General features: G+C 42.2%; 1 protein-coding gene across 1 annotated transcript; it reads left to right on the top strand.

The window, feature by feature from the left end:
• The first annotated feature begins 16,383 nt into the window (after positions 1-16,383).
• Positions 16,384-68,437, top strand: Tapt1 (transmembrane anterior posterior transformation 1). The gene is made up of 14 exons (XM_028865848.2): positions 16,384-16,598; positions 24,767-24,897; positions 38,133-38,251; positions 47,370-47,532; positions 48,268-48,403; positions 49,500-49,597; positions 49,767-49,836; positions 54,060-54,140; positions 56,728-56,837; positions 58,309-58,368; positions 58,713-58,781; positions 60,670-60,746; positions 64,608-64,768; positions 66,356-68,437. Exons 1-14 carry the CDS (start codon positions 16,409-16,411, stop codon positions 66,583-66,585), a joined length of 1,695 nt encoding a protein of 564 aa, XP_028721681.1. The 5' UTR covers positions 16,384-16,408; the 3' UTR covers positions 66,586-68,437.
• The last annotated feature ends 3,652 nt before the right edge of the window (positions 68,438-72,089 follow it).

Genomic DNA, 72,089 nt, shown 5'->3' with positions numbered 1-72,089 from the left:
AAACACGTTAGTTTAAGTGATAAGAGCTAGTTGGAAACAAGAAGACCAAGGTTACATACTTAATAATAAGTCTCTATGTCATTATTTGGGGGCTGGCAGTCCAAAGAGAATCCAATAAGGTCCAACCATAGACCTGCCTCCTTTTGCCTATCAAGTGTGCCACCACCACCTGTCTATCAGACCTCTTTCTTATATATCTCATGACTTCTTGCCCAGAGGTGGCACTGCCCTTAATGGGATAGGCCCTCCCACATCAAATATTAATCAAGAAAATACCCCATAAATGTGCCTACAGGCCAATTCGATGGAAGCATTTCCCCAATAGGGGTTCCTCCTCTTCCCAGATCACCCTAGCTTGTGTCAAGTTGACACTGGCCAGTCAGTACACAATGAGAAAAGGCGAAAAGAGATATTACAGGCAGGGATCCCAGAGGCCCAGAGCTGCATGTGCACATGTTAGACATGTGAACACCAAGAAAGCATAGATTGCCTGCAGGGAGAAGAGGCTAGGAAATATCCAAGGCCAACTCCAGAAGGTGCAGAGGATCATGGGAATTGTTCCAGCAGGAAGTGCTTCGTTAACATATACTACAAAGACTAAATCTTCCGTGTAAGAAACAAAGCAGGGAAAGAAGAAGGCAGAAAGACCAGTTAGGAGGCTTTTTTAATGGTGCCTGCAGCTAGCTTACTGTGCCCACCATGCACACTGGATGCTGTTCCAATCTCTTTACACACTCTATTTCACTTAATCCTCACTGTGACAGTTAAAAGCTCTTGTGCACCTGAGCTGACAGGAGAAAACCAAAGCACAGGAAACCTCAATTTGGGGAGGCCAAGCGGATGAGTACCGAGCAATGGATTAAAACTAGGCATCTGGCTCCTCAGTCTACAGATTTTTCTATTCTCTTTTTCCGGAACCAGTCAAAGATATGTTGTGGGGCACAACAGAACAGTAGTAACTGCTATGCTGAAAGAGAATGAAACTAACTGCACTTTTAAGGTGCTTTTAGTTAAGGCAAGAGATAAGATAACAGGTTAGTTTCCAAGGACCAGGGAAGGAAATTAGAACCCATAACAGAGAGAGCAGTAGCATCACATCCTTTGATACTTTTTTTTTTTTTTTTTTTTTTTTGGTTTTTTGAGACAGGGTTTCTCTGTGTAGCTTTGTGCCTTTTCTGGATCTCGCTCTGTAGACCAGGCTGGCCTCGAACTCACAGAGGTCTGCTTGGCTCTACCTCCCGAGTGCTGGGATTAAAGGCGTGCACCACCACCACCCGGCCTCCTTTGATACTTTCTAACTGTGTAGAGTGAGAGACATCCTTATGTAGTTTCTAGAAATGCTTTCCTGGACTGCCAGCCTTGCCCTCCTTCCTCTCCATAACGAGCAGCCCTTTGCTGGATCATTGCTCGAAAGAAAGCGTTTGGTACAGATCTTCACACAGTAGTGCCACTGAGTTCTTTCGTACTGTGTGGCTCTCATATGAAACAAGAGGCTTTACGCTGTGCTGAAGGAATTAGTGAAAATTAAAAGAATACGATGGAGGCGGCCAAAGAGACACTCGGCACTTCACAACACTTGCTCTTGTAGGGGACTAGAATTTGGTTCCTAGAATCCATGTCAGACAGCCCAGAACTACCTGTAACTCTAGCTCCAGGGGGATCACACACACACACACACACACACACACACACACACACACACACACACACACACACAAAGGAATTTAAGAGCACGATGTAAAGAGGTTTCATGGAACCCATAAAGATCCTGCTTGCCTAATTAAGCAAGGTAGTCCCCCACCTCCCCAGACAAATCTCCACAGAGGAAGAGGTCAGCAGATCAGGCTGGTCTTCCACGGACTCAATAGCTGTGGGCTGGATTAGAGCAGTTCTCTAAGTCTTCCCACAGAGCACAAAGGCCATAGGGAACAGAGAACCCTGAGAACAGCCACTGGCTCCCCCACAGCATCCAGGTCTTCTTTCAGAAGTCCTGTCCAAAGGATTTATCCCTACCCCGATCCCGCCTTCACTCCTGGTTGTTCCTATTTAAACACAGGCATAATTTTAAAATGCTCAAGAGTTTGAGCAAACAATAGTTCACAGATTCGGAAGTACAAAACCAGAAGAGGCTTGGGGCTCCAACGGAGAAGCCCAGGGGACATGCTTCTACAGAGTGAGCATGGAATTAAATAACAACTCTGGTTGGTCGTGGTCCCACAGCTGTCTTACTTTGTCCATCCCAATATAGAGTCCTGGGATTGCTAAGTCTATGTCAGACGCTACTTCAGACTGGTTGAGCATAAGTCTGGTTTTTGTCTACCATGAGCATTTACAAATCATAAGCCCAAGCTATGTTTTGATCATGTTTTCAGTCTTAGCAAGCTTATTTTTAAGGTAGAACTGGCTTTGTTAGCTAGGGAAATTTTCAGGTCTGTTAGCTAGGGAAATTTCAGGTCTGGTCTCCATTTCAATTTGCTTAAGCAAGAGAGCTGAAAGCTGTGGGGATTTTTTGTTTTTTGTTGTTGCTGGGTTTTTTGTTGTTGTTATTTTGTTTTTGCATTGATAAGTGCCAACACTAGAAGCCAGAAACAGTGGTAAGTCGGGACTGAGGTTACCTCAGAGCCAGCAAAAAAAAAGAGGCTTGAGAACTTGTCAGTGAAGATTGCAGATGGTGACAGGTCAGTCCACATAAAAAAAAAAAAAAAAAAAAAAAAAAAAAAAAAAAAAAAAAAACCTCATGCCAGGAACTCAGGTTGGCAGAAGTCAAGTCAGCATGCAAGACTCAAGATCAGCCAACAGAGGCGTCCTGCCCTTTGTCCTGAAGGCAAAATGACAAGAACAAACACAGTGTCCGAACAGGATGGAAGGGGGAATGCTAGCTGAAAACACAAAGGGACTCAAAGAGAATGCCCTTCCTTCAGTGTCCTGGAGATCCGGCAGCCCATCTACATAAGCAGACAAGTTTCCTTTAAGCTACATAGAGTCCTGGAACCTGTCCAGCCTCAGGGACAAAGTTAACCTTTGAGGTTGTGTAATCTGGCAGGGGAGAGGCTGGGTAAGAAGAGTGCATTTCATGTTTGATAGGACTCCTCTGTTTGTCAGTAGATTCCATGAGGGAGGGAGAAAAAAAACAGAGGGGGGAGTGAAGGGAGGCCAAGGGAGCAAAGGCACAGGAAGAAGTGGGGAGGACAAGGATGAGGAAAGAGTTTACCAGCATCGATTAACCTAAACTAATTGGTTCTTTGCCAATCTTTTCATGCAGCACAGCAAAACGAACTGAGTTATCTGTTAGCCATGAAGCTCTCTGAGGGCTAGGTTTGTGTTTCTTCATGGTGTGAGCTCCCTGGCTCACCAAAGTGCCTGGTATTAGGAAATGCCCAATAATCAGTGAAGATATGGGTGAATGAGTCTTGCTTGATGAACACAAATGATGTATATGTTGACCACTGTCCAGTTTGTGTGAGGCAGCATACATTTTGCTGTAATTTGCACAGACATGAAAAAAAAAAAAGAAGAAGGATGGTGGCAAGGTCATAGCAGAGGACTTGGTTTTGTTCTATCCAACCAGTGTGTGATGGGTCTCCACACAAGTGGTAATTATGCACTCGGCCCATAGCTAGACAGCATGCACAGAAAATCCTATCTGGTGTGAAGGCATTATGGGACAGCAATAGTTCTGAAGGGCCATAATAGGCAGTGTGAGAGGTGACAGGACTGTGGGTTAGGACTAGATTCCTTTCAGTGGGATGGATGTGTGTTAAATACATGCATATACTGTGTGCCCATACTTCAATGTGGATGCTGAGGATCTGAACTCTCATGCTTGTATAATAAGCACTTTATGGACTGAGCCAACTCTCCAGCCCACTGAATATTTTAAGTGTTAAGCAACTAGGATTTGGCTAATAATTGGTCCATAGAAAGAATCAGAGGCTCAAGGGGAAATCAGCGTAGAAGTATAATTAGATGAGCCCGGTGGATGATGTTGGGCACAGGCTGCTGAAGGGTCCCCAGACATGGAGATGCAGGCAGGTAGACAAATATAAGTTCCACCCTATGGAAGAGACTAGGTTCTTACTATGTTCATCAGGAAATCCAACTCTCATCCTCTTCCTTCCAGCCATTTAAGACCTCACTATGCTCAAGTCTCCTCCATATCAAAGGGAAACAAATAGACCAGTCAAGAAATAAGCACACTTCCCTCTTTGCAGGCAACTGTTACCAGTTGAATTATCTCCACTTTGATCCCCACCCCCAACTTGTGTACATGCTGCAGATATATCTTTTTCCACTCGTGAGATAGCTTTCAGCGAGGAAAGGGGCATTCCCGCTGTTGTTGCTAAGTCTGAACAGCACACTTCTGTATGTATCCTCTTCCCAGCAGCCAACCTCAGTGACCACTTCCTCTTTCTTGATTAGACTCCTCCCTCTCGTGAGTTTCTCTGTAGCCTTTCCTTTCTGTTATATTCCCTCTCTACCTATTTCATACTACAATAGTATTGACCCTACTGGGTTTGGAGGGTGATCTTTTCTGGGGCTGTGTTCCCCTTTCTGAGATGTAATTCAGTCTCTTGAGTTTCAGACATAAATGAAAATGACACAGGGCCCAGATCTACTTCACAGATCTTTTATCAAGTCTCCAGTCTTGTGTCATACACCTGTTTCCTGGACATCTCCTCTGGGCCATCCCAGAGTGCATCTACCATACTGATGCTCATAGGGGAAGTTTTGATCTGAGGGACTAACATGAAACCGAAATTAAAACTAGGCATCTGGCTCCTCAGTCTCAGTTCCAGGGTATTGTCTATCATGGCAGAGAAGTCATGGTATCAGGAGCGTGAGGCAGCTTTTCACATTGCAGAAAGCAGTGATTGCTCATGCTCAGCTTGCTTTCCTATTTTGATTCATCCCAGGACTTCAATCTAGGGAATGCTGGTGCCTATGTTTGGGGAGAAAGGGGGGAGTGTCTTCCCACCTCCATTAACACAATGCATTGATTTCCTTATAGGCATGCCAGGAGCTTTTTCTCCTAGGTCATTCCAGACCCTTCCAAGCTGACAGTCAGTATTAACCATCACAGCTGGGAAGACTTACTTTCAACTGAATCACAACACGGTGGAAAGCAGCATATGGTGAGAAAGTATGTTCATGCATGTTCACATGCTCATGAAAAGGAGACAGAGAGGAAAGGAAGGTGGAATGTCCACAACAGGGCCCACTCCTGTGGTAAATGCATGAACCCAGACATGAGAGCACAGCCCCCAAATCCTAATCACTACATAAAGGCCCAGCTCTAAGGCTTACTATGGCAATTAAATTCCAGCATGACTTCTTGGAAGGGGCATTTAAGACATAGCAACCAACTGTAGCTTATAAAATATCCATCTGGTATTTACTATGTCACAGAGTAGGCCATCAGCCCAAGTCAAAATCCTATAATCTTCCTTAAAGTTTCCCCTTTCCTTACCTCCTCTCTGTGACCCTCCCCCCCATACACGCTTTTCTGGCTCCTTAAGTTTCTCAGTGGGTTGTGTCTTCCCCATTCCCACTGATGCCTGTGCTCCTTTCACTCTGGTCTAACTGCAGCCTCTTAACTGGTCATACTGGTTCACTGAACTCTTCCAAAGTACCCCACACCTTGCCAAGGAAAGAGATCTTTCTAAAACACAAATAGGATCCTGTGCCCTTCACAGGTTCTGGCTTACCGGCCTCTCCTGATCTTTACAGCTCCAACCGAGTCACACCATCACAGAGACATTGAAGCTCTCCCTGTGTTTCGAATTTGCACTGCTCTGACTGATGTAGTCTGAGAACTTCGCTCTCTATTCCACTTTCTGATGCCCTCGCTCCAATGCCTAGAACCCTTGTTCTCACAAATCCTGCTCATTCATCAATAATTACTTTTGCAGTTGTCTATTTTCTTGTCTGTCTCTCCTCATAAAGTCTTTAGGACAAGGTCATGGCCTATTCACCTCCATGTTCTTCTTACCAAGTGTAGTAAATAATACTTATAATTACCAATGAGTAATAGGGCTCTCTATACATGTTGAGTTGATGGATGGTAGTTATTTAATCTTGACCACAACCCTGCATAACAGGTATTATTATCCTCATTTAAGGAAGCTCAAAGAAGTTAATTGGTTCCAGTCCCCAGGGCAGGTAAGAAGAACTATTCATCCTCTATGGGTGCACTTATGATGTGTGTGTGTGTGTGTGTGTGTGTGTGTGTGTTTTCTTTCTATTCCATCGTTTTGCACCTTTCAGCTGAATTCCACTAAAAAAGCAAAACCAAAAATAGATATGGGGACAGGGATCCTACAAAGGTGGCATTGAGAACTTCATTGGCTATTTTTCTCACCACCGTGGCAAAACATCAGACTGAAGAACTTTATTGGCAGGGTTCACTTTGGTTCTCAGTTTGAGGGTAGTGACAGCCCGGTGCCAGGAGTTTGAGGCAAATTGCATCAGCAGTCCAGAAGCAGAGAGCACTGAATGCTAGTGTTCAGCCAGTGTTCTCCTTTTCATTCATTCTAGGACCCCAGACCATGGAAGAACACTGTCCACATACAGAATGGGTCTTCCACATTAATTAACCCAATCCAGAAACCACCTCGAAGACATGCTCAACGATTTTTCTCCTAGGTGAGTCTAGGTCCTGTCAAGTTGACAATATTAGCTACCAGAAAGGTCAACAGAAGAGGAAGCATTGTTTATTTATTTATTTAGTTTTTTTTTTTTTTTCAAGACAAGGCTTCTCTGTTTAGTTTTGATGCCTGTCCTGGATCTCGCTCTGTAGACCTGGCTCTGCCTCCCAGGTGCTGGGATTAAAGGTGTGCACCACCACTGCCCAGCTGAGGAAGCACTTTTAACAAAATGCTATGCAGTACAGTCTGAAGTTGTAGAAGGATGAAAAGTAGTTATAAACAGAAGAGATGGCCAGAGAGGAAATTGTGGTGAAAGATGGCTATGAGGTGCTTAAAGATTTAGGAAGAACGAGAAGTGCAAAGTTGGAGGACAATCCTGGGGAGATGAAGAAAATACATAGTTTCCTTATACATCAGCCACTTTATCAAAACAAGTAAGAAATTAATATTCTCAGTGTAGCATAGATGACAACACTTTGTATGCCAATATTTTGACATCTGAAAACATTGAGATGATTAATGTTCAAGAGTATAGATGCCAGCCAGGGTGAATTCTCAGAAGCTTGTGCATTACACAGACAGTGTCTCTTTTGGATGCTGCCAGAGTCCGCAAGCAGGCCATTATGAACGTATTTCTTCATGTCTTGTGCCTCATCAACGCATTCTACTGTGTTCCAAGTGCTAATTAAAATTGCACGCCAATTGCCAAAGTAAAAGCAAAAGCACTTACATTATAACAAGTGTCTAAATTAAATGGATCAAATAGAGAGTCTCATTCCAAGCTGACATATACTCCTCACCCCACCCCATAACTGTCTGGGGAGAGGGCTGACACTGAGAAGAAAATCAGATAGTGGACTTCCCCTCTTGGAATTTAGACTTATTCAAGATCTTCTAGTATTTCAAAATTTACAAAAAGTGGCTTCCTAAGCCATCATCCCGTTCTACCTTTTCAATGATTCAAATGGTTTGATGTAGAACTCTGAAGGAAAGGTGCTGTTGTGCATGTGATAATCACATTGCCTGTTAGGAAAATGTATCTGAATCCCTCAAAAAATTCCCTCCTTAATTAGCGATTATCTTACAGCCATACAAAGACAATCTTTAAAATGTTTATCCCACAAATGTTTTTCATGAAGAAAAAAGCCAGACGCTGGTAAATTTTCCTAACTAGATATTGGACTTGATATTGAGAATAAGACTTAGGACACCACTAATAAGTAGCTTGTGCTTAATAAACACAGGCTAATACTCAGTTTGTCCCACCCAACTGTTGTGGACAAATCCCAGTAAGAGTTCCAAAATATCCTGTGAATATTCTTCAGCTTGTGAAAGTGAGGGCAGTGTTGGCAGCCTTTTAAAATCTCCCAATTCCTCGTCCTGTTTGCAGGCCATTCTTGCCCATCTGGACACTGAAACTTTGTCTTCAAGTTCAACTCCATGACTGTTGTGTCTTCCTATCTCACTCTGCACATTTGTCTACCTCTTCTGTAGGTCCTTTGGATGCCTTCCTTGGCCCTGTTTTCTGCTTGGCAAACTCATCTTTGCAAAGCCAGTCAATGGCCATTTCCTTTAAGTCATTCTGGCTCCCCTCAAAGTACAATTAGTCAGTCTCTCCTTTGCACTGCCATGATACCTCACCTACTGCTCATCCCCCTACTCGGTGTGTGTGTGTGTGTGTGTGTGTGTGTGTGTGTGTGTGTGTGTGTATGTGTATGATAAGTAAATTCTACATCTATTTCTAGTATTTACTTAAGGGTGGAACGTGCCTCTCATTTATCTAGTCAGGCTAGGGCTTTGTACAATACCTACCACATTAAAAAAAAAAAAATCAACAGTGTTCGCTGGAAAAGAGCACTACAGTCTCTACCTACAGTTGACTGAAGGTAGGCCGTTCAAGATAAACATTACAGCTGTGAATGGTCCAATACAAGCAAAACTAATATTAAAAGTGACAGCCTAAAATAATGCAAGTAGCTGCAATCACATAGTTTCAGATAGAAGGAAACTTCTTAAGAATCTAGTTTGTCCTTTGCTACCTGAATTAGGAAAATAAGGCCAACAAGCACATGGCATGTCTCATGACTAAAAGTAGCCAGCCTCCTACCCAGGTCTCCCAGGCCCAAGTTAGAAGTTTCCTCTGCCATATTCCATCAACTTTCTGGAGAACATTTCTTGTCACTACTGAAAATCCCAGCCTATGTTCTAGTCTCAAACAACTATTTTACTCACTTTGACACAGGGAAAAAAAAAAAAAAGAACAGGGTTTGTTTTGAGAAACCATCTGTTAGCTAAAAAAACGCATGCTTGCATGGGTGAGTCCACCTGTGTTTACTCAAATCCCTGAAAGACTAACGGATGCTGCCCCAGTAAAACACGTGTAGTTAGCAACTTTTAAAGCAAAATACTCCTAATACCAGGGAGAGTATTTATTTGCAAGGGAGAAACCAGTTATACAACCTACAAGATGCCACGGTTAATCATTCCAAGGGGCTCTTTCCATGAGGCATGATTAAATGTTAGAAACAAATGCAGATTGAAGGAAAACATCAAGTTCCATTCAGTTCCAAAGCCAATGGAATCAATTTATTTTAGTGCCTTTAACTCTGCATGAGACTGACTTTTATGGCAACAGTAAGATAAACTAGATGCAATGTTTCTATCAAGCTTATAAAAGTAAAAATGAAATTTCATAAAACAGAATTGTTCTGAAAGGGAGTGTCTAGCCAGCTGTCAGATCATAAACACCAACACCATAATGAACATCAAAATTAAATATATAAAAGTGGTTTGCACACTGTAGGTACATCTCTATTTCCACATGTAATGGTGCCATATATTTAGCTAAACATACAAATGAAAGGTCAGAGTGAGCACTAAGAAGATGAAAAATGATCCGTGTCTAGCTTAGCTTTAACTTTCTTATGTGGGAATTATATGTGTCACATTTTTAACCTCGAATGCATCTGCCATGAGAAGACACATGCTCAAGTGGATGGGAATTAATTTTTGTATCACCTTAGGCAAAGCATAATAAAGAATACAAGTCCCCAAACACTGTTTGGCTAAAGCCACAATAGATGTTTTGTTTTTATTGCTGTTTTAAAAACTTAACCACTACACTGTTCTCTTCTGTGAGACTACCTTCCTAGGTTACTGTATGAAAGCCAAGTAAGTTGTTCATTACTTCAAAGTGGACAGAACAAGAAATGTCAGGAGCAGAAGCATTTTTCGAATAGAAGCTCAACCCCAGAAAGGAGCTAGAAGAGATATGAGTAAAACATTGATTGGAGAGCAGATGGATCTCTGAAACTAGGAGGCACAAACTAAAAGGATTGCTTTGAAAATTGGAAATTTTATTGTATATTTGTAATGATTTGTGGTAATCAAGACAAAAGTGGGAGATGAATAGTTGGGTTCCCATAAGAACAGGTGGCATTGTGGAGTGAACCAGAGCACATTCCCTTCAGGACCTCAGAAGCCGGGGAGCCATGAACAGAGAGTATAAGGGATGCACTGATGAATGAACAGAATGAGAGGCAGTTTCAAGAGCAGGATCAGAAACCAAAGAACTTTACAGGGAGAGAAGAGAACAATTACTCAGTTACTAACCCGGCACTTCTATTAGAAACACTAGAAAAAGGTGAACTACTTGTACAAGATAGTATATGAAGTCTGCTGATTACCAGCTACTGTCTGATGAGTGGCCTGAGGAAGCAATAAATAACTCACCCCTGAGGAATAATGAAGCACCCTGAAAAGCTAACAACTCAAACTGGGAGATAAGTCAAGGCCTCTCTGCCTCCTGAATCTTAAAAGGACAGCCTTTGCTTGCTAGAATTAAAACAAAACAAAATAAAAACAAATATAAGGGAGGTTTGAGTTTCTTCTGTAAATAGATTGTTACTTAACTAAGTGATTAAAACAGGTCTAAACACGACATGTCTATTTTTAAAATTGTGATGAGAAATACTTCTTTGTCTCAAAGATAGAAACCTGGAACTAGGAACTTGCTAAGTCATTACCTAGGTACCTTTCATCAGTATTTTAGAATTTTCTAGAAATTTAAATGCATATACAGAACCATACTGATTAAAAATTTAAAATTCTGTTGTCTAGCAGAGCATGGTTTATGTTCACACTTTTATCATATAAATAGAACCTGCTTTTCAGTCTTCAGAACTCAGTATCTTTGGCCAAATACCCCTTTTAGCCAAGGGGTTATTAGATAAGAATATTTTGTGTAATTTTCAGAGTTTGAATTACTGTGCTCTCAGTCATATATTCTCATGCTAAAGAAAAACCTAGGGATAAAATTCTGCTGGTTACTGTTAAGTTGTAATGGGTACATTACAATTAAAAGGCGTATTATTCAGTGTGGTTACTTCTAGAAACAAATTAAGTTCATTTCTATGGGACAAACCTAGAGAGGATAAAAACATGAGAATCAATCGTGGGAAGAGGGAACATTTCAAAGGTAGAAAATATTACTGAATCTCAGAGGTATAATAAACTCACCTCAATTTAGCTCAAAGACTTACTAGAGACCCAACAGTATATTTTCATTTCCAACTTTACAGCAAAGCTGTTTAGATTAAAACAACACAACACAAAACAAAACAAAACCTCAACTCTTAAGCTAGGCATAGTGGAGCACATCTGTAATACCAGCACTTAGGAGGTTGAGGTTGGAAGATCATTAACTTTAAGGCCAGCCCGGGCTACATGAAACTCTACTTCCAAAACAATCGGGAGCTGGGCTCAGCAGTTAAGAGCTCTTGCAGACTATCTGGGTTCAGTTCCCAGCACCCACATGATGGCTCACAACCATGTGTAACTCCAGTTGTGGGGGATCCAATGCCCTCTCCTAGTCTTTGCAGGCTCCAGGCACACTCAAGGTACACATATATGCACAAGGGCAAAACATCCATACACACATAAAATCAATCTTGGAAAAAAAACCTTTCTCTCTACAGATAAAATAGCAAATGAATTAAATTCAGGGCTATAGTCTAAAAACTAAATATTGGCTTTCATGGCTCCAGAACTAGAAGCCATGTATTGTCAAAGTGGATTCCTAGTAAAGACAGACATCACTATACATGTAAATTCTAATTTGTCTTTGCATCTACATGACTGAAATGCACTACACTAGTCATGTCAAGCACCATTAGCCACTCCAAAATGCCGCCTTAGAGCACTGTTTCCTGGAACACTCATTGGAATAATCTTGCTCTTGGTGTTAGGGAACCTGAGGCTGAAAAGCAAACCACAGTCTTAGAGGATAGCAGAGTCATCTGTATCCACAAGTTATTTGTCCCAGATCAAGGAATAAGGAAGTAGTGCGCAGAACATGAAGAAGGCACATAAAGATATAGGAATCTTTGATATTTTATCAGTATAGTTAATGTATTTTAATTCCTTTTATTTAAATTTTAGACCAAGAACAAAGTGATTCTAGTTAAAGATTTCATACTTTCCTACAAATATTGGTATCATCAACAGGCCAATCTATGTTTTTTTCTTTTTAACCAAGTTGCACAAGGATCTAAACCAGAGGATACATAGACTGTGGCATAGTTTTGATGTTTTAAGAGGCCATTACCGTCTGGCCCAAGTGTGATTTCATAGTAAGGAAAATGGAACAGAGGGGCTACCCCTTCTCATTTTGTCAAACACTCCAGTTACAATCAGAGAGAGTCCAGACCTTTCCATTATTAGGGTTGTTTTCATTAAAGATTTTTTTTTCACTCAGGAAAAGTGTAAAGAACTCATGTCAAACCATTTAGGGGCAAGAGATATGCTGGATGTACTATCAGGAGATGAAACCACTTTACAGTTGAAAATTGAAAACATCAGAAAGGAGTTATCACAAAAGGGAAATAGTACTCTTTTGCCCTCTATGTTAATTCCAGGGTCACACAACTAAATGTGTAGTTGCAATAGTGTCAGTCCCAAGTCCTGTAACCACAAGCCGCACGCTCATTGCCATACTATTCCTTGAAGGAACTAATGCACTGAGAAATCGCTTACACTGAAGCATCATTCTAGGGAATCATGGTGCTCTTGCAGAGGACCCAGGTTCGGTTCCCAGCACCCAAATGTCGGCTTACAATTCCCTGTAACTCCAGTTCCAGGTGATCAGATGCCTTCTTCTGGCTTTCATGGGCACCAAGCATGCATGTGGTGCACATACAGACCTGCAGGTAAAACATACACGCAAGCAAATCATCAGGATCTGGTTTGTACACAAAGCAGTAAGGATTTAGAGATATTGTGACTTTCTTTAACTCATGGTTCTTAAACAGTAGGGTCTATGTATTTTCTAATCATAAAATCATAACTACTCAATTTTAACTGAAATATGGAATTAGGCAACTTATTTTGAAAACTGTGTACTTCTTACTAAATTTCCATTTTTCTATTTTTTTTTCTTTTTTTTGTATATGGGTATTTTGCTTGCATGTATGACTATGTGCAACATGCATGCTTGGTGCCCACTTAGAGTTTTAGAGGGTGATGGATCCCTTGAAACTGGAGGGTTTTGATTGTTGTGAGCCCCCATGTGGGTGCTGGAAATCAAACCCAGGTCTTCTGGAAAAGCGGCAAGTGCTCCTGTAGAGCCAAATAAATACACAAATAAATGAATAAATGAATGAATGAATCAATGAATAAATAAATAAATTAATAAATAAATAAAGTCGGAGCTAGAGAGATGGTCAATGGTTAAGAGCACTTGCTGTTCTTGCAGAGGGCCCAGGTTTGGCTCCCAGCACCCACATGTGGGCTCACAACTACCTGTAACTCCAACTCCAGGTGACCAGATGTCCTCTTCATGGGCATCAGACATACATGTGGTATGCATACATACATGCAGGCAAAACATACATGCAAGCAAAATACTCAAACACATACAATAAAAATAGTGGTTTTCTGTCTTGCCATTTTCAAAATAACAGCCACAGAGTGGATATAACACTCTTCCCAACTTCTCAATTTCCCTCCAATCTATTAAAATTACTTCCCACAAATAGAAAAATTCCTTTCTTGATTTCTTTTATTTTTTATTTATTTATTTATTTATTTATTTATTTATTTATTTATTTATTTTGAGACAGAGTCACACTATGTATGTAGCTCTGGTTGTCCTGGAACTCACTATGTAGACCAGGCTGGTTTCCAACTCTTGAGATCTGCCTACCTCTGCCTCTAGATGCTGGGATTAAAGGCCTGCACCACCAAGCCTGGCTGGGAAATCCCTTTCATTAACACCTAGTCAGCAGCATGCTTCTGGCCTGCAGAATTAAATTTACTGTCGCCCATTATCCTCCCAGTCTAGACCTATAGCTCAATGCAAAACACTTGATTCTTTATTGGAGAGGGTTGCTATTTAAACTCTTGTTTTGAAATGATAGTGTTGTAAACCTAAGCCTATGTCTTTCTTCTATAAAGATTATGTTTAGTTACTACTTAAACGTTCCGCAGAGATTTCCTGGTTGTGTACTATGTAAGCTATTCGTATCTTAAGGTTCTTTGTAACCCAATTTTGAGGGTTCTGGGTGCTTATTTATTATTTGGGGGTTTGGAAGGGGAGGGTCTCATGCCATCTAGGTTTAGCTTCCAGTTGCTAATCTTCTTGCCTTGACCCTGAGTGCTAGGAGTACAGGTGTGTACCACCACACCTGGCTGCTAAGTGTATGATAGAAGCACTATTTCCTGGATTCTGAATAAACTGCAATAGGTTAAATAAACTTTAAAATGGAAAAAAAAAAAAAGGCTGAGTGTTGGTGTATACCTTTAGCCCAGCACTGGAGAGACAGAGACAGGCAGTTATCTGTGAGTTTGAGGCCAGCCTGCTCTCCATAGTGAGTTCCAGGGCAGCCAGAGCTATGTAATGAGACCCTATTAAGAAAGAACAAACAGCTCCTCCCGCCCCCCAAAAAAAAATCAGAAATAAAGTGAAATGAATAAAAAACTTTGAATATAGAACAGGTACTTGATGATTTAATTATTGATACCTATAAAAGGAGGAATGCTGTTTGAATTTAAAGCATTTTTGTGTGCATAGTGAGTTTGAAATCATGCAGTTTCACATGTCAGATACAATAATGCAGACCTACCTAGTAGAAAGAAAGCCCTTGAATTTCTCATGTGCTTCACTTCTGAGACAGAGCCCATCTCTGCCTCTTTGACTATTTAAGATTAGGAACAGCCTTTGGAACATAGCATCTTTCCTCAAGACGGAGGCACAAAATGAGAGAAACCCATTCCTACAAACGCTCCTTTAGCAAATGAAATTTGGGATTCTTTCCCTTCTAGAATCCAAGTGAATGGCAGGGGCAATAAGCAAATAGATGAGGGACACAGCCACTGGCACAAGCAAGCAATGAAATCGGCTGCCTTCCTAACAATCAGCCAATAAAACAGAGGGTTGTTTGCACAGTATCAGAGGATAATACAACCTAGGATGGAAGGAACCTTACAGGCTATAAAACTTTGTGTCTTTGGATTTTCATGATTCTGAAGATTTGTGAAGGGCACTGTCTTTAAGATTCAATTTTGACCAAATAAAGCCAAAACTGACTTGAAAAATATTTTCTGCATTGTTCGGGTTTCCACAAGGCAAAGCTTACAATGGATTATTAGTATTGGCATTTCTTGGACTTTTCAAGTTCCTCTTTAACCCTTCTTCTTCCCCACATCCTACCCTGCTGCGCATAGCCCTGCAGACTGGGATTTTACAATCGGGTATCTGGCTATCCCTCAGGATCTCCTTGATGTACCTGTTCCATTGGTTCTCGGCTTAAGTGTAGGGCAGATTAGTGCGTGGGGAGGGATTTGTTATGCTTCTGCTCATTAAAAAGTTGCAACGATACAGGTCAATTCCGAAGTGGGCAAGAAGGCAATGGAGGGGCCACCCTTGTGCCAGTTACTGGGGCGCACAGCAATCACGCGGGAAGCCCGGGTGAAGGTCTCCCAGGCTGAGCCGGATTCACTGCCACCCAGCCCGCAGCGGGTGATCTCGGAGCGGCTATCAGTGAAGGGTTATGGTCACAGGCCGTAAGGAAAGCGGTGGCCAGGTGACAGAACCAGGCCACCTTGGCCGCCACCGCCGTCACACAACCCGATTCCCGAAAGGCAGCCCAGAATGTCCGCGGCGCGTTAGGCGCATCCAGCACACTGCCCGTCGGGCCGAGTCCCCCACCTGTTGGCACGCTCCCCCGAGCTAGGCTTTGGACACTGTCCACGGACAGGGAATGTGACAGACGATCATAAATATGCAGGAGAGATGCAGCCAAGACAGCAGAGCCACCGGGCCGGCGCCGGCGGGAGCCACGGAGCTGGAGCCCGGGCTCAGTCGCCGCGCTGCCAAAGCCAGGCGGGTCGCGCCGGCGCACTCGGGCCACCGCAGCGGCCCCAGGGGCTCGGGTCGCGCGGACAGCCACGCCGAGCCCCGCCGCCGCCCGCCGTCCCCCACCGCGCAAGCCGGCGGCAGCATGGAGCCCGGCGCGGCGGCCCGAGCCGCGGAGCCCGCCGCGCGCCACGGCGACGGCAGGAAGAAGATGGCGGCGGCCGTAGCGGCGGCCACCGCGGCCTCCCACGCGCCGCTGACGCCAATGGCGCGCGCCGGCCGGCGGGCTGCGGATGGCGGCGGCCCGGGCTCGGGCGAGGGGCGGGGCGAGGCGGCGAGGGGGCCGGCGGGAGGCGGAGGCCGGGCGGGCGGCTGGAGGGAGGTGGCGGGGACAGTGTGTGGCGCTCGGAACATGGCGGGCGTCTGCGACGCGGCCGCCCCGGGAGAAGGCGGCGGTGGCGGCGCGGACGGCACCGAGCGGACGGGCCGCGGCGAGGCGGAGCAGCCGGGCGGTGGCGGCCACGGGCCCGCGCCTCAGCACACCGAGACGCTGGGCTTCTACGAGAGCGACCGGCGGCGGGAAAAGCGCCGCGGCCGCGCAGGTGAGGCGGGCGGGCGGGCGAGCGGGCGGGCGAGCGGGCGGGCGGGCGGCGCTAGGCCGCGGCCGGCTGCCCAGGGGCCGACGCGGTATTGAGGTGGCGGGGACGCCGCAGTCTCCAGTCCGCGCGCCGAGCGGCCGCGGCTCCTGTGGCTCCCAAGTCCCCGCGGCCGGTGACAGCTCCCCCGGCGGCTGGTGCGCGCGGCCCGACGCTCCCGCGGCCATCCCCGGAGCCAGGTGCGCCCTGGAGCTCCACGGTCCCTGGTCACCGACGGCTCCCGGCCGGTCTCAACAGTGACAGGCGTCTTCCACCCCCGAAAGAGGCCAAAAAATGGGAAGCGCGGGGCTTTCTAGACGATGTCCATGACAAGGTGACTTTTTCTCCCCCTGTGTTTTGTGCGAAGTTGAGAGCCTCGGAAACCTGTTAACTTGCCCTCCGAGTACATTTTTCATAGGCTCAGCTGACAGTGTGCCCGTGACCGTGAAGTTCAGTAGTTTTCTGACTCAGAGATGCGCGGCACCCCTTAAAAATGTTACATGTGGACTTTTCCTAAAACTGAAACTTAAGCCAGAAGAAATAGTTTTGCCACACAAGAAAATAAGTACCACTTTTGAGTCCCACCGTCCATAAACACTTTAGAGCGTACTGTTAAAGTATTAGGAATCCTGTGTGTTCTCGGGTCTTATTATTTTAAAAGAATTTTTAATAGCTTTGGTGTTCATACTGAAGCTTCATAGTAAGCCTGGAAGAAAAAGGAAGATTTTGATGTGTCTATTTCATTGGGTATATGAGTGATTACATTTTAATTCTTACATAGTAAGCCCAAGATCTTGGACAGCAACTTGATGGCATTTCTTCCAACTGATTCCAAGCCAATACAGTGGAATAAAGGCTGGGTTAGCCTCTAGGTCTTGCAGTTTATATAAACACACATTCAAGTTACCATTCACTGTGGGTGTTGAAATTATAGGAATACCAAAGATTGGTGGATAGATCCTGATAGAGTTGCTGCTTCTCAGAATTGGATGTAGAGTTTTGCATGGGTCTCCATGTCTTTGAAAACTTGAGCTCAGGCTGTGCCTTGTTTGGTCTTTTTCGATTAGCCACTTAAAATTTTTCCAGCATTCTTTATTTGGTTTAGTTGTCAGTTAAACACTGGCCTGCAAGAGTATTTGCTTTCTGAACTGGCAGGACCTAAGTAAGACAGAGTCTTCCATCTCTCAGCTGCTTGTTTACTAAGACTACTTGAGTACTGCAAGCAAATGTGACCAGGTTTCAGGACAGTTTCTTTGAAATAGTTTTGAGCTCCGAGAAAGCCGTTACTATTGAAACCTTACATTGTTTGCATGAAGAAAAAAAAAATGAAGCTGTGAAGAGCCTTTGGTGAACACAGACCTTGAACCTCTGAAGAAGTGGACTTTTCTGGGATGGAGCTGGATACTTGGACTTACATAAGCTTAACAACATAGCACATGTTTGTTCTTCACCAAGGTGGTACGCTGAGCAGAGTGTATGCTTAATGGGTTAAAAACTGGAGTTTTCTCTAGTGGCAGAAAGTCCTTCCTAGGGAGACACACAGCCTTAGCTATTGGGATGGCTCTTCTTCTCCCTCCGTCCCATCAGTCTTGTATGAGGGAGGAGATAGTGGGTCCTCCTGTTTTGGTAGGTGACATTAGGGATCTAGGCAAGCATCCCAGAACATTTCAGTTAGAGACACCAGGCCGTGGTTTTCCTGTGTGGGGTCTGTGTGAACCACCCCCTTCTGTCCCCAGGTGTCTGCGTTCTCAGATTCAAACAGCCCTCACTGTTGCTGGTGCCTGCCCACCTGTGACTGGCGCTTCATTTGGCAACAGCATCTCCACTAGAGTAGAAATCTAGGCATTCTTTCTTTGTTCACCTCCAGCGCTCCTTTCTTCCACTGCTCTGTTATCTTTTTATTCCCTCCTTTCCAAAATATAGGAAACTTACTGTCTAGGCCAGAGGGCACCACCTAGTGTCAAGCTGGAAACATCTCTCCCCAGGTCAGTCTCCTAAGACTAGGTGCTCACACTGAAGCATTACTTTCCGGTTCTCTGGAAAGGCTCCTGTGGACTTGCCCTGTCCTCCCTCTGCAAGCCAGGGCAGTCTTTGCTGTTCCTTTTGAAAGTCATAATCTTGGGGTCTTGATGGCCCCAACCATCCCTTAGTTCCAATGTCCCCTTTATCATTTTCCCCAAGGAATTCGGGGCTTCTTTATAAGACATTTGTTGGTCGGTCCTAACAGTCTAGGATTCTGTTTAAATGAATATCCAGTTAAGGTGCTTATTCATACTTTGAATAAAATAAAGTGAAGAATAGTGGTCAAGGTTTGTTTTGTTATTATATTCCTGCCCTTCCTAATCATCTGTTGAGGAAGATATATATGTATATGTATATTTATATTAGTTTGAGTATATACAGCTATAAATATGGCATGCATTTATCTGTCAGTTATGTTTTCTTTGTGTTTCTTTGCAGACTCTGCTATTATTTTATTCTCAGCAGCATCTGTATTTTATACATATATATGTATATATACACATATATAAAATATTCATGCATTGTCTAACAGATACTAGTACTTATACCTTAACACAGTTAGAAATGGATACCCTACTCACCATTCCTGTATGTGGACACTGACCTCGAACTCTGGGAATAGTGATCACCAAGAACTGCAGTCTCACCTTGTTTCTTTTTCCTATTCTTAAATTTTTGCCATTTCATGTTATGCTTTTAGACATAGACCAAATAGTAAGTAGTGCATATCATTCTGTTTCTGTGTTGTTCCCCGTTTGACTCATCTGCAGTTCTAGACAAGAGAGAGTCTATGTAGCTGCACTTGCCCTTTTGGAATTAATGCCCAGCAAGTCAACTTTGGACTAAAAATTAGGCAATCTGTGTTCTTAGCTTGGTTCAGTTGTTGGATTGCTTTTGTTTAGACTGCTTGCATAATCCACTTGGCTGTGCTTCATCAAGCCACTACCAAATCGTATCTAACTTAGTTGTCTTACTCTCCATGGAGACTTAACAGAAGTTTGGTGTAAGATAAACATGACACCTGCCCAGGTGCATGAAACAGTTCCCAATAAGGCAAGTGTAGGAGGTGAGCTGATAAGCATTGCTTGTAAAGTGAGACACCTGCTGTCAGGTGTGGTCAGCAGTGTTGTTTGTGATGGAACAGTGCTGTGACAGTGTTCTCTCTGTAATGGTGACTTAGGGAGCTCACCCTTGTCATTGTTTCCCCTCCTCACCTTCACACATCTTGCTGGAGCTCCACAAGAAGAAAGAAAACTGAAACAGAAAAGCCAACTGGTTTTCTGTTACAAGTTTCCCACAAAGATTGTCAGTGGGATTCAAACAATTCATATTACCTGCATCCTATTGTTTGTGGCCTGAAAATTTAAGCTGGCTGCAGGATTATTGATACACTTCTCACACTTTTAATCCTTTGCTTTGTTAGTGTTAAGATGTTGCTTTCATTTTTATACCTTTTTCTATCTCTAGACATATGACTGCTCTTCTCTTTACTGTCCTAAATGAGACCATAAACATTTTTTAAAGGGTGGGAGGCAGAAGTAAGATCTGGAGTTCAAGTCCAGCCTGGGTTACATGGAGTACCCATGTCTTCAAAACAAACAAACAAACAAAAAAACAAGAACTTGAATATAGTATGCAAAATGGTTCTTTTTCTTACATTTGACTCAGGCGGGCAACACTCCTATTTTATTGTCTCCTAGAAAAGTTGATTCCTAGTTTCCCTGTACAAAAGTATGACTGTGTGTAAGAAAAGTATGTTTAATGTTTCAGGTATGTGTTTAAACTTTATAAACACTTCCTTTCCTTAAGGCTGGAGACATGTGTGTTCCATAGTTTCATAACAATCAACCAGTATTCCTTTCCAATTTGCCTTTTTTATGTACAGTGCTATTTTAAGGAAGATATATTTAGACATATTGCTGAACATATAAATATATGTATGATTACTCATTACTTTTAATAAATACTTTTTTATCTTAGCTTCTAGTTTCTAAAGCAAGCTGTCTCTGGTGGGGAAGATTAATAGTTGGTGTTTCAGGAGTGAGGAAAAAAATTAGAACATTTATTTCTCAATTTAAAGTACAGGATTACAGAGCATTTCTGTGATAGGAGGTGAATATTCATTAAAATACACTGGTGGCATTGATTTGGACTTTGATTGGTGTTATTTTACTTTTATTAATATTTACAATCTTCTAACATAGACACACATAATTAAATAGTAAAATAGCTCTATTTTCAAAAGACTATACCCTGTAAGCTCAGATAGGTGTGTAGAACGTTAAAGCAAGTTTAACAAAGTCACAGTGCACTAGGGTGCTGAACATCTCAGGAGGAAGTACAACCTCTCCAGGGAGTGAGGGGGGACAATGCCATACAAGCAGCATGGCCAACATAACAGTCAGGTCCAAGGCAGGGGAGGCCCCTTCCTTTGTCATGGATCAAAAGCAGATTCTGGCCAGGTCTTTTTCTCTCAAATAACTGGGTGGTTGAATGTAATCCTGGTGAGAAGAGAGAGCATGCTGCATTTGTAGGTCAGAGCTCTGGGCTTCGCTCTCACATTTGTTTTTTAAGTGAGTCGATAGGTCTGTTCATTTTCTCAGTGTCTTCATTTGTATTATGTGGATACTGTTATCTTCCCTTTTTAGTTATAATTATTATAAGAATTATATGAAGCGTTGAACACAAGACCTTTGTAAGCTGCCTCAGAGTGGAAGGGTCCCATCCCTTTAAACAGGGTCTTATCTCTTAATTGTTGATAAGGCGGCAAGATAAGGCCTTTAAGATATTTTATACCATGAATCTTGGGTTTTTAGTTTTTAGCGTTATTTTACTGTACCTTTGAAAACCATTCTCCAGCCTATTACATGACATGGGTTGTGTGCAGAGACTGTACATTTAGAACTTGATCAGGATAGACATTAGAAAAATATGGTCCACTGGCTTAGTGTAGCTGCAGATGTGAACTTGGGTTCTGTGGAGGTACAAAGAATGGGGAGTCCATTGGCTTAGTGTAGCTGCAGATGTGAACTTGGGTTCTGTGGAGGTACAAAGAACGGGGAGTCCACTGGCTTAGTGTAGCTGCACAGATGTGGACTTGGGTTCTGTGGAGGTACAAAGAACGGGGACTGATGGGGTACTAGATTTTTCAGAAGGAGTACAGGTGTCTGTTTTAAAAAGCACTTGAGAGCTGGGCATAGTGTCTCATGTCTATAATTCCAGTAATGTGGAAACAGAAGCAGGAGGATCCCTGCAAGTTTGAGGCCAGCCTGGTCTGTATGTGAGTTCTAGACCAGCCAGCCATAGCAAGTCCCCGTCTCCCAGAGAGAACAGTACTGGAATGTGTAATCTAGTAGTGAAAAGTACCCCTTGGCCAGAACTCTGAATCTGGTCTCTCACTTGGTGTGGGTGTAACTTCGGAGATGTCCTTTGCTTCTCCGTGCCTTGGTTTTTTCATCTGCAAGGCACCCATAGCTATAGAACTGCTTTTACAGTTTTGAGTGCTTGTAACTAAAGCATGCTCTCTATTTAGTGTTTTAGCATTATAGAAGCTAACTTGATGCTTAGCACCAAGATTCTTGTATTTCTAGAGGTAGATTACTCACATGTCCTCTTTTGTATTTCTAATAGAGTTGAGACTTTTTTTTGTTTATATCATAGCCTGTTTATGAAATCTAATTAATTTAGGTTATATTGTTTGTTAAATGTATTAGTGATACTTTCCACCATAGAACCAGGATTGCAGAAATAGCATTAATAGATATTAGGAAGCAAACACACCAGAAATGGTTACTATTACAGTTAATATATAGAAAGGAATTGTAGTTCATGACACTGCATCATGCCTTGTGGTTTTCATCTGCTTTCCCACAAACACTGTCAAGTGCCTCAGAGATCTGTGTGGAAGGCAAGACAGAAGAAACAGGTGTTACAGAGCTGGCAGTAGGCTGTTTTCTCATTTGAGAACTTGAGACCTGAGACTTGACTGTCATGGGCCTCAAAGGTGGGAGAGCTGGTGCTGAAGCCCTTCTCCAGCTGACGCCACACTCTTTTTATGGACCACAACAAAACACTGAATATGTCAAAAACTAACCTCTGCAGTCACTAAGGAAGACACCACTCTGGCAGAGAATTTCCCCAATAAACAGGTATATCCAACCCTCTTTGTTAGTTTGCCCCTTTAAAAGATAGAGTATAATGACCTGTCTGTGTGTCTCTTTCACACAGATGACAGACTCTTGGTATGCCCAGCTTCTGTCTCTTATTGGAGACAGGAAGCCTCCCATCCCTGTGATGGGACCTTGGCACTGCTCTCAGGGGTTAGGCCCAGGCCCGTTGGGCTGTCATTTATAATTATGATCACTGAGGACCACAGCTGAGGCTGGAGAGCCTTTGCTCCCTGCCCACTCCCTGCCAACTCAGAATGGTGCCAGCCCTAGCACCCAGCAGCTCTTCTCTTCTGGGGACTTGTATTCTTATCTTTCCACTTCTGAGTTGATTGTCTTTTAAAAGTGTATCATTGATATTTATTAAGTTCCACCAATGTTGGGCATTTGGATCAATCCTACTTTTGTGTTTATATAGGTCATCTTAAGTAATTCAGTGTTAAATAAGACAAGATGGAAAGTACCAAAGTTGGCACTGAACTCGGTATAAGCATAGCCTTACAGTGTTAGCATTTCTCTTGTATAGCACCACATAGGGCTTTTTTTTTCTCTTAAGATTTTTCTATAGTCCTAGAAAGTTTCTAGTCCATAATTATCCTCTACGAATGAGGTTATATGGTGCCTTAAAGTCAGAGCATCTGTTAATATAAGCAGAAAGATTGTATCTCGCATCTACTTCACCCTATGACTTAACTGCAATACCCCGAGAAAGGAAAGCAGCATGCCTGGGATGCACAGTGACCCTGCCTGCCCTGTACCAAGCAGCTATGGGGAAATGGTGGCATTTCTTCCCATGAACGCTTAACCTCCCCCATTTCAAGCCCAGATACTTCTCAGTGTATCACCAATTCTGCAAATACATTATTAGTTTTATGTTTAGAGGTGTGTGTGTGTGTGTGTGTGTGTGTGTGTACTTACATAGAACATACCACTTAAACAAACAAGCCAGGCACGTGATGTGGAACTCCTGGAGCTAGGGATTGGTTGCAGTGCTGACAGGAGTAAACTCTTTAAGGCGTACTGTTCGGACCCTCAGCTAGGCCTGCTTCTGTCTCTGCAGGGTCTTTTGAGACTCATTTGACTGTCCCCACTTGCTAGTGCTTCAGTACTACATCTGTTAGATCGAAGAGTAGGCTCAGAGATGATTTGAAAACTTTTCCTATCCTGGAAGAAAGTTTGGCCTCCTGTAGAGTGAGACAGTGATGGTCAGGTAAAGGGTTTGGAGAGATTGTTGAGGTGCCATGGGAAGCATGGCATACCAGAAAGAATGGGGTCAGGCATCTCCACCTCAACTGCTTACCTGAAATCCAGCAGAGCGGAACATATTTCAGCTACTTTGACCTTGCCTTCCTCTACTGATATAAACTAGATGAATGTATGTTGGAGGAGCAAAGGAAACATGGACAAGGCGGCCAACCCTAGGAAAGGAAGGTTCTGCATTGTGTAGCTATTGACTTCAAGGCAGTGGGAAGTTTTCAATAGCCTTCATGGAGAGGAGTGCTGCTGTTGACCCACTTCTGCATGATCTCGGGGCTCACCTGAGCAGGAGACAGCTGACCTGGGTCTGCATGGCTGCCCTGGCATAGTGATGGGCTGATAGCAGTGTCATCCGGGGCTCTGGGCTACTGGAATGCTACTCTTTCTTCTGTGTCTCTGGCATCCAGGCCTGTGGCACCATGAGAGCCAGGACCGGTTGGAGAGATGTTCTGACTTCTGGCTCTCAGGAACCATCCCTTCCACACTCCTCTGGCATTTCCAGTTTCTGCAATAGCAATCATTCCCCAACAGCACCCTCCAGTCATTTGGGTGTCCCTCTTCTAGGCACAGACCTATCGACTGTAGCATTCTCCTTTTGTTTTATGTGTATTACCTATGGCCCCAGCTCACCTGTGAGTTCCTTGATAAACACTGTTCTTTTTGTTTTGTGTCATTTTCTTTTTTCTGTAGAACTTTCATTATTGAGGTTCCTCAGTGCTGAACTAACAAGAGGGTACTTCCTCGAACATAACGAGGCCAAGTATACAGAGCGAAGAGAAAGAGTGTACACTTGTATGCGAATACCAAGAGAATTGGAAAAGGTACTTTTTTCATTTCCAAACATCATTTGAAAGTTTTAATTATGAAAAAAAAATTGTGAAGAGCTTCTGTTGAGTTTTTAAAATATTGGAAGTAATATGGTAAGTAATTGAACGTGTTTGGGGATATAGGATTGCTTGTAGAGAGCAGCTTATGAAGCCGGTTTTAGTATGAGGGGAACATCACTGAATCTCTCCACACCTTCATTTTGCTAGTTACTAAACTTCCCATATTTTCACCTTGTCCAAGCAGCTTTATCCCAGGATTTACTCTCTTTCTCTGAGCTCTTCTTCAGCTCCCTTCAGTTGTGTGTTTCTAGAATAGCGCTTTCTTTTTTTCCCACTTAAGGTATTTGATTTCAGCCTTCTCTGAGGTTCCAATTTCTTAGACTAGCCACATGTTTGAACACAGAAGTGACAGACCTTCAAAGGAAAAAGATGACTTGTTTAGCCTTGTCACAGAAAGCGTCCTGCTAAAGAGATAGAGAAAAACAGCACTAAGTCTTCAGTAGCGTGTTGCAGGGGCAGTCAGAGGACAGGAAATCCCTTTTCCTCTAATGCTGCTGGCGTTAGGAGTCCTGAGAGATTCTAGATCTTATTACAAGGAAAGATGTATGAGCTAATTCATGGATTTTTATAGTAACAGAAGGCTTGTCGGGCCTAGCTGCTTCCTCAGAACTGTGCTTCCCAGCTTGCTCACTCGGTGCACTGTGAAGTAAGAGGTGTGGCAGGCAGTGGGAAGCCACCAGCCAGCCACTGTGCCTGAGGAGAAGAAGCAAGTGTAGACAGCCAGTTTCAGCAGCTCTACTTTGTATAGGCTCTTGGTAGCGTGCTGCCTGCTGAGGTTTGAGGGAGTCACTCCTGGGATGAGATTTAGAAGACTGCTGAGGAGGAGGCAGTGGCCCTGTGCATGCCTAGTGATCAACACATTGTTGTCTTTCTAAGGAGGATGAAGGATCCCATGGAGGAGCCTGAGAGACTGATGGATGAGGGGCAGTGGGAGGACTCTGCAGCATCTTCCTCAGCACCAGAGTAGCTGCATTTTCTGTTTGGGGATTCGGCTAGAATTGTGTCTGGGGCTGGCAAGGTGAGACAGAAGAAAGTAGAACATGAAACCAGTTCTTCTGTTGGTTGTCTTTTAGACCTCACTATTTCTCTTTTCCAGTGATAAACCGTGGGCTAGAAGTGTTTGGACACAGTGCACAGTGCAGAGGAAGGCAATCTGCTGACATCTAGTTTGTCTGGGATAGGACCAACACATCTAGCCTTAGCCCTCTGTGTGGGGAAAGTTTTTCTCTCAGTGAGCAGTCCCAGACACAGTTTCTCTCTGGAAAAAACTAGGAGGGATTTATCTGCAAACACAGGCAAACTTCATAAATGCATCCACGGTCTTCCTTACAGTGGGGCCCTATGTCTCTGATCCCTTTGTTATAGCATCCATTAATTCTTTACTTCATCAGAGCAAGCACAGTGTACACATCATTTTCCTTCATAGCAAGCATATGTCATGTCTCATGGTGAGGAAATGCCCGCATGTGGTGATGTATCATGTACCCTAATAAAATTTGCCAGAATAGATAAGACTTAATACAAGCAAGTATCTTAAACTAGGGTTCACTGTGAGACTACTGTTGGGTTAAGTAAATGCCTTTTTAAAGAAAGAATCTGTACCAGGAGTTAGTATTGTTCATAAAACTGCATTTATTTGTATGAAGGTTAAACGTATAATATCCCATACTTGAATTACCATTCATTTCTCAGTGGTTTTGCCTTCCACGAACAGGACAGCTGGCTGTAGGTCTTTTGGGAATATGAAGAATGCTTCAGTAGAGGGTCATATTTTTCAGTTGAGTACACGTCTCCTTGATTGCTGATATGAAAATGGGACCTCACTTAAAGCCTGGGAGACTGTTTGGCATTCAGGTTAATCTAAATGATTTCCTCCCTTTTAGTTAACATTGTCTGTACCAACATATAATACCTTGTTGGCCATTTTCTTGGTAAATGCTGTGTTTTTCAAATCACATCTGGAAGAGATACTTTGCAATTAGAGAGCTCTATGTTTCTCTGAAGTCTGCAAGGAGTATAAAACATTACTGTTCATACTTTAAGGCCAAGGGAAATCAGCTCAGTATCTTTTACCAAACCTGTGAACTAATGTGGAACAAAATAATCCCAGAAACTGCATGATATGTCAACAGATGAACAACTTTACACTTGACATCCTCTGTTTGAAACAGTGCTTCCAACTTTTCATTAACACTCCTTTTCAACCTTCTCCCCCTGGGACAAGGTCCAGACATTTTAGAGTACTTCTTGGTCTGGGTGGGGATGAATTTCTTTTTCTCTGTCTGTCTGTCTGTCTCTGTCACTCTCTCTGTTTCTTTCTTTCTTTCTTTTTTAACCCAAGCCTCCCAGTCCTGCCCAGCTTTGGGTCTCTTCTGAGGTCTGCTCCTGAGTGCTTCTGGTCTACTTTGGGAATGTCATTCTGTGTCCCATAAAACTGAGGAGACTGACATTCTCTATGAGAAAAAGCAAGAGGCAGAATAGTGCAGTGGCTCTCCAGCCAGGCTGCCACACTGGCTTCAGATCCCAGCCCCACAGCTTCTAGTTGTGACTCCTGGGGTATTCCCTCACCTTCCTGTGCCTGGCTTTCCTGCTTCTGAATCAGTGACATATTGAACCTTATAGAAGTGTTTTCAATTTTTTTTACCAGTCCTTTCAAGGAGTGCCCTGCTGTGGAACAAGATGAATTTCTTCATCCACAGGTTTCAGTCCTGAGCTTTCAGGACACAGCAGGGGGTGCTTGGGAGAGCCCTGGTTCCAAGGCACCCCTGGGACCCTTCTTTATCTCCTGCTTTGCTTTCATTAAACATGACTTTCCAACCATGCAAGAATGATTGTCTGTCAGCCTTTCTCAGATTGCTAACCACAGATAGAAAGAGAACCTAGGGAAAGCCGGATATTCCTGCTTTCCTTTTAGCCAGGCTCTCTTGGGGTAAACCTGATCTTGTTCATGAAGGATTTACCAGACAGTCACATTAGGTAACATGGCCTGTAGCTGGTTCATAGTTCACAGCTTTTCATGCAACTGGAGACTAGTTGAGGACAGAGTCCTTTGTCTTCTGCCCTATACGGCAGTTCCTGTGCTGACGTCCAAACTGAGTTCCTGCACCCGTATTTTGGTAGGAGCAAGTGCTAGGGAATGATTTGCTGTGTGTGTGTGTCACATCTGTCCAAGGGCCAATTTTGTTGTTTGTTTGAACCTAAAATTGTAATAAATAATTTGGCAAAAAATGAAATTACAAAAGAACTGCCCATCATAGCATTTTCTAAAATTCCCTGACCAATTTATATGCTAATTTAAGGAGATAAAGACCACATACTTATTGATTAATTTGTTCTCTCTTAGATACTTATAGTATATCCTAGGCATTTGTAGCATGAAAGTAAATAGATAAATATAAAATTCATATTTTAGCATGGTGAGAAATATTGTATACAGAAGTAATTATAATTGAAGATATAGAATGGTAAGTGCCGTTAAGCTGTATAGTAAAATGCTGCTTTCAAGAATTTCAAGAAGGGAAAGTTTGCATAGAAGGTGAGCTGCAGAAGACTGAGGTAGGGCCTAGGGAGGAAATTTGTGTGGCAAAGCTAGGAAGAGAAAGAGGTAGATTTTGAACAAGCATCACTGGGTATGTGTGCACGCACCAGGTGGTATGTGTGAAGGTGCTGGAAAGAGGCAGAGATGGGCACATGGGTGTGAACAAGGAGCCACCAAGAACTAGAAGACAGGCTTCATCTAGAGTTTGCCTTAGAGTTTAGAATATAGCTTCAGGAGGAAACTACCAAGATGTATTTAGGAGCTCTGTAGCTGTGTAACAGAAAGTCAGGCTAGTAGAGACTTACTCGACACACTTTCTCTCCTTTCCTTTGTGCAAATGTAGTTGGAGGAGGTCTCAGTGGGTCCAGCAGGCTAGTGACCTGCCACTGCTTCGTTACTTAGCTTTTGATCTTCCTGCTTCTTGACTTTAAATAGAAAGTTGACAACAACAAGTTATTAAATCTGCATTATGATCAGAAAAGAAAAAAGAAGGGCTGGTACTGCCTGCCACCTTTTGATGCCCTTCCTAGAGAACTGAAGCTTTCCCTGTACTCTCAACATTCCACTTGTGCCTTGTTGGCTAAAAGCACATGGCCACCCCCAACTGTATGGGGGACTAGGATGAAGAATGTTGGGTTTTAGCAACAGAGGAAAGGATTAAGAACAGTTACTGAGTTAGCCTCGGAGCTCTGCTTCTGAAAAACTAGGGCAGCAACAGTCGGTGTGGACTGGAAGTGAGCATAGAAAGCTCACAACCCTTCCTTAATTACATATCTTTCTATATACCATTATCTACAATTGATTTATCTACCTCTTATCATTTGTCCTTCATGTTGGACATATATCAGATATAACTTACAATAATTATTATTGTGAAACCTTTACAAAAATTACGTGTTTATGAACCTTACCTGTTATGAAAATTTAAACTAAAATGAAAGTATATTTTTACCTTGTAAATGCATGCTTTGGGTAGTCATTTATTTCACAGTTACTATACTTTGTACATTACAGTTTTTAAATACATCTTAATGCAAGCTAGGCCCCACTGTTTAGTCTTAAACGCAGCTACCGATTTTAAGGAATCACTTATTTATTCATTATTATTTATTTATTTTGTTGCACCAAGGATTAAGCAGAGGGAAGTGTGATGAGGCAAGTGCCCTACCACTGAACCACCCGGTCCTGTTTTTGTCATCTGAGAACAGATCTCACTAAATGTATAGCCTAGACCCACCTCCAAGTTGAGATTTTCCTGCCTCTACCGAATATCACAAACTTTTATGAGCCTTAAATTTATCAGGTTAAAGGTTAAAAATAATGATATTTATGTATGTTGGTCAGATTTTCACACTGACATAAACAACTAAGGGAAGACAAAATTTACTTGGTTTATAATATTTCAGAAGTGCAAGTACATAGATCTTGACTCTGTTGCTTCTCAGCTACTGGTGAGGCAGAACCTAGTGATGGGAGTGGGTGTCAGGGGCGAACAGGAAGCTGAGAGAGAGAACAGAAAGGTGTCCAAGATAGAATACAGCTTTATTTAAGGATAAACCTTCCATAACCTACCTCCTCTCTAGACTCCATCTTCCAGGGTCTCAGGGTCTCCCAAAATAGTAGCATCACCTGGGAACCAAATGGTCAACACATGAAACTGTTGTAGACCTTTCATATTCATCCATGAGAGACGTGGAGTTGTGTTATTACTTACCATGGACTGTTAACAAGAAGGGAGATGGGTTCCCAGAACACCAGAAGCATGTGATCCACCATCAGCTGCCTGCTCCTCTGAGTCTCCTTAGGACTTTACTTTCTTCTTCTAAGATGAGAAGATGGACAGAGTCATCTCAGGAGGCCTAATAGTATATGAACCTGTCTTAGTTACTTTTCTACTGCTTTGAAAAGATACCATTACCAAGGCAACTTATAAAAGAAAGCATTTTGTTGGGGCCTTGTTTACGCTTTCAGAGGGTTAGTCCATGACCTTCATGGTGGGGAGCATGGCAGCAGGTGGGCAGGTATAGTGCTAGAGCAGTATCTGAGATCTTATATATTACTTGCAAGTTCAAAGCAGAGACAGAGACTGAACCTGGTTGTGGACTTTTGAAACTTCAGATCTCAAACCCAGTGACTCCACCTCCTCCAATAAGGCCACACCTCCTAATCCTTCCCCAAACAGTTCCACCAACTAGGGACCAAGCATTCAAATACATGAGCCTAAGGGGCCATTCTCATTTGAAATGCCACAGACCCTTTAATGAGTTTGCTTCTGAAAAACAGGGAAAATAGATGGTAACAGAAAAATTCCGAGCAAGAGAAGATTTCAATATCTATTAGGAGAACAACATAATTCTTGCACTTTTTTGAGAGTAAGCAAGGTTAACATTTAACAGAATAATTCAAAAGTTCATTTCATAGTAATAAACTTAATTTGACATCATGTAAAGCTGTTTTTGTTTCATCATAAGATATATATATATATATATATATATATATATATATATATATATATATATAAAGAAAACTTAGTAGTAGCTATCGGTTCACTTTATTTTAGTGAAACAGCTCTCAATTTCATTGTCAAACTGATATACTCCTTTCTCAGACCCCTGTTTGTGTCAGTTACTTCTTGGTCATCCTCTTGGTTTCTCATTCCATGATAATGCATTTATAGAAACATCCTTCTAAATCCATGTTGGGATGCAGCCTTTCTTTGTCTGGGACACACTCTTGCCCAGATCCCCATTTATGGAGCTATTGGGAAGATGGAAGGCTAGTATAGGCTGACTGGACCTCGGCATTTTGGCAGGCCTCCCTCCTCTTCTTTCCAGGGTGTATCATCCCTGCCTGAGACAATGATGACAACACCACCAGCCCCCTCAGAAATCAGGCTTGATATGATGGGACAGCAGCCAGTGAATTCCCAGCTACCTCATTGTGAAGTTGCTGTTACCTGCTGGGCACATAAGACCATCCAGCAAATTAAAAGATGACTGCTTGTAAACTTACAACTTATGGGCTATTGGTCAGGAACTTCTTTTTGTCTTGTTGGCTTTGGACACCTTACATGATGCCATTTTGGTCCCTTATTCAGGCCGTCTTAATTCGACTGCCTTGACTACTTACTGCCAGCGTAACAAGGCTGATCTCTTCCTGAAAGTAGATCTGAGCCTAAAGGATGCATTGTCATCTTGTGTCAGCTGCCTTCTGCAGGAGCTGTGAAGGCCTCAAGTATTTGGGTACCTTTCATCCTATTGCAGCTTTAAGGTCACTCTCACTGTCCTGCATCTGGCCAGCCTCTCAGCAGTCTGTCCCATTAACAGTAATAAGTAGTAATTCTGCCTTGTGTATTGTGAAGATTCTAACCAAGTTAGCATAAGTGGAGTGCCTAGGACATACCATCAAATAAGAGAGGCCAGAAAATAGTAGGGTCATTCATTGTGCAAAATCTTCAGTTTATTTACCTTGTATGAAATATGTCTACTGTTAAGTGTGTACCAGATGTAGATTATGATGACTGTGATGCATTGATTGAGATTCTGTTGCTTCCTGGAGTTACAGATGTGTATATAAACTTGCCCATCACATAAGAACCTGACTCAGCAGTCCTTTTGTTGACCGTCTGAGTATAGACTTCTTAGGGACATGCAAATTACTTACTCTGGAGATGTCCTTAAATGTGTAGTAATTGCTTTCAAAGTCAGATCCCTGCATGTGAGTTTTTTGAGAACTTCTGGATAAGAAGTTGAGCTCCTTAGCTATTAACTGAAGATAGTATTATCCCTCTTATATAACTGCACCCACAGCCTACACCCCACATTGCATGAAGCACATTTTTTGGTGTGTGGAATTCTGGTCCTCTTGCCTCTGCCTGGCAAGGTCTAGTCTCTGAGTTGCCCCCTCTGTGAAAAGCTTTCCTGACTGTCTTGTGCTTATGACTCAATGCCCCCACCACTTCCAACACAAACGCCACACAAACCTGATTCTTCCCCGGCGTTTCCAAAATAGTTACTTTAGTACTTATTTTGTAGAAAGGATATGCCTAATGAGTGGTCCTGAAGTTTTCTGGTCTCTCTCACTATGCTGTTGACCATTGCTGTATTCCATTAACACCCGGTGGAGTCTCTCTCCCAAGGACTTCTTTACCCCAAGTGTAGGTCCATATTTTTATAAAAAGTGGCATTTGGGGCTAGAGAGGGAGCTTTTCCAGGCTCTTTACCCTCTTCTCCAGCTAGCACTCCAGACTTCAACTCATTGACATAGTAGATGATGTTTGCTGGCCTCAGTAGAGGAGACAGTGCTCAGAATTCACATGAGCTCTGAAAAAATACATTCCACAACTGGTTTTGCTTCTTCCTAGCCATAGTTTTATTTATTTTGAAATTTCAAATGACATTAAGGGAGGGGTAGAAGCTATGCTTTTGTTGTTTTGAGACAAGTATTTGTCAAATGGCTAAGAGTAACGTTAGTAGGTTCTGTGTAAATGCTTAAGAGCAGCTGTAGAACTTTTCACATTTAATGTTTAATATGTATTGCCCAACAGTGTTAAAGGAACATTACCTCTCTATAATGTCCTCAACATAGAATATTAGTGTTCAAAGGCTACAATGAATCTTTTTCTAGTATAGGAGACTAGGACTTCCGCAGTGAGTTTGAGCGTAGACCATGGTGCAGTTTCCTGCAGACTGACCAACATCTTTGCCATGCCCCTACTGCTCAAGAATGTGTCCTTAGTGTCACTGCAGAGTTGGTGCTGTAGCCTGCCTGCAGAGGTGGCGAGACAGGGCTCCACCTGGAGAGTGGGCCTGATGGACAAGATCTCTAGAGTCGGACCAGCAAACCCTCCTGTCCTTTGACTGCTTTCACTCAAGGAATTGCAGGGGCCAGCTCACTAATTAAGCCCACAATTGCTTTTGAAGTTTTTTATTTTTAAACCCGCAGTTGATCAATCTGGGCTCTAAGAATAAAATGGAAGAGCTTATTTGAAAATGGAGTGTCTGCAGTTTGTGACTTGTAATTTACCTCTGTAAGAAGAACTTCCCTGTGCTCCAGCACTGCTCTCAGCGGCGGCCCACTGCCTCCATGCCTGCAGTGTCTGCTCCAGAAGGAGCCAGACTTTAACTTGCCTACCTTCACAGGCTGAGTTTGACACTGAGTCAACATCGATGAGTGGTTCTTGGACTCATTGAGAACATGTTTCAGTTTTATTTTACATGTAGAGGTGCTTTGACTGGATATATGTCTGTGTACTACTTGCATACCTGGTGCCCGTAGAGACTAAAAGAGGGTGTCATAACCTGGAACTGGAATTACAGACGGTTGTGAGCATTTATGTGGGTACTGGGAATGGAACCCTATTCCTCTGAAAGAGGAGCCTGTGCTCTTAACAGCTGAGCCATCTCTTCAGCCCCAACTTTGACCTTCTTAAAGCAATAAACACATTTTTATTTTGTTTGTTTATTATTTGCTTGTTTTTTGTTTTGTTTGCTGGGGGAAGTATTTCGGTGTTTTTGTCTTTTGGTGCTGTTTTGTTTTTAAGACATGACCTTGTATGTAGCCCAAGCTGGCTTGGAATTCAACATGTAGCACCGGCTGGTCTTGTGCCTCCTTCCTCACTCACTCTCCTGAGTGCTGGCTGTAGGTGTGCACCACTGTGCCTGGCTGTGAGCATGTACTTGATTCAGTCGTCAAAATCTCTGCCTCAGCAAAGCTCTACAGTGTTTGATTAAGGAAGGATGAAGGGATAAACTAAGGAGTGACCTGGCCCAGGGAAGGTGTTCACCTAAGAACTATGTCACCTTTGTCTCTTTCTTTCTGGGGAAAAATGTGAGCAACTGAATACAAAGAATTAAAAGCCCCAAACTCCTTTATGTGTTCTCCTTATGTATTGTCCTTAGACTTTGCTTTAGGGGTTCTTTTTTCTGCAGTATTTTTAGTTTCTTTTTTATCTTATAAAGCAAGTGCAAGCAGATGACATCTTTGCTGTAAAGGTGAGACCTGGGTAAAGTAAGCATCCCCATTCTTTAAGATGGGCAAGGTGAAGATGGACAGCAGCAGCAGGGCTGAAGAAGGAAACATGGGAAGAAAGTGACAAGGATCAAGAATTTGATGGACATCCTGTGACAATCCACTGTTCTGACAGACTGTGACCTAAAGGCATATTCAGAACCACTGCTGGAGGCCTGGCACCTTTAATCCCTTCACTTTGGAGGCAGAGGCAGCCGGATTTCTTTAAGTTCCAGGACAGGACAGCCAGGGATACACAGAGGAAACCCTGTCTCAAAAGAACAAGGAAAAAAAAATCACCTGGTTTTGTGGTGGTCACAGGATTGCATTTGTTTTGAAATTTGGATGAATTGTTCAGGGAAGGCAGGAGATACAGCTCCGAAAAACAGCTGCACATGTCACTGGTGTCATTCATTACTTTACAGTCATGCCTTGTATGTGGAGAAGAAATTCATTCAGTTATTTATGAATGGCTAAGTAATTATAGTTAGTCTAAATAAAAAGGAAATAAAAATTACCTGCCTTCCCAAGATACCACACTAAGATTTGAAAGTACATATTATTTATGTTGATGTGTTCTCAAAGCTTTTTATTTATAACATATTTTAAAGCTAGCAGCCAGTCACAATATGAGATTCATTAAATTCTTGTGTTTTTTAAAGATAGTAAACAGATTGCAAGGTAAGTTAGCCAAAAGAAAACCCAACCTAACCTATAAGACTAGTAAAAATAGTGGAAACTCTACTTGAATTGCTTGAAGCAACAAGAACAGGACTTTGGTCTGACTAGACAGGCTTGCTAGTTCCCTTGCTGATGCACATCCTTGGGCCAGCATTCAGCCTTCACATCCATGGCTTCCGAATATGTCAAGCAGAGGTGATCGTTTCCTCAGGAACTGAGAGGAACCTCAAGTGCTGAACACCTACCGCTTGCCTGGAACACTGCAGGCACTGGCAGGAGACCAGAGCAGCCTGAGTCACTGTGTCCATGAAGTGGATGAGGGACAGATTATGTCCTGACCAGGGCTAAGCTCAGCCCCACTCATCTCTCTAGTTTCTTTACATTTGTAAGGAATGTAGAAGAATGCTGGGTAGGAAAAAATGTAATGCCAGAGTGGTAAGGACTGTTCTATTTCTGCCTTTCCAAACTGAAGGGCTTTGTGTTGCTTTTCCTTTGCATTTTGTATTCTCACATTTGTGAACATTTATCCTCAGCTGAAATGCTTTAAATTGCAGCCACATGCGCTCCTCTATCTTTGTGATGAGATCTTTTGCCAGCTCCAGTGGTCCAGATATAGGGCCTACACAGTGTCAGAAGGATATTGTCCAACCACTTGGTTTAAGGCACAGACTTGGCAATGTGAAAGGCAGGCCTTTGGACTTTTGCTACGGCTATGCACCATAGATGGTACTAACACAAAATCTGCTGAGCTGCTAAAGGAGTTTTCTTCTCCTCCTCCTCCTCCTCCTCCTCCTCCTCCTCCTCCTCCTCCTCCTCCTCCTCCTCCTCTTTACTGTCCACCTCTGTGCTCCTGCTGGCAACTCATGGCCCTGAAGGCTTTCTTCCTACTCCCTATGCCAGGCCATGTCTTCTGCCCAATTCATGTTGTATGTGTGGCACATGCTCATCTCCTCACAAGTTATTTAAGAGCTTTTTCTAAACCTCTCCAAGGTGGTTTGGCCCTTGGACCTTTCCTGCTCCTGCAGACGCAGCTGTGTTAGGCCTGCACCAACATGACTGCTACCCTTGCTGATAGTTAAAAGTCACATTCTGCTTCCTGGTGTTTTTGTGCCCACTGGGCTGGGCATGTTACATGCCTACATTCACAGTTTCAGGGCTGTTGGCTGAAGGAATATCATCTTCATTTCAGCATGAGCTCATGAGACAGACACACACTCCTTAGTGCTTTGTGTTCTTGTGTAGACATACCCAAGATTCGTCTTGGAATCTGCAGATAGCAAAGACTTCTCAAGGGCAGGAGAGTCATAAACAAGGACCACTACTTAGTCGGTAGTACTCCTTTGCATAACTCGAAAACATGAATGAAAACCAGCACTTTATACCAATAATGGCATCTGAGTGACTCACCTGGAGGGAAGACTTAAAACTGTAGACTTCCACATGACTTAGGCTAACATAGTGCTTTCATTGTTGTTCACGAGTCTAGATTGTTGAAGAAAGCTGTATATTCAGATTAAGAAATCTAGAGTATAGATAATGTATTTATTTGGATTTTGTCAAAAATTAATAAAATATAGACTTTCATTTAAATATGTATATATTTGTTGGCTGAGACTACCTTAACAAAGTATTCCCATTGGACAGTTTAAGCAACAGGGATGCAGAAGGGGAAGCCTGATATGAGGAGTCAACAGAGTTAGTTTCTCCTGAAGCCTTTCTCCTTGGCTTGTGGGCAGCCACCTTCTCCAAAGGTCCTCACATGGTCATTTCTCTGTGTTTCTGTGTCCCAATTCCTGCTCTGGGCTGGAGAGCTACCTCAGCCATTAAAGGCTAAGGCACACAGCTGGCATCTCCAGAGTAGCAGTCATGTTGGATCAGGACTTATCCTAATGACCTTTTCACTTGAATCACCTCTGTAAAGACCCCATGCCTGGAAGTTAGAACTTTCCTATGGGTTTTGTGAGGAATGTCTGCTTATAGCAGGGTGAATTTAGATAACGCATGCAGGCCGGACAGTTTATTGTCTGAAGTTACGAAGAGTATTGTGGTGAGAGCATATTCATCAGACCATGTTTGTATGTCAGGCATACAGAAGGTCACCACTGTTGGAGTAGCAGAGTTTGGCAAACTAGGTCCAGTTACTTCAAGCTACGGAAAGACCTCACCCTCCCCTTAGGAAGTATCCTGCTAAATTTAATGGGTGAAAATAGAAAGTATAAATCCATAAGAAACAGGGAAGAGGTTAAAAAATTAGTAACTATTTTCTGCAGTTAATCAGAATAAGGACCTCCAAGTATAGCAGCTGTCCATGCATTCAAGATTATGCTAAACTTAGTAACCAGTTTACAAAAACTGTTCAAATTAAAACTGTATCTATCCAGTCTCCTGATGAACTGGACGTGGAAGAATAAGGTTAAAGGGAGGAAACTTGTCTCGATGACTTTAATCTCTCTAATGTTTTAAGAAGAACCAGAAAGTCACATCAGTTGAGTCTGAGCAACTCATCTTTTGAGTAGTTGGCTCCTGTGGACAGTAAACTGAAAACTGTGAGAAGAGTCATGAAAGATGTCCCAGGGCCTGGGTCCTAGAGGCAGGACTCTCTGGGCGGGAGAAGAGTCACCCACCTCTTGGTCCAGTGAGAGCTGGCAGGTTTCCGTGTCTCAGGAAGTTACTTGGGTCACAGGCAGATGGGCAGGGCGTGGAACTTATAGATTGCAGGGTCCACTGGGGGATTTGGTGTGGGGGGAGGGGTGGTTGCTTCCTGCAGTTGTTTTCCCTGCTGGCCGGCAACTAGGGCCTAACATTGTGCTATTTCTTAAACCAAATAATCAGGAATTAATTTTTCATAAAGTTTAGACAGCCTGAACATTTGAATTTTGTATCTACAACTAAAGAATATTTCTCTTTTTTTTTTTTTTTCTTCTCTCCTCTGTCAATGTAGCTCATGTTTTTTGGAATCTTCCTGTGCCTCGATGCCTTTCTGTATGTGTTCACCCTGCTTCCTTTAAGAGTCTTCCTGGCGCTGTTCAGGCTCTTCACTCTGCCTTGCTATGGCCTACGGTAAGTTTAGCTCTTTACTATTTTTAGTGTGCAAACAATTTCATTACTTTTAGAACTAGTAGGGTTGTTAGAATAAAGATGACTCATATAGTTTCATTCACAGGTCTTTAAACACTGCTCATCTGTTCAATTTATATTATATAATATTATATATGTCTTCTTTTCCAGAGATTTTGAACTAGAACTGCTTTAGCCAGTAAACTGACACTAAGGTGGAGGGCTGTGTGGGTGAGCAGAAGAGAAACAGGACTGCAAGTAGAGACTGACTGGCCATGTTCTTAACCCTCCCGTATGTGGGTTATGAGGCCTCCTGGGCTTCATCGGAGGAAGGTTCAGGTTCTAATCTGGGGAGGTGGCTTATCAGAATCCCCTAAGGAGCCCTTCCTGCAGGCTTCCTCCCCTAGTTCACCTGAGAATCACTGTGTTAGTGCCCTTTGAATCCTTAGTCACAGGCTTTGGGTTGATGGCAGTAGAGAACTCTATGATGCCATCACTTGGATAGGAAAGACAAGGCAGTCCAAAAAAAGACAAGGCAGCCCAAACCAACTTGGATCGCTAGTGGGTAATGGTGAGTGCCTGCCTCCGCTAAGCTTGCTTCCTATCTGTCCCAAGAGGATATTGAGAGCTCAGTACCTGCCCCCAGAAACCTGGAGATAGAGAAAGCATGCCGGCAGAGGGCCTGCCTCCAGCCTCCAGGAGTAAATGCCAGTTTCTTTCACTTCTGCTCCACCAAACAGAAAGGTGGACTGTTGAGCCTGTGCGAAGCTTGGGAGCTTGTCTTCTTCAGGAGAGTAGGAAGTTTGGTTTTACAGTTTTCCTTCTTGACAGTCGAGCAGCATGCCCTCCACTCTACTGGGTAGTCATCCTTTACAAATCACTGCTTAGCTTTAGCAGAGTCTACCAAGTGTCACCTTTGTAACTTTAAAAACATTCTCTTTCAGTTTGAAATTTTAAAATGCTGAAATGGACAATGATTTGTGAAACTCCATCTAATTATAGTGAATGTTTAATGAAACATAATACTTGGAATTATAGTTTAACCACTGAAATTGAGTTAAGAAATTACTAGTACATAGTCAAAATAGTAAATTTTGTTTAAAAGACTAAGTCACAAAGAAGTTTCTTTTGAAGTAGAAATTGAGCCTATACTTAATAATAATAATAAATCCAGTCCTTTCAAATGATCCTTAATCCATTTTGATAAGGAAGAAATGCTTCTAATGTAAATAGAAATAATATAATGATCAGGTTGTGAAAGGAATAAAAATTACTCTTAGCAAGGTTGCAGAGAATAAAACCATTCTAAGAGTTCAGCTTACTGGGGCTTGAGAGATGGCTCAGAGGTTAAGAGCACTGACTGCTCTTCCAGAGGTCCTAAGTTCAATTCCCAGCAACCACATGGTGGCTCACAACCATCCATAATGAGATCTGGTGCCCTCTTCTGGCCTGCAGTCAGAACACTGTATATATAATAAATAAATAAATAAATCTTAAAAAAAAAAAAAAAAAAAGAGTTCAGCTTACCTCAGTGCTATAGAAGTTATTATTTTGTGTCTATAATCTTTCTCATCTTCCAGAATGATATGAATTATGTCACATGTTTTATTAGCCATAAGTTAACCAGATGAGATTGTCTTAGGAGTTTAAGCACTAGTTTAGGATCTATCAAGTATTTCCTTTTACTTGGAGGAGAGTTTTCAAGGATGCTTATTCTCATTAGTAAGCCTTTGAAGACCTTTGTAGCACAGTCTTTACTGCTCACAGCTTCACCTTCAGTTGCTGGTTTCTCTATTGAGAGCTTGATGAGATCATAGCATATTAGTTACCTTTTCCGAAGCCAAAAAAAAAAAATCTATAAAATGCTAACAATTTGCAAATCTTCATGTGTGGGTGAATAATAAGGAGGGTGGATACAGGGAAATTAGATTAATACAATGCAACAACCTGACATAAAATAACTTGCAGGGGTTGCCCATAGACTTTGTGAGTGAGATTACTTCTTAATTTATTCCTTGATCAGCTGTGTTAAACAGGTTCATATTCTACTCATGGCATGTTCTGGTCAGCTGTTGGCACACTTGGGTGACACATTAAAAGGGTTTAAAACCTAGCAACTCTTTCTTCTGGATTGGTTCCTCCCTTTCTATGTGGGTAGCACATGGGTGACGTAAGTACACTGCCTGATAATGGCTTGTCAGTGTTCTCAAGAGTCTCTCGAGGGTGAAACTCATCTTATTTGAAGACATATCTTGTTCTTCAGGCATCTAACACTGTTTTCTGCTCAAAGTCATTTCTGTGTTTCTCTGGCAGCTGGGTAAGCAGGACATGTAAGTAGCATCTAGTATAGCCTTTCCATTCTGAATATTAAGAGGTGATATAGCAAATAGGAATTCTTAAATCATCTACTCGAGTTTGTTTCACATAAATGATTTGTGCTTCCTATAGTTAGCCTTTTTATAGTAGTATAAGTTTTTTAGCACATAATGATAGTTTTAAAATTTAGTTTGAAGCATTTTTCAGCCTAAATTAACTTGAGTCACATTTAAAAAGTACTTTCTCTTTCCGTGGTTTTATAGCTAAGAGGACTGTAGGGGGCAGCCTATTATAAACAATTTCTAATACTCCGTCTGCAGTGTAGGTTAACTGAAGAGTTACATTTCATGCTATCACTAATATTTATATGATAAAAAAATACACAAGAATACAGTTAAAATTGTGTAGCAGAATTTCAACCATCTTGAAACTTCTATATGAGCAGGCAAGATCACAGAAAATATGAAGTACTGCTTTAAATGTCTTAGTACCTTCAATATTCTATATATGAGTTAAGCAATGTGTGTTTAGAGTAGTGTGAGCCACAGTTTATTTTCTCGGAACAGTGAGAACAATGTGTTGTTTTTTTTTTTTTTTTTTAAAGCATGGAATTGAAAACATATTATACTGTGCAAAGTGACTCTGAACAAAACTATCATTAATATTATGCCTATGACCTTTCAAGTATTCCTGGAATACCCAAATACATTTTACTTTTACAGAATTATTTAGAAATAGCCAAATTTTTCTATCTTGTAGCCTCCCTTTCAATATCTCTGCTTCTGTTAAAGATTATTTCATTTGTTTTGCCTATAGCTGTCTCATGTTCCATCTTTTTCAGCAAACAAAAAGTGCTCTTTCCTTCAGTCTGACTGGAAACCTACAAAGACGTTGATTGGATGCTTTTTCACAGCTGTTATCATTCTTATCTCTTCCGTTTCGATATTTTGTCAAAAAATATCTTCCTAGTCTCTTTGTTAATTTTTTTCTAAAAGTAGAAGAACGCTGGGTTTGTTAATTAAATCCCGACATGGCAAGAGTAGTCTATAGCAGGACGATGTCTTTTGTCATCGCTACCTTGAGTGAGTGCTTCCTCCTCCTCTGCCTGCAGTTCTCTCTGCTCAGCATCTGTGAGAGACTTTAAAGCAAAGGATGCCCTGACCCAGAGTTTCTGCTTTGAGCCTATTCCTAGATCTTCTGCTATCTTGATGTGGTTTTGGGCTTTGGTTTGAGGTTTGGGTTTTTGTTGCCACTGATAACAATTGAGAGAACAGAGGCATTGCCTTTTACAAGGAGTCAGAACCAGGAAAATTTTGTAGCCTGTTCAGTAACTCAGCCTTCCTTTTGACTGCTTTGCCAACTCTCAACCAGTTAAAATTGTGTTCACTGGGGGATGTTGTTGGGGTGTTATTGTGAATCTACGGTGGGGTGTGCTGCTTTTAAAGGATGCTGCACTGCTCCTGTGGAAAGTTTGTACCACTTCTCAGTGATCTTAGAAAGACTTGGTTGAATCTGTTTCTGATGAATTAACAGCCTTAACCCCTGCTACCCAATGTTGAATGAGAGAGAGAGATGCATCTGGGGTCATGAGAAGCAAATTTTCTCCTTTCCTAGATAGGGTAAGATAGCTTCAGTTTAGAGATTAGGATGATCTGTGTTTTCAATGACTGAACATAGAAACAGAATTGGGTTAGGATACATTATGTGAGTTATCTGGGCTTATCAAATACTATCTTTCTAAGTTTAACATATTCCAAGTTTGAAATATGTTAAAAATACCAAATATTATGTATAATTTATGGAGTATCTGTGGGAATACTGTCTCTTCCTAAAATTTTCATTATATTGTGCTTTAGAATTTTGTCACACTAAGTTAAATGTTGAATGAGATTGCAGAGGAAAATGGTCAAATCTAGAGCCCAGAACTGACAGCTATTAGTAAAGGAAGCTCTGCAGAACGTTATACAGCGATAAATGAGTTGACTAGATTTAAGAATATGAGGGTGTTTTTCTTTTACAATTAGAGTAAATAAAATTCAGGCAAACAAATTTTCTGATCCCTTGTCTTTGTTGTAGAGATGACTTATTGAAGGCTTCATTGACTTCTTTTTTTCTTCTTCTAGGAAAGGAGAGTATCTTTTTCTTTTGAGAGTTGACCCCATAGGAGAGTTCTTATCTCCCAAAAGAACTATGGATTTCAAATTCTTGAGTTTCTTCACCTGTTGGCTTTCCTCTATGTGCCTTACTTCATCAACGTAGTTATGCTCAAATTAACATTATATGTGCAGCATAAATAGGCTTTTCTCTTTCCATATAAAATTAAGCCTTTACTCTGGCCTGAGTAACTAATGCCACCACAAGAGCATGTATGGAGAGCTCTTGGTATCTTTGTTGGGAAAACAAGTACGTCCATTATTCCCTCTTACCAGGGCCGATGGTGTGGTTCACCAGTGGAGAGCAGTGTACTGTTACATAGAAAGCTTTCATAGCATCAGGTTTTGTCGCCCCATGTTCTTCAGCATGACGCTCTAAGTAGCGTAGCAACATTACAACCTCTCTCTTTCTTTCTCTCTTGTAAATCAGACCGAAGGGAGGAGCACTTTCACTTCCTTTATAGGATGGAGTGTGGTGGCACAGGGACTCCTTGTGGTGAGTAAACCCTGATTTTCCTTCTATACTCTTGGCCAAATTAACCTCCGCACAAAAGCAAAAGCACCAGCATAGGCCACAGAACCATTTGAGAATGGAAGCACTGAGGGAATTGATTCCCCAACTTCAGGAGCATTCTCACTGGGTCTTAAGTTTTATCCACACATCCTCACAGTGTTTGACCACACTGTCATCCATGAAAATCACCTGTGACGTAATCTCTAATGACTCTGTGGGTCTCTGTGGCAGCAAACACCTCAGTCCTTGCCCCAGGGCTCAGCCCAGCCACTTGTTCCTAGAAGCACCTTTTATTTTGTGTTATTCCAAACACAAACAGCTTCATAAATCAGCCACTTCATTCTAATATAATTAATTTAAGGTACAAGAAAACATGTTAACCATCAAGTATAAAATGCTAAGAGATTATTTTTTTGCTGTGTGTCAGTCAAACTTCAAAAATATTCAGTTTCCAAGGTCAGGAAAGCATCTTGATCTTAGTACTTTATTCTAGTTTACTTTAGGATTATAAAGGGACTTCTCTTTTAAAAAATGTGAACCACATGAAATACATAGTGTTTTAAATCTCACTAGTACTTGTCCTTCTCGCCCTTCAGTTACACACGTGTTTGACAGTGAAGTGAGCCATGCCGACCGACACCTGGCCTGTGTCCATGGCTTGAAATGAACTGGGCAACAGGGCTCCGGGGGCTGGGTTTATGATTGCCTCTTCCTTCTTGACCTTGCTGGTGCCAGTTTCACTTTCACAGCAGGTATCAAGGGTGAGGATGCCACCCAGTGAGCATCATTCTCTGCCATGTAATACTTCCATGGATCTATGAGACTTTAAACAGCTCGGAGATAGAAAATGTATAACATGAAATTGTCATTTGTAGTAACTGCAAAAGTATAGTGGAATTATTTGTAGGAATTAAAAGGTGAAATTTCAGAATGCAGGGAATCTACTTTCTGTATAGGTGTTTTGACTTGAATATCTTTTAAATTGTGTTAATATTTTTATTTTAATTTCTATTGGGTATCTTATTTAATTTTGTCATGCCATGACGTGTAATCAAACTATTATTCAAAGCTAACTTAGATTAGTGTGGGTTTTTTTGTTTTGTTTTGTTTTGTTTTTTTACTTTGTGCCGCCTGCTCTTGAGATTTCCAGCATTTGCTAAAGGAACTGCCCATAACTGCTCTTTAACAGCCATCGTAACTGGAACGTCAGCCTGAAAGATTAGTCAGATGCCCATTCCAGATTGATTGGCAGCATTATAGATAAGCTTCTTATGGAGTTTGTAATGCTTACTGATAGTCGTCTAAAAATATACTGGTAGAGAGGAGCAAATGCCGTGATTGGTTCAAGTTGTTTTAATTAGATAAACTCATTTGTGAGGTTATATCCTAGAGAAGCTGTCATGCATACAGGCATCTTTTAAGATGCCACTTGAGGAGTGGTTTGTTTTGTTTTTGCTACTTTCCTTTTTTATTAACAGGCACATGTGGAAAGAAGATCCTTGTTTACAGGGACTGAGAAACAAGTTTTATGTTGTGTTTGAATAGCAGTCCTTAATTTTGAAAACCTGTAATCACCAGAGCAGCCAGTTAAGTTAGCAGTGGAAGATTTCACCAGAGCAGGCAGTGACAGATAGCTGAGGAACCAGTGCAGTATCTTTTGTCCTGTTTTCTTTTTATTGTGTATTTTATAAATTAATAAAATGAGAGGTATGTTTGTTTCTTAACATGGTAACTTTTCCAAATGATAAATTATATAATTTAAGTTTACTGACAAGTAGGAATGAATTGCTGATTTGTATCAGTTTGCAGGATCATTTTTAAGGTCTCAAAAGTCAGTGGTTGTTAAGAGCCATGCCCGCATTGATGCCTCTCAGTATGTTCCCTGGCCGTCAGTGGGGCAACAACCACCCATAGGCCAGGAAGGCAGGACTATTCACCATGTCTCCTCTTGATATTTGAAATAGAAATGTGTTTGCTCTTGACAGAAGAATCACTGCTCCCGGTCCTAGCCTTGTGCGGAGCGGGACATGAGATCTCCTGAATTATCAGTTAGTCCTTGGCAGAGAACTGTGCTCTAAGTTGGGTATGTGGGAAGCAGAAGATAAAATATACCCTGCTTCCCATGAGAATGAGGCCACGATCTTTGTAGGAGGGGGAATATCAGCATTGGAGAAAGCAAAATTGGGATAGAAGTAATGGTGGTGATTGTGTGCTCAGTGTATTTCTGCCCAGAGCTCTAACCTGAGCTGCAAAGAAAAATCAGTCAGAATTCTACATCTGTTGGAGGACCTGTGATCTGACTAACAAAGCCAGGTCTGTCTCCATGTAGGATCACTAGAATGTCTTCCCATCTACTTACAACCCTTCCTGGATGTGTCTGTTTCATACCTGCAGTGTCCCATATTGCAGCCAAACTTACTAGTAACCCATGGAAATGCAGTCCTATGACAGCTGCTTTCAGAGCCAGTACTGCGTCGTTATAAAGGACAGTTTAAAAGACTTCCATGTTCTTTTGGAAAAGCCCTGCTCATATGGGCAGGCTGAGAAGAGCTGAATAGAACAGATAGCCAAGAAACTGCCAAGAGGTCGGTGTGTGGCTCAGAGGTCAGGGACCCAGGAGCAAATTAATTCAGCTCACACTGTTGCTTGGAATCATCACTGCTGGTGAAGATGAAGAGGCCACAGCTCCTAAAGCAAGCACTTGATTCTTACAGTTGAGTGTGCTGCGGGTAAAATCTGCCAAACAGAAGTCTGAACCTTGATCCAGAGGAGTAAGCCTGCAACCGACTCAAATGGACTCATTCTTGTCATGAAAATGTTAGGTCCAGTAAAAGGGAATTCTAAATTTCTTTCCTGTTTGTTTTCTCCATCTTGTTGTTCCTTCCTTAACTTAGGCTTAATTTTTAAGATCTGGTCTCAGAAGGAAGAATCGATTCATTTTTTAATTATGAAAAATTCAAGTCATCTTACAAAGAGCTAATTTCTATAGTAAAAGATTGTCCTTCAAACCAGTACCAAAAAGGGGGAGGGGGAGAGAAAGAAGATGAGGAAAGGATTCAGTGGAAATTTAAATAAATCTTAAATATATAAATGAGTAATTCAGAGCAAGATCTGATAGCATAGCCCTTTAATCCAAGCTGTTTAGGAGGCCAGGGCAGGAAGATTGCAAGTTCAAGGCCTTCCAGGCACCTTAATGAGACTTGTCTCAAAATATTGTTTAAGATTATTTTAAATGGAGGTATGGCTCAGTGGCAGGGCACTTTGTTAGCATGAGCAAGGCTTGATCTTCACCCAGTACCAACTCTACTCCTGAGGTAAAGTAACATTAAAACGATATTGGGTTCTGTTTTTCACCAGGGCAATGGGCAGAAATTCAGAAGTTGGTCATGTGTTGTTTTGGAGCTCATAGACCACAGGCTTCTCAATATGCCGCTAGCAGAAGTGTAAATTGACACAACCCTACAGAGGCCACATTGGCTGTTTCTTTCCAAAATATCAAGTGCTATAACTTTACACCTAGAATTTTAGGTTTATAAAGCAGATACATTTTTACTTATGAGACATGTACATTGTGCTAGCTTGTAGTTGAAAAAGAGTAGAAATTTGTCAAGAATGGGCTGGAAAAATTATAGGATGTGTTCAGGGAGGAACCTACATTATGGTAAAGATGTGAGGTCCTTCAAACCACTGTGAACAATCTGGAGCTAGCTAGGCATGGCTGTAATTCCAGCACTGGCCTCAGACTCTCTGTGTAGCTAGCCAGGGCTGTTGCTGACTACAGTGGATAAGGTGCAGATTGGTTTGCACAAAACACCCATTGGGCTGTGCAGGCTGATCCAGCGGTCACAAGTACCATGAGGTTGCCTTCCCCGGAGAGCTGCTGCTTTAAAGTACCAGCAGCAGCAGGTGCCTGCCCGCTCTCTTCAGTCCTCATCCACTTCTAGTTTAACATCTTTATATTGTGTATGCAGCAGAAAGTGTCCTGTTCCACAGTCTTCGGGGTAACCATCTTTGTTAAGATTTATAACGTCAGCTGATTTTCACTGTGACCTTGGGTGCTGTCGTTTGTCCAGTAAAGATGACTTGCTTTGAAAACACCAAGAGTAAAAGCCCTATTTCTATTACTTGTATGTTTCAGGGATAGACGTTTGCTTCAGCCTGCACAGGTGTGTGACATTTTGAAGGGTGTCATTTTGATAATCTGCTATTTTATGATGCACTATGTTGACTACTCCATGATGTACCACCTGATAAGAGGGCAGTCTGTCATCAAGCTCTATATCATCTACAACATGCTAGAGGTAAGGCCACTTGCTCCTGCATGCTCACTCTGGTCCTGCTGCCTGCAGACTGGCCAGTCCTCAAGACGTCAAGTCTAACACTATGGAGGAAGTGGGCAAAGAAGGTTTGCTGTAGCTTCTGGGAAAGGGGCGTCATTCACTGGAGGATCTTGGGACAGTGCAGATTTAGTGGGGCTTGGGAGCTAAGCTTTTATTGAGGTGACGCCTGAACCACTGGTCTTGGATCATGCTTGAAGGGAGCAGCTCCTCAAAGATAGGTGTTTCCTCCAATTAGAGGAAAGCTTCCTACTGCCTGCACAGTATGTATGAGAACATACACTATCAAATTGCAAATCTATTGCAAACCCACTTACCTATTGGTTTTTTGTTTCTTATAAGAACATTAAAGATTCTGAGTGACTGTTAATTATGTTCTTGATACACTAAACATAAATTGTTTTGAACTTTTTATTTCAAATTTCCCAATTTTTTAAAGTTTTTGTGTTGTTTTGGTTTTTGTTTGTTTGTTTTTGATTTTACAAATGACTGATTTGACTAAGCCAATTGTGATTCCACATATGTATGGAGTAATAAGCATAAGCCAGGAGTAAGTGGAGGAAGTTATAAGCTTTGCTCTTCTTCAGCTTCTCTTCCAGAATCCTAAAACTCAGGTTCCCAATATCTGCTTTTCATCTGGTGGCTGGTGAAATACTTAACTGAGCAGTTAGGAAACGTGTCTGCTATTTCTCTCTGCAGGTAGCAGATCGTCTGTTCTCCTCTTTTGGACAAGATATCTTAGATGCTCTCTACTGGACAGCCACCGAGCCTAAAGAAAGAAAAAGAGCACACATCGGAGTCATCCCTCACTTTTTCATGGCTGTTCTCTATGTCTGTATCCTTGTAGATGTGGTGAACATTCCAGCCACCAGTGTGATTCTACCCTATTTTATTTGTTTACCTGTCCCTGCATGAAATGCTTTAGGTGTGCAGATTAAAATGAAATCCCTGATTTCTTTTGAAAAATTGGTTGTAATATCCATTGTAAATTAGTTTAAGGCCTTCTGGATGCACAACTACTTTTCCTTGTGATTGATTGATTATAAGGAAATGTTGATGTCTGCCTGTAGTTAATATTCATAGCTGTGTGACTCTCAAGTTTTTTTTCAGGTTGCAATTTGCATGATACAGTTTTGGAGATTGTGTTTGTGTGTCTGTGTGCACATATGTGTTTCTTGCTTCAAGTTTTTCTTTTGGAGAACAAGTACTTTCTGACGTGTGTGTGTGTGTGTGTGTGTGTGTGTGTGTGTGCCTGTGCATGTGTGCATACTTGTGTTTACACTCACATAGGTTTAGATACATGTGCATATCTATGAAAGCAGGATCATTCACAGGACTCTGTCATATCTTTTCCTTACTGTCACTGACACATTGAAGAAATTAATACTTGGGAACAAAGTGGGACAGAGCTTGTTCCCATTTTAGTGGAACAAAGGTAAATTATTCTGTGGGCAATAGGACATAATTCTGCATGACATGAAGAACAACCTGAGACATTTCTTACCATTTTAATCTTCTGTATCACTTGAGTAACCAAAGAAAAACAACTCTACACTACTTTTGTGTTCACTTTTAAAACTTTAAATTATCATAATGCAGAATGTGTGTATCTTACTCTTTCCTCTCATCATTCACCATAATTTCTTCAATTTACTCAGCACCTTTTTGAGGGCTTAATTCTTAAGCATTGTACTAGGTGCCAGGGGTTCAGTTCTAAATAATGGATGTTCAGATTTCCCTCTGCTTCTGCTTGTTTCCTGTGGAGTCCATATATCTTACCAAATCTATATCAAATAGATAATAGGAAAATTGTGACAATAAGAAAATTATTTGTCAGTCAGATTTGATTTAGAAAAATGAGATCATTTCTCCCATTTTTGATAGTGTTAATAATTTTCTAAAAACAAGTTTTTTCCTTGACTTGCTCTTAGTTCTACATGCAATTCTCATAATGGTTCAAGCAACGACTCTCAATGTGGCTTTTAACTCTCACAACAAGTCGCTGCTTACCATCATGATGTCCAACAATGTAAGTGCAAAATTGTACTTTGTATCGTTAGTTTAGGAAGGGCAGTCACACTAATATTGTGCATGTAAAAAGAGTCTTTGTTCCTTCTTCTCCTAAGAAGCTTTTTGTGGAGAGATTGATTTTTACAACTGTTAAAGTGACGAAGATGGTATTTCTGTTGCTATTTCAGTTTGTTGAAATTAAAGGAAGTGTTTTCAAGAAGTTTGAAAAGAACAATCTCTTTCAGATGTCAAACAGTGGTAAGTAGTCAGATTCTGATTGTAGCTCTAATTAACATTCATTGAGGATGACTCATTACCATAAACAAATGTTGAATAACATCTTAATGAAAAGTAATTGTATTTTAAAACATTTTTTAAAGGTTTAAAAATTGTCTTTTCTAAAACAGATCAGTATTTACTGAGGTATTTTTCACCTAGTAGTGGTAACATCTGGATAAATATTAAATGAAAGAACTTTGACCCCTGTCCTCCTCCAAAAAAGTTAATTCAAAACTGTTTGTTGCCATTAGCATAAGTGCTTCATCTTAAAATTTCTAAAATAAGATATAGGAGACTATATCCACAAGTTTTGTATAGGGGAACATTTTTAAAGACTACACAAAAAAAATTACTAACCATAAGGACAATATATGAGTTGAATTTCAAGATTTAAAAATATATATATGCTGATTTAAAATGAAAAGGCAGGGACTGGAGAGATGGCTCACACAGCTTAAGAGCATTGGCTGCTCTCTGAGAGGACCAGTGTCTGTAACTCCAGCCACAGAAGATCCAACGCCCCTTCTGGTCTCCATGGGTGCTGCAAGTACCTGGAGCACAGACATACTTGCAGGTAAAACACTCATACACACAAAATGAAAATGAAGGAACAGCATTTTTAAAAAATGAAAAGGCAGATCAGAGGTATGTTAAAAGAAAAAAGTTGAGGTTATATATGTAACTGAAAAAGGACTTTATCCTCCCTGAATATGTGTTGCAAATTCTGCCAATTAATTATGAAAGAGTGCTCTGATTTAGAATAGCAAAAGACTTGGATCTTGAAAATGAAAATTTATGAATGGCCAGTACGTTCACACGAAGGTGCCTAGCATCATTAGGGAAAGTATCACTAGGGAAATACAAAGGAAAATCAAATGAGACATTACTGCATGGCCACCAGAATGCTCTTGTAGGCTGACAATGCCATACTTGGGAAGATAGGAACTAACTGGCTCTCTGTGCTTTGATGGTGAGTTTGAGTATGAACATTGCAACAACTCTGGAAAGCTTTGGGGTAGCCTCTTTTGTGGTGTTCACTACCCTGTAATTCAGCATTAGGAGTTACTATGGCAGCTCTACTCAGGGTAGCCCCAAAGTGGAAACAACCCAGGGTCAACAGGAACATAAATAAATGGTCGTATGTACAAGCCATGTAATACTGCTCAGCAAATAAAGGAAAATGGAGGCTGGGGAAGTAGCCTGGTTACTAAAGCGCTTTGCCGCCCGAGCCTGAATACCCAGCTTTATTGTGAGAACACATATAAAGCTGGGTGTGGTGGCACACACCTCCCCAAGGCTGCTAGCAGCCAACCTGACCTACTCAGTGACCCCCAGCACAGTGAAAGTCCTGTCCAAAGAGAGGTGTATGCATCCTGAGGAACAACACCTGTGGCCTCCACATACACTGTCCAGACATCAACACGTTCACACAACACCAAACAAGTTAAAATGAAGGGGGAAAATGAATTACTGATATATCCTGCTGTGTATATCTCTAGCATTGTGTTCACCAACAAACACCAGCCTCAGATAGTATGATTGAGTTTCGTTTGTCTGAGGTCTGTGATCAGACAGAATTAATTTATGATAACAGAAAGCAGAGTGGTTACTTGTTGGGAATGGAACATAACTGGAGGAAGGGTCAGAGGAACTTTCTTGATGGTAGAACTCTTCCATTTCTAGTTAACATGGCACCAGACATCACCAGCCTATGTACTCGAGATCTGTGCATTTCATTGTATGGAAATTCATGACAAAAATGATGATGTATGAATAAATTAAAGCAAACGGTTTAGAATTGTAGATTTGAGGACTTTTCAAGGAATAAGAAGAACAAGTGGAAAATTAATAAGGTCTAGACAATTCTGTGAGGGTGTCCATGATGGATCTGAAAGCTCTGAGCCACAGCATCATTGATATGAGATTTTGCTTTACTATGAAAAAAACTTTTTAAAGATTTGAGTTATGTTTTAGTAAAGTTCACAGTTTAAGTAAATAAAGCCTTGGCTTAAAGATGTATGTAAAACATTAAAATGTAAAAAAAGTAGAAAGTACCAGAATAAAACTTCATTTTAATATTCTGTAGTTTCATTTACATATTAGGTTGATAGATTTTTGAAATAAAATTTTTTACCTTGTTAACTTTACTTAATATTAAAATCTCCATTTTTCATACTATAAACTTGTATTTATCCATCAAATGGTTGGTTTTTATTCATTTTCTCATAGTTTGAATCACCTGTTTTCTTCAAGAGCCCCCTGAAGAGAGTTTCCCCCCTGCCATAGGTGCTCTTCCAGCTGAAATGGCAGCTATGGGGGTTGTGTGCCGCGGCTTCTATGTGCAAGAGTGGATACAAGCCTAAATACTCCCCTGCTCTGGCTCCATTTGCTCACAAGCCTGCTTGGCTTGCATCAGATGATACGCTCAGTTTCCTTCCAGATAATTGGGTTAAGAACCAAGTTTGTCTTATGCAGCCATTCTTAGTAGGACAGTTAAAATGAGTACATTGCTTTGTTAACTTTGTTAGTGAAAATTAGAAAGAATTTAACATACATGCAGAGACAGATCTGTGAATAACTGTATAGAATTCCAGTTAAAGGTCCATTAAGAAAAGCACCCCCATGAATTCAGATCCACCTCTAAGGAAGCACAGAGAGTATCTCCTCCCTTTGAGCTGACTTGGCTAGGAACTATGCTAGGACAGACTTTAAGTTGCATCCCCTTTGAAATCATCCGAAAGAGTATGCACTGTGTTGTGAGCTTGTCAGAATGAGCACTTGAAAACCCCGCATATGCTTTTCCAGTTCTGTTATGCATTTCACACAGGCATATCTGTACTCTGAACCTCAAAACTCATTGCTGTCTATACCTTGCAAATGGTATTGTGTAAGAATTCACACTCTGGTTTCATGGATTGCACAGCATGTGTGTCCACTGAGCTCAAGGGTTAAAGGTGCAGTTCAGACCCACAACTGAGAAGCTTGGCGGCTCTGGAATGAAGGTCCCGGCCCTGACTGGAAGAGTTTAAGAATTTGGGGAAGGCACAGACAGTAAAGGTAGCTCACCTGAGAGGATTTGCAGTGGAGGGAAAGCCAGTCGTGGTGTGGAGCACCAACAGTGGGGAATGGAGAAGAAGAACGGTCGGTCCCACAGAGGACACTGAGGTGGCGTGGTGGTGCAGGGTTCCGATCAGGCAGTGTCACAGTCAGGTGGGATGGAAGCTGTGCTATCTGAGTGACAGTTTGTAGCCACAGCTCCCAGGCTTACACAGACACACGCATAGTACACACTCACTGTCACAGGTACTTATTTCTTGACTACATGGTCTCTTGGGCTCCTAAGAAGAAAACAGCTGAAAAAAAATAAATATATAAATTGTCTCTGACAAGAAGTCAGTTCTTTATTTTCATTAAATTCATTCCAATTAATCAGCCAATTATTAACTTAGGGCAAACACCACTGTGAAACCTAATTCTTTATAAACACACACACAAAAGAAATTCTCTGGCTACCACCAAGCAATGCTATTACAATGCAAGTATTCTCTTAAGTAAGAAATTACATACACATTTGTTACCAGGTTAGATATTTCCTGGAAGCACACAAGTTTATTTTAACCAAAGTCTTGTATTTTGTTCTATGATTCTATTTTATTTGTATTCTTCTATAAAAATGAAAACCCTTGTCATATATTCCCAAAGACTTTTGGAGGCATTTAATGACCCAATTTGAACATTTTAATTTTTTTTAATCCCATACTGGTAATATGTTGGAAATGAAGTAATGGCTTGCACGCATGGGTATATGCGCGCGCGCACACACACAGTTCGCTAGCCTCTATGGCTGTAGGAAATATTCTAAACCGAAGTCACATCCTCATTGAACATGTGAAGACTTTCCTTGTCACCACTCCCCACATAATGCATCCTAACAACTATATCCATTGTATTTGATACAACTTAAGACACAAAGATGACTTAGAGCATGACAGAAGGTGATAGGTTGTGTACAGATAGATAGTGCAGTATTTGGTATGAGGGACCTGAGCACTGTGAATTTTGGTATCTAAAAGGGAACCCCATGGGTTCCAAAAATCACTATTTTTCTTTACAGATGTTTTAATAGAATTATTTAATTATTTCCCTATTTAATACATTTTAGCACTTAATGTTCAATTCTCTCCTTTTTTTTTTTTTTTAAGATATTAAGGAACGATTCACAAATTATGTGCTGTTGCTAATAGTGTGCTTAAGAAACATGGAACAGTTTTCTTGGAATCCAGGCAAGTGCCTCTTGAATCAAATATGGTGTCCTTTAAATATACTCTTTTTTGTTTGTTTGTGTTTTTGTTTGTTTGTTTTTTATTTTTTAAGACAGAGTTTGGAACTAGCTCTGTAGACCAGGCTAGCCTTGAACTCACAGAGATCCACTTGTCTCTGTCTCCCAAGTGCTGGGATTAAAGACCTGTGCCACCACCACCTGGCTAAGTTTACTCTTAAGACAAATCAAGGCTGGGTAGTGGTGCCACACGCCTTTAATTCCAGTATTTGGGACACAGAGGCAGGCAGATCTCTGAGTTTGAGGCCAGGCTGGTCTACAGAGCAAGTTGTAGGACAGCAGGACTACACAGAGAAACCATATCTTTTTTAGTTTTTAAAAAACTAAAAAAAAAAAAAAATCATTTTTTCACATGGAGTAAAGTCAGGGCTGAAGTGCCTATCTGTACTGATGTTTGTGTATTTGAAATGGCTCTTCCAGGGGAATGGATGTATCTATCATACTCTGTGGAGTTGGATGCTGTCATTTCTCATAAGACCTGTGTCTCTGCAGATGTTCATGTGGCTAAGCATACTCCAAGTGCAGCAGCTCAGGGCCCTCTTGGAACTGTAGCTATTGTTACTCTGGTTCCCATTCGGTTAGAGCCTTCACTCTTCCTCACATTTACCATTTTTTAAATGAGGGTGAATTTTAGAAATAGAATAAAAGTCAATAAATTGTGTTGCTTATATTCATTCCTGAATCTGGCTGACAAGAAGTTGTCAGAATTCCACAAATGTTCACCTGTTCACTTAGCAGCCAGGCACTGCTATGCCCCGTCCCAGGCAAATGGCTCAGCCCAGGACAACTGTAAAAGTGCTGAGGAGTTCCCAGGATGGGGTAGGAGGTGACTGCAGCACAGAACTTGTTCAGATAGCTTAGGTCATTTGCAGGCTTTTTTTCTTAATGTACAGTTCGTTCTTAATGGAACAGGCAATGTTTCATATTTCTTGTGTGACTTCCAACATTGTGGATGTCCTAAGCATCTGAAGCCTCCTGCTACCTTGACTTGTGGCTTGTTTTCAGGGATATTTGAAGAATTAGGACCACACATAAAGTGATACTGAGTTTTGAAATACATTTCCAGGGGTTACTTTCTTACAGAACCTGTATGGTCAAATTGTAGATCTTAACAACTCTAATCTGAATAGATCCAAAGGCCACTTGACCTCTGGTGGGAAAGCCTCTCATGCTACGCACCTGACTTTGCGTTATCTACATGCTTTCAAAAATATTAGCTTTACACTCATGTGTGTGTGCACATGTCCTAACTCATGCCTGTGGATACACATGCTCACTTGCACACTCATGCAGAGGTTAGATAACAACTTATGACCATCACTTCACTCCTTCCGCAGTGGTAGTTCTGGGACATGAACTCAAGTGGTAAGGCTTGTCAGCAAGTTCCTTACCCACTGAGCCATTTCTCTGGCCTCGTTGACAAGATCCGCTAACAGTTTCGACAAAAGACAGAGTGGGCATGTGTGGCTGGCCCCAGGAGCCCAGATGGAATTAGTCCCAAAGGAACAGAATTGTTATGCCAAAGGAAGGCCCGATCAATCTGTCTGAGAACTGGATGTGTGAATTCCCATAATCATAACCTTAAACCTCCTTTACCACCACTGTGCAGTGACAAGGGAACACCATGCTTTGATGCTGTCACTGGTTCGGACACTGTGCTTTCACACTTCTGTTTTGTTTTATAATTGCTTTCCCTTTGTGCCCAGGGTAACTAACAGCAAAAATAGTATTTTGTATGGAAAGCACATTGCTGCATTCCAGTATCTCAGTTAAATCTTACAGTAATGAAATGTAAACATTCTATTATTCTCATTTTGTAGATGAGGAAACTAGGATTTCGATGCTTAGAAAATTTGCCCAAGAGCATAGCAGGAGATGGCAGCGTCTGGTATTAAGAGTCCTAGCAGTCTCATAGCTTCAGCGAGTTGCTAGACTCAGAAGAGCTTCCCTCTGTCGTCCATGTAGGCAGCCCTGCCCTCCAGTAGTCATGCTGAGTTTCTGTAAGCCCCAGCCAGCATCTCTAAACATCTTTGCTTTGCACTTCTTCGGTTCTTGTTTGGGGCCTGGGAAGGATGCCTGTGGATGGGTTTATCAGTTATGTAGTACTGAATTGAAGTCTTACTAAAATAAGCAGATATAGTAAGTTATGTCTGTGTGCTGTGAAATAAAACAACCAGCTCTTTAAGCCATGGTGATCAGGGAGGAAAGGGCTTCAACACATCCTCTAGGTGTCCTAAGGACCCACTTACCTAGTCATCTCTCCAGTGTGTGGTTTCCTCATAGGCAAGGACCTCTGGATGCTGGTCTACCTGTGAAGTGATGCTAGGATACCAGATAAACATTAATTACCCTTTAACTTGGTAAAACGTTACTCTGGCAGTGAAGGTTATGATTAGTAGAATGCTAGTTCTCCGTTATTCATTGAAAATACTGGAGTGTGCTCTGTTGGAGGTTCCAGGCTGCTAGGACTTGAGGTACAGGTTCTGTTTCTATGAAGAGGTCTAATTGTCTGTTTCTTACCTGCTTTATAGATCATCTCTGGGTGTTGTTTCCCGATGTCTGTATGGTGATCGCATCAGAAATTGCTGTGGATATTGTAAAGCACGCCTTTATCACCAAATTCAATGACATCACTGCAGATGTATGTATTTCTAGCAATTCCTATTTAAGTTTCCTTCACTCCTTATTATCATAAGGTAACCTTTGGTTTATTGTATTTATTATTAAAATCATACTGGGTCTATTTTAAAATAGAACCATCAACATATTTCCTATTTAGAAATTGGGTTTTGTTTTTTTCCTGTGAATATAATCAGGTACCTAAGTCCTAGGAGACGAGCTGTACATTTTACTTGTGAACTCACTTGAGGAAGCTTCAGGGGATTTGCTTTATGTTGTAACCATTTTCTCTAGTATCTTTAGAAATAGCTCTGTGGTTATAAATCAATACACAGGTACATGGAGGTGGAGAGTGTCATGTCATGTCAGAGCCTCATCCTTAGTTCCAAACAGAGAGAACTGGCTCAGCAGCTTCCTTGATTTTCTTGAGTTATATTTTTGACAATCATATTTGACAACTTATTTATTGTTCAGTTCAAAAGTGAATGCAGAACCAGTTGCAAAATTCTGTTTCTGGTTTTCTAAATGCTTGAAGCATGTTTCTGTTCTTTCAGCAAAGCAGAAATCAAAACTGAATTCACCATTTTCTCTCTTGGCTTTGTCAATACAGATGATTCTCTTTTTTATAGGGTATTTTCTCAGTACCTGAAATTAAAATTAAAGGTTTGATTCAGGTAGTTCATGCCATTTTTAGTGGGAATACAATTGTCACGCTCCCTAGAGGCTGCTACAATGGCTCTGATACGGTCCAGCCCATTTCTGTCTCACTCACTATTGGCATCCTTTTTTGGGAAGGTGTTATTGTTGTGGTTAAATACACTGTTATAATACTTAACTGTGCACTCAAAATTCCAGAATTATTTTTTTGATATAGCACTGCTTAAAATGGCCACTTCTCCCTAAATTCCAAATTCTGGGAACTGTAGTCATTGGCTGTTATTCCTCTTTAAAGTAAAGCCTTTAAAATGTAGCAGCTCAGGGAAGCTGACTGTTTTCCTCAAGCTGTAGATGTCTGGTTGCTCATTAGCATCTTTTCCTGAGTAGGTAGGTGTGGGAGCCCATTTTTCAGGTTCCTAGTGGCTTTACCCAGCAGGTCCTCATAGAGAGGATGATTGGACCATGGGCCTGAGTGCAGGTGCCTGAGATAGTCCGCACTTGACTGTGCTGGGGGGAGGTCTTTTGCTCCAACACTTGGCGTTTCTATAAATACCTTAGGGCAGAGACAGTCAGGGCTGGTTGGAATAGGTTCCAGGCCTTCTTGGAGGCTACCCTGTATTTTCTATCTGTTTATCTCCACATTCTAAATCCTTCTATCTAATATTTCCTGCTACTCTCACTCAAAAAAACTCTGGGGAACTGGGGGGTTGGTGGGTAGCTGCCCCGCAGGTAGGAAGCATTTTTATCTACAAACCCTAAACCTTTCCATTGTGTGTATATTGTAGACTGCATCTTATCTTTTTTTTTTTTCTTTTTCTTTTTTAATTTGCCTTCAGGTCTACAGTGAATATAGAGCCAGCCTTGCATTTGACCTTGTCAGCAGCCGACAGAAAAATGTGAGCATTTCATTTAAAGGTGGTATCTGAAATTAACTCCCCAGTAGTTAAATGTACTATGGATAAAACTATAGACTTGAACTTGTCTTTTTCTAGACATTAAATATTTATACAGCAATAACATTAAGTGCTGTATGTTTCTGCAACATTGTAGCAATCATATAACTTCTTATTTGAAATGTGTGGTGGCCACTTAGGTTCCTGCATCCTTCTGCTCAGTTACGGGGCAGGTGCTGCGTTCTCTTCAGTTTATACCGCACCTGTTCAGAGCTTTTGCTGAAGAGTGAATGGTACTTTCTAGATGCTAATTTAACTGAATGAGCCCTTTTCTCCTTTCTCTGCAGGCATATACAGACTACAGTGACTCGGTAGCACGGAGAATGGGATTTATTCCTCTCCCGCTAGCTGTCTTAGTAAGTTCATGTTTTTCTGTTTTTATAATGAGATAGCCATCATCATAAAACATCAGTATGTATTATCAGTAAGTCTGTTTTCATAATGAGATGGCCATCATCATAAAACATCAGTATGTATTATCAGTAAGTCTGTTTTCATAATGAGATGGCCATCATCATAAAACATCAGTATGTATTATCAGTAAGTCTGTTTCAACAGGTCTTTGTTTTTTAAAAAATGGTAAGTAACCCAAAAGAAGTTGGTCTTAAATTCTAAATTCATTATTCCTTTGGATTTTGAGCTATCGGCAGAAAAGTGACATCATGGGGACTGCTTATCCAAATAGCTTTCCTAACAATGAGGTTATTCTTTTACTTATCCATTGAGTAAAGAATTTTCTCTCTAATGGATATACCTGGAGGTGGGCATTGCGGTGTCTACTGGAGCATGGAGGTGGCTACATAGCTCATCCTGTTTCTAGAGGGCACTTTGACAGTGAGGTGCTAGATGGCATCAATCCAGTGCTGGGAACATATGCTAAGGAAATAAACGCAGAATGCATAGTGAGTGGTGAGCAGGTCTGAGCCCTGCAGTGTGCTTACACCTTCTACACTCCTGGATCCAGCATCAGAACATGACCTGAAAGCAGCTGTGTGCAGATCAGCTGACAAATGTACAAGAAAGCTGGAAGTCACAGCAGCTGTATTTAGATTTTACCCCACGTTTTTAGATGGTAGGTGATGATAGGTTTCATGTTAAATTCCAACAACTTAACAGATAACCAAACCCTAAACATGTTATGGTTTTAATTGCTTATGAAATAGTAATACAAATTTCTTTTACTTCAGAAAAACAAATTTCAGAGAAACTCAGATTTTAAAGGGTATTTCGTAAAAGTTAAAGAAATTGAAAAAAATAGCATGTTGAATTTTTCTGCTTGTATTTCCTGGTATTAGAAACATGATATATTCAGTCCTGAGGGTAAATCTAGATTGTGCAGCTGTTCTTTAATAAAAGGGTTAGTTGAATGGTAGTAGCAACCCTTTCTCTGCTAGAGGCCATAGCACAGGAAAGGGCTCCATGGTGCTTTTCTCACAGTGAAACTAGATTGGACATGTGACAGCCCATCCCATGTCTCATTTCTGTTTTCTTGTCGTGGGTAGCATTTTAATTATATTTAAGGCATCATGATAGAATGATGGTGATAACTGAGTGAGGCCAGTTATCTCTGCTTCATTTTCATAGCTGCTCCCAGGACCTGGACCTGTAATGTGTAAATGTTTTCTCTCTGCTGCTCCCACCAGATTCATTCAACGGGCTTCCAGGGATAATACTGCTGTGTCTAGGTTTCTCTTTCATAAGAAGCTAAGTGTTGGCCATAACTAACCAAAGAGACAGAGCCACGTGGCTTTTGAGTGATTAATTGTGTGCTTAGTTTCCTAAACAACGTAAGTCTGCCTTTGCTCCATGTTCCCTGCAAGTTACTGGGGGCTCTTAAAGAATTTGAACAGTGGACAGGAAAAGTGAAGAAATGCCCAGCCAGGATTATCTCTAGCAACAACTAGATGAGCTTCCTCAGACAGACCTTTTAGGTTGAGTTTCCTGCACCTCTGCTCGGTGTAAGTAAAGCCCCATTGGTGAAGTAGGCCGCAGCAGACTGCTGAGAGTCTGTGGCAGCTGCCGCTGCTCGCTGGGCTTGCCTGTGCAAACCCAAGCCAGCAGAGATGCCGGAGGAGGCAGATCGGCAATGGATTGGAAAGTCTAGACCCAGCCTCTTGGACTTGGATGCAAGTATACTCTAAAATGTTAAAGTAAGGAAGAAAAAATATTTTTTAAATATGAACTAATAACTCTATGGTTGTGTTTTGTCTGTGTGTTTTTGTGTTTTGGTTTGTTTCTGGCTAGCTCATCAGAGTTGTAACAAGCTCGATTAAAGTGCAAGGAATCCTGTCCTATGCCTGTGTCATACTCTTCTATTTTGGGTAAGATTGACTGTTCTTGATTATGTTTTGACTTTACAGTAAAGTATGTATAACTGCAAGATGTAATAGAAACTAATTGCACCCAAAAATAAAATATTTCTCCTCTTCTATGTACTTAAGTTTGAATTGTTAGCCAAAAGTTTACAATAAGGTCTTTTTGTTCGAGATTTATAGTCCACCCATACTTTATTTTGGGAGGAAAGTCTTTCATCGCATTCTTTTTTTCATATTTAGAAACACCTTTAATTTTCCTGTGTGCTTGTCAAGCTTAATATTCAGCACACTGGGCTTGTGCACATCCACCTAATAATGCCAGCTGAGTCTTCTGTGAATTTGTTGATCCCAACTAACTTACATTTCTGATTGGGAAACGCAGGCAGGAGGTAAACAGTTGAGTTTATAGTAATCATAAGTGATAGCAAGAAAATGATGATGTCGAATGTTATTTTGCCACTGTTTAATTTTTCAAGAAGTGAACTAAAATAGCCCACCCGAGTTCTGATGACTTTGCCGGAAAGGAAATCTGGGAAACCCAGAGCTGAGCTGGCTTATGTGGGTGCATGGGCATAAGTGTTGGAGAATGCCATCTGTGGCACTGATGCACTCCAGAGGAAAAGGCTGTGGACAGACAAGCAGAGCAGGAATGATTTGGCCCTAACTTCCCAGAGTCTGGTTTCCAAAGGCATCTGTGATGGCCCAGCTTCATGTTTGAGTGTTTTGTATATCCTCCTGGTCCCATGTAATACCTGGCATGTGACGGGTATCCACATACTGCCTGGAACATGACAGATACCCAAGACTGTCCAAACAGCTCAGACATGGTCACTCCTGTGGGCTGCACGTAAGATCCCTCATTCATTGCAAGTGCTTCCCAGTGCCTGTCTTGGCCCTCCTACTTCAGGGCTGTGTCTGGGTGAGGTGACTAATTGCAGTGACACCAGAAATAACTCTGATTGAGTGCTGTGATTACAGGTGTGTACCACCATACTTGGTTTATGCTGTGCTGGACATTGAGTTCAGGGCTTTGTGCATGCTAAGTATATGCTCTGCTAACTGAACTACGTCTCCAGAACACACTTTTTTGTTGTTCTTGAGACAGGATCTCACTTAGCCCAGGCTGGCCTTGAGCTCACTACTTACCAAAGGCTGGTTGTGAACTCCTCTTTCTCCTTCCTCTGCTCCTGAGTGCTGGGATTACTGACAACATGCCACCATACCCAGCTCTCAAGTTATTTGACATTAAGTTTTTTACATGAAATTATACAATGTTAGAAATTTTCCTGTATACTTTCTTTTTGAGGTAAGAGTTAATATTGCTATCCTAGAAAACTGACTTTTATTTTCATGTTCTGAACTCTTCCCATCTTTTTCCCGCATTTTCCCTGAGCTGTTTCTTCCTTTGGCCATAATCACACTGGCCTTTTCACTCTCTCTCCTTTTCTTTTACTAATATGCCAAAGGTGTTCAACTGCACACTGAAGACAATGTCAAGACTTTAAACTACTTACTATTTTTGAGGATTAATATTTAAGGAAATTTCTTTGTACTTAGACTACATAACAATAGATACCAAAATATTTCTTAAAATAGAAAAGAATCACGCTTCTTCTGTAGTGCAGGTTCCCACACCCTGCCGTTGGTGTTCTTAGCATAGTTCCCTGTTCCTACTTGTGCCCCTCTTTGTTTAAAGCTAAAATGCTCTCATAGTTTGACCAAAAATCAGGAAAGTAAACTTGAATATAGCTTACTTGAAAACCCGTCACATGCCAGGTATTACATGGGACCAGGAGGATATACAAAACACTCAAACATGAAGCTGGGCCATCACAGATGCCTTTGGAAACCAGACTCTGGGAAGTTAGGGCCAAATCATTCCTGCTCTGCTTGTCTGTCCACAGCCTTTTCCTCTGGAGTGCTCAGGCTGTACTGTCCCACAGATGGCATTCTCCCACACTTACGCCCATGCACCCACATAAGCCAGCTCAGCTCTGGGTTTCCCGGATTTCCCTTTGGGTAGAGTCATCAGAACTCAGTTTTGATGTGTGCTTGTCAGCTGTGGAGGGAAGATGTGACCAGCACGTCTTCCTCACCCATTCAGCAGTCTTGCCTGCCAGGGTCCATGCTGTTCTAAGGATCAGCCAAAAAGAAGACAGACAAGTTCTGTCCCCCAGTGTCACTAAAATTGTAGTCACTAAAAGTGTAGTGTGTGTGACAGGAGACGCATTCTGAAGAGATAGTTGTAAGCAGGGTGAACAAAACTGGGGGTGGGGGAGAGCTGGAGAGGGATGGGAGGACTGCTTCAGTTGTGAGCAGAAAGCCTGGTTGACCCAGGGAATACAGGGTGTAAGCCTAGAGGGTGGGCTGTAAGAAGGTCGCTGACAGGGAGATAGCTCCAGATTCTCCCAGGAGAGCTTTTTGCAAGATCCCTTCGACTCCTGTGGGGAGGACGGGCCTTTTGTAGCAGGAACAGTGAGTCGGGAAGCAGCGGCCCCGCCAGGAAGAGCCGGCAAGGCTTCAATGCAAGTGCTAGCACTGGAGGGTTGCACTTGTCAGCTGCATGCACATCGCTTGTACAGGAAATACACAGGAACCGCGTCAAGTGTGGTGCGAGAACCTGGACTTCAGCAGAGAAGGGAATAGAACTGTCACTTACCGCGATAGAAGCTTGTGGCAGAGGGAACATTGAGGAGTGGAGAGGTGAGGGCCTGAGAAAAGGGCGATTGGAATCTAGAATCGGGGATTAGTTTGGTGAGTTTGGAATTCTCTTAGGCAGAACCACAGAAGCAAGGAAGGAAGGAGTGAGGGAATGGTGCGGGAGCCCCACAACTGGCAGTGGATTTGCACCTGTGGGGCTGTGCGACCCTCTGTGCCGCGTTCTGAAACCCTGCGTGAAAGGCTGAGGACCAGACAGGAGTCCTCATGTATTTTGCACATTGACTCACATGTTAAGCCTGGCTCGTAATTCCGTGTTACTGACAGTGTTTCCTCTCACACACAAAAACAGCAACCTACTTGTTCACTCCTGCTAAAGCTGTCAGTCACAGCCCACAGTACGGGAGAAGATGTGGATGGGTGCTGCGATCTCTAAATCATTTTGCCAATTACAAACATTTTAATAGAAGCAAAATATTGGAAATAATCCAGATATCCATAAATGGGAGCTATTACAAATGAGTTTTGTTTTGTAGCCCATACCACAAAGCAGTCTTGAGATCACATAGGAAGGATATTTGTAGAATATATATAATGTGTGTGTGTGTGGGGGGGGGGGTTACATATGTAACAGCAGCACAGTAATAAGGAGCAGGCTTAACTTTCCTTTGTGCTGAGCATGGCTCTGAGCCTCTCCCAGTCCTCTCCTTTCTGATCAGCTGTGGAGGATTTTGCCTGGGTCCATAAAGGACTCTACTCACACACTGAGCCCAGATCCCTCTTCTTGCTCCCACTTCTTGCTCCCCCTTCTTTGCCTCCACCACAACCTTGTAAATAGACCCATTTCTGCACAGTAAGAAGGTACAGACCATGTACATAGAGTAAATGGCTGATAATATACTGGATACCACATAGGGAATTAGAAATTGTCTTTTATTTCTTGCTCATCTGCATCTACCTGTTTTATGGTAAAAGAATACATGTTGGATTATCATCTATACTAGGCAAACTGCTGGCTGATAGAATTTCTCATGAATTAGAACATATCAGAGGTCTTTCTCTGTGATAAAGAACCTCAGGTTCCACCAGCAGCACAGGTCCTCTGACTCCTGGACTATCCCCTCACCCTGGCCTGCATCTCAGAAGCAAGCTAGGATTGCTTCTAGCATTGGTTTAAATGAATTCTCACAACTCTGTTCTCTGTCTCAGGTTGATCTCCCTGAAAATACTTAATAGCATTGTGCTGTTGGGGAAGTCATGTCAATATGTGAAGGAAGCCAAAATGGAAGAGAAGCTATTTAATCCTCCCCCAGCCAGCACTCCCGGAAAACCCTCCAGTAAATCCCAGAGCAAGTGCAAGTCCTCTCAAGGTATGTTGGCTCCAGAATTCATCTTCTGAATTCTTCTTAGTAAATCAGTGCTCAGCCATGGTGAAGTGATGCTTAGAGATGCGCTTCATTCTGCTTCACTGTTGGGTCCTGGAACAGTTCTGTTCTAGGACAGAACCACATCTGGACTGTTGGAAGGAGAGGAAGAACAGTAAGTAGAGCATGTGTCAGGCCGCAGTGAGGGCTGTCAGGGACAGGAAGCGCTGCACACACAGCCAGTGAAAGGACTTGGGTGTTGGAAGAATAACGGGACTGATGTCCCTCCCCAGACCCCAGGGCCCTGTCACTCTCCAGAGGTCATTGCCTTAGACTTGAAAGGGAGAGGAGGCCAGTGCATCCAGACATGGCCCAGCTATGCTGGAGATGGTAAAGCTTGTTCCAGACAGAGCAAAGGAGACCAGCTGCTCCAGGCTCTGAACCCAGGTACTGCTCCTGTGGGTCTTCTCAGAAGCTCAAGTGGGAGCTGAGGTTTTAGACGGTAGTCACTGTGAGAACGTGTGGGTGCTGTTCGTGATGCGAAAGATCGAAAGTGCATCAGCATGTGTCCTCTGACTCACATGAAGAAGTTAGTAAATGTGGAGCTGGGCTAATGGAGGATGGCCATCAGATGAAGGGTCATGTCAAGTCACACGCAAATTACATGTAAGTAATTACATGCATGTAAGAGGAGTGTCTGTGAAGGATGCCCTAGAGGTCAAAAGACTACAAGCTAGAGATGATTCAGGGGGTTGTTGAAGTCAGGCCCTGAAGAGGGTAGAAGTCAACACTGAAGACAGTGTTAGCTCTTCACCTTCTCAGATTCACAGAAGACTGCAGGGTCTCAGCAGGACTGCGTCTTAGTGGCAGTTTATGTACAGCTCGCTCTGGTTTAAAGCTTCCTTTAAAAGATCAAATTGGGGGGAGGGTGTTGAATGGAGTTGAGGATGTTAGCTCAGTGGTTGAGCATTTAACCTAGCAAGCATGAAGCCCTCCCTGGGTCCAGTCCCCAGCTCCTTGGGGCAGGAAATGGAGAAGGAAAGGGGAAGGGAGTGAATTTATAACTCAGAGGTCAGTGGGTCCCAATCTCACTCCGCTGCCTCCAAGGCCAGCCTCCTAGATTCCTGAGCTGGGGCCAGGAGCTGGGCCCTTCCTTCAGATGTGGGCTTCCTGCAGGTGATGATGTTGGTCTGAGACTAGCTCAAGTGTACAGACAGGAGATGGAGCACCTTCAAGTCCACTTAGCCCTTCCGGAGGGAGTCCTGAGTGCAGAGTAAGGGCTGCTTTCCGCTCAAGCCATGGTTTGTGGGCATGTAAGAGGGAACTGTAAAGACAGAGAGAGTATCTTTCCAGAATCAAGTGGTAGTGTTACCTATAGGGGTGGGTAAAATTTTGGATGAACAGAGTATGATTAGCCCCTGAATTTTATTAGAAATTACAGTGTACACAGTATGCTTTTAGTTTTCATTTGTTTTATCTAAGAGGAAAGATAATGGATACTTTTCATCATCCCTGAAAACATGGTGTTTGATAAGTATTTACTGTAACCGAAGGGAAATGGTTTCCTAATCCAGTGGATCTGCTTTCCCACAGGCCTTTCCACGGAAGAAAACCTGTCCACTTCCATCACCAGCCAGCCTGTTCATCAGAAAGAAAACGTCATACCCTTACTTGTGACCAGCAATTCTGATCAGTTTCTGACAACCCCAGATGGCGATGAGAAGGACATAACACAGGAAAATTCTGAATTAAAACACAGATCCTCAAAGAAAGATTTGCTAGAGATAGACAGGTTCACAATCTGTGGGAACCGGATTGACTGAGTCTGTGGCCAGTGAGATGAAGATGCCAGGCCCTGGGACCACAGATGCTGGTCCGCCAGGACACACTTGCTAAAAATGGCACTTAAATATTTATTTAAAAACTTAAATTATTAATGGCAAGCAAATCTTAGTATCTTTCCTCCAGTACTGTGGCCTGGCAGAAGGGCAGACCACGAGACAGCGCCGGCCTCTGGCCTTGACTCTGGGATGCTGGTGGAGGGTGAACATTTCCTCCTGCTTGGCCGACAGCAGCGGCACTTCCGGCACCCAGCCAGAGCACTGCGAGAGTTCCTATGCGTTGTCAGCCTGGGCTTCCAGAATGTTGGATTTTCCTCCAAGCCTCTTCAGTATAAGGACATACCTGGGAAACTGTGAAGCTTTTACCATGAATACCTTTCCAGTCTCATACAGTTTTCACAAACTCTTTCCAAACTTGACTCCATCTGCCAAAGCATTAAAAAAAAATTATTAAATATAAGTCCAGATAAATATTCTTACCACCAGAGTCATACTTGGCAATACATCTAAACTAAGCAAAATAAAAGGCTACTTAAACACATGATGACTAACAGCATCTTAGAGGAAACAGAGCTCTCGCTCGGCCCTTTCGTTCTCTTACTTCATGAAGGTCATGTGTCACTGAGAAATGCTTCCTGCTCTCTGTTACTCTCAGCAGTGTGAACTGTGTGGTTCTTAATGGCAGTGACCCAGTAAAAGGCAGTTATAGTGAGAGCACAGAGCAATGTCAACTGTAGACACCCAGTTTTGCTTTAAAGCTGCATCATTTATTACAAGTCAATAGATTTGGTGTTGAATTGTTGAAAAGCTGTTGATATACAAAATCAAAGTGGTTGCCATCGACAGGCTGGTTTGTTGGTTTTTGTTTTGTTTTGAATAGCAGTTTTAAAGTGTTCACAGCGGGTTGAGCAGCGTCACCTTGCCGGGCTTGAAGAATGCACGTGTCCTTCCATTGCTCTGTGTTCTGTGGGAAAGGGACAGTGGGTGCCTTTGCTGGGAGAGTCCCTCACGTGACTGTAAAGGGTGTTTCAGATACAAGAGGGTACTACAGTGGGATACTGGGAATAGCAACCAAAGGGTGCTCTGGGGTTTTTCTTTGAGATAAAGATGCCGTTCCTGCTCCATTACTAGTTGGTGGCATCCAGGGGCAAGTTCTCACCACCCCATTTTTATCTTGAGAACCTTTTCTGCACTTCTCTTAAAAGAAAATTGACCGTATCTGATTTCTGAACTGTCTGGACCATGGTACTCTTAACTGATTTCCTTTGCTGTCTCACTCATGAAACTCGGCTCTTACTCAAACATTTCGGGCACAGATGGCAAGTTTTAGATGGTTTTCCTGTATCCTGGATAAATGTAAAACTAGTTTTGATGCTTTGGCTTATGCACTTGAAATAAAGGAGGGTTTCTAATGATTTGCACTAACAGAATCTAAAGAAGCTGTTGGAAATGATATATATGCCTTGTGAAACCAGGAAGCAGTTTTAAGTTTAAAATGAACATTTTCATTCTTTGGTGTATGTTTGTTTCAGTGGGGCCCCATTTTTAAACTATTCTTTTTACCAACAAGAAAGTGTCCATTTCAGCTAGGAGCAGTGTGGAGAAAGCTTTGCCAAACTCAGCCCTCTCAGAACAAGAACATGGCCTAGATGTCTCCTCAGTTCTGCTTGAATTTTCTGTTTCTGTGTTGTTTTCTGAAGAATGCATTTCCTTTGCAGATGCTGGTGGGAGTGAGGATAACACTCACTTCTGTCCTAACGGCATTCAGTACTAATTTTATAAGTGCATCTTGTGTGAAACTCAATAAATTCAATTTTGTAATCTTTTTTAAAAAGGTCAATGAATTTCTTTTAGTAACAATTACTATTATATTTGATGGAATGGATGTCTCATTGTGCAAATGTAAAAATTCTAGTTTACAAATACTAGGGCTGTGTTAATTATGTTTAGTTTTTGGAAGAATAGCCTGCATGTTGATCATAGACCATTTAGTATCTTTCTACATGAAGATGTTTGCATTTAACAGGGATCTTGATGTCCCAGTGTCAGTATGTACTTGTCTTATATGAGAATCACATTCAAGATGGTGCTTTGGTTTTTAAACAGTCTAGTTAAGGTGTGACATATGTCAGACCCATTTTAGCTTTTCCTGTAGATCAAAGTACCAAACGCTGTTGATGAGTTTACCCTGGCTCCCTGTGGTCTTGTGCAGGCATTTGAAAGAAGCATGTTAGAACTGACTCCTCAGCAGCTGCCCTGCCACATCTGTTAGCTCAACAGAGATAAGTTCACGGTTGTTTTAAATTACTGTATTTTCATATGTCTCAGATCTGTTTTTTTTTTTTTTTTTTTTTACATGTCTGCTGGCCACAGCTGGCCAGTGACCAAGGGCCCTGTCAGGCTTATGGCAGCCAAGGATAGCAGAGTTGATGTGGCATCAAGCTGCTCGTCCCTGTTCCTTCTGCTTAAGGTCATCTGATGGCAGTTTCCCAGAGCTGAGAGAGAGAGAGAGAAAATGGTTTTTCACCACATACTGCTAGTTAACTTGCCAGAACCTGGCCTTCCTGCATGCTGTGTAGAGGACTTCATGGTATGAGCCCAAGCGCCAAAGGCAGATGCAGGAGCAGGGAATATGCCATTTTCAAGTCAACGCACAGTGCTGAGTCCCCTTCGCCTCTGTCCCCTCCCTGCCAGCTGGTACCCAGCGAAGCGGATGGCTGCCCCAACCGTAGGTATATTGCACCACACCCCGGAGTGGCAGTGTCATGATGAAGGAACTGAGGCCCAGGATGCCACTGGAAAGCAAAATTGCTGATCGGCTTAGAAAAATCAGGCTGTCTTGAAAGGGAAACAAGCTCAGGAAAGGCCTGTGTTCTCAGCCTGGGGTGGGCAGCTCTGTGCTGCCACAAGTCCAAGAAGATCAGCTGAGACAGCATCAGGTCACGGGAAGTGAGAGTCAGACTTACCTCTGAAACTCAGGCTCCCGGAACACTCCCTGCAGGTCCCCTGTTCACTGTGAGTTGTCAGTAGGGGAAACAGGCTCATGACTCCACACATTTTCAGAGATGATGCCCTGCACACCCGGTTACTGAGCTGGTATTTCTTGCCCCTTATCTCAGGAAAGTGTGTAAGGGTTACAAAGAGCCAGCAAGAGGGCTCAGAAAGCAAAGACACTTGCTGCCAAGTCCGACAACATGAGTTCGATCCCCAGAACCCACATTATGGAAGAAGAGAAACAATTTGCACAAGTTGTTCTCTGACTTACCTACACAGAAGCATGCCCATGCACACAAAATCAAGTTCAGAAAAGCTACTTGTAAGTACAGCCTAACTGCAAGAAGTAGAAAGAAAATTCATGAGCCTAAAGAGTGGGAAAAATCTCGAGGTCAAGGATACCATTCCAGTGTTTGTTGAAGTTAGCCCTGTGGTACAGTTCAGTGTGGTATGTGGTATTCATTAAATGCCTCAGACACCCAGGATGGTTTAGAGCAGTGGTTCTCAACCTTCCTAATGCTTTGACCCGTTAATACAGTTCCTCATGTTGTGGTGACCCCCACCCATAAAATTATTGTTGTTGCTTTTTCATAACTAATTTTGCTGCTGTTATCAATCGTAATGTAGATATCTGATATGTAGGATATCTGATATGTGACCCCTGTGAAAGGGTCGTTTGACCCTCAAAGGGGTCGTGACCCACAGGTTGAGAGCCACTGGTTTAGTGTTTCCCTGTAAAAGACCTAAGCAGGGAAGGAGTGTCAGTGACAGGGAGGAGTTCCTCACAAGAAGTGGACGCACTGAGGAGGTTTTAGTGACCCAAACATTTGCTTCACAGGTAGGGAACTGAATGCCCAGGGGGTGCTGAGCAAGCAAGGCATCTAAACTTCAATAAGACAAGGAAATATGAGCAGGGTAGTGAGAGGCAGGGCTTTGTGCTGTCTGGTGAGGCCACACTTGAGATGTAGCTGAAGTCATGAAAAAGAAGAGTGGGCATCAATCTGTAGAGTTTTGCTCTGAACATACCATCTCATCTAGCAGTAAGGAAACCAAGCAGTTTGTGAGGGTACACCTGGCTATCTGTGTCTGTGTGTGGTGTGCACGCATGTGCATGTGGGTGTTCTGTACGAGGGTGCACATGTGTGCTGGTATGCATCTGTGTGGAAGGCTGGAGCTGATGTCCATTTAATTCATTGAGGTGGGCTCTTTCACGGAGCTAGCCAGCCAACTCACATCTTTTTTAAGGAATTAGATTAGGAATGTAAAGCAAGCTTGCAGAGTGATCAAGGTGCAAAGTGGATAGCAAATTTGTAGACAGCAATTATTCTGAATAAGTATATTCCTGCTTTAACTCTGTCTACAGGAATGTAAATACTGGGAAGATCAGAGATGCGTGCCATGTTAGAGTTAACCAGAACAGGGAAAGGTAAACAGGAAAACACATAGGCATCGATTTCCCAGTCCCTTTGAGGCACGAAAATGAAAAAGTTACGCTGTATACTCACGGGAGGATATTGTCTAGTGGGCGTGGGAGGTACCAGCTAAATGCAGTGGCAAGTGTCGCACAGGCACTGGTCACAAGAGACCACCTTCTTCAGACAGGCTCTGCCACATTGAGTGCTGCAGCCTTAGCACACTCATCTTCTGACCGAGGTGGCGAGAAGTATTTGTTGGGAGAACTAAAAAGGAGCCAGAGCTGCACTTAGGGTGCTTGAAAGAATAGGACTTAGGGTGTGGGGGGGAGGCAGTTGTCACTGGAGGAGGAAGAGCACACAGAATGTCTGCACGACAGCCTCAGCCCCTCCACACACACACTGTGCCTGTTGAGAGCCAGCCTCTGCTGAGAGCACAAAGAGGAGGCTCCAGATGGAGACAGGACTTGAGAGCTCTTAATGCCTCGCTGAGGATCCTGCACCTGACCCCGGGTGCAGGATGGGGAGAGGGGAGCTCGTGTGGGATTTTAAGCTGGGTTGTTATACATAGGGTAAGTGAAGAGGCTACTTTGTAAATTAGAGAGCATTGTTATCAGATTAATCTGTTCAAGGCAGGCTGCTGCCCTTCTGAAGGACTGGTGGTACTTAATAGCTTTTGGAGTTTTTGTGTAAAGACACAGTGCTGTACTCGTCTTCCACACCATTTCATTCATTTTCATCCCCCTATGGAGTGCATGCTGTTGTCCCATCCTACCACTAGAAACTACCTAGAAAGGAAGAGTCGCGTGTGCCCACTACACAGGTAGCAGAGCAGAACATCAAGACCCTTGCTGCAGTCCTGACCTGTGCCATCAGCAAGAGAAGAACTGGGGAAAGGAGATCCTGTAAGGAGGCCATTGGGGCTATTCACACCAGAGTGAGAACCAGAGAAGTTAAGATATCATTGGTCCAGGGACCTAGTTCGGCAGCCGTGGGAGCAGGGAGGCTTGAGAGTTAACTTGGGATGCAATGGGCTCACACAGACCTGGGGTCACGTTAGGGCAGTGCCAAGACTCCAGA

This window comes from Peromyscus leucopus, chromosome 10, assembly GCF_004664715.2.
Source record: "Peromyscus leucopus breed LL Stock chromosome 10, UCI_PerLeu_2.1, whole genome shotgun sequence".
NCBI lineage: Eukaryota > Metazoa > Chordata > Mammalia > Rodentia > Cricetidae > Peromyscus > Peromyscus leucopus.
The sequence above is the reverse complement of the archived record's forward strand: the minus strand, read 5'-3'. Positions and strand labels throughout refer to the sequence as shown.

Coding starts and splice junctions, on each gene's coding strand:
- Tapt1 (XM_028865848.2), top strand. CDS start 16,409: ATGGCGGGCGTCTGCGACGCGGCCGCCCCGGGAGAAGGCGGCGGTGGC. Junction 24,898..38,132: donor TACCAAGAGAATTGGAAAAG/GTACTTTTTTCA, acceptor CTGTCAATGTAG/CTCATGTTTTTTGGAATCTT. Junction 58,369..58,712: donor TCAGCAGCCGACAGAAAAAT/GTGAGCATTTCA, acceptor CTTTCTCTGCAG/GCATATACAGACTACAGTGA.